This window comes from Phyllostomus discolor, chromosome 3 (genome assembly GCF_004126475.2).
Source record: "Phyllostomus discolor isolate MPI-MPIP mPhyDis1 chromosome 3, mPhyDis1.pri.v3, whole genome shotgun sequence".
NCBI classification, from domain to species: domain Eukaryota; kingdom Metazoa; phylum Chordata; class Mammalia; order Chiroptera; family Phyllostomidae; genus Phyllostomus; species Phyllostomus discolor.
In genome coordinates this window covers 33,888,666-33,952,472 of record NC_040905.2, presented here as the reverse complement: position 1 = coordinate 33,952,472, position 63,807 = coordinate 33,888,666, and the positions used below count along the sequence as shown (strand labels likewise).

At 52.3% G+C, this 63,807-nt stretch overlaps 2 protein-coding genes across 7 annotated transcripts; both read right to left on the bottom strand.

The window, feature by feature from the left end:
• Positions 1-1,819: 1,819 nt before the first annotated feature.
• On the bottom strand, positions 1,820-24,037 carry TERT (telomerase reverse transcriptase). Of its 5 annotated transcripts, XM_028513216.2 has the most exons (16): positions 23,693-23,964; positions 22,297-23,575; positions 18,660-18,855; positions 17,139-17,319; positions 16,104-16,283; positions 13,666-13,824; positions 12,555-12,650; positions 11,880-11,965; positions 11,509-11,622; positions 11,153-11,224; positions 9,316-9,504; positions 7,278-7,404; positions 6,605-6,666; positions 4,258-4,382; positions 3,345-3,482; positions 1,820-2,773 (listed from the first exon to the last, which is right to left on the bottom strand). In XM_028513216.2, the coding sequence occupies exons 1-16, from the start codon at positions 23,909-23,911 to the stop codon at positions 2,670-2,672; spliced, it is 3,327 nt and encodes a 1,108-aa protein (XP_028369017.1). In that variant the 5' UTR covers positions 23,912-23,964; the 3' UTR covers positions 1,820-2,669. The 5 variants fall into 5 exon arrangements, 3 of the variants coding, with proteins under 3 accessions (XP_028369017.1, XP_035876188.1, XP_035876187.1); XM_036020295.1 differs by lacking the exon at positions 16,104-16,283 and having other exon boundaries at positions 23,693-24,037; XM_036020294.1 differs by lacking the exon at positions 3,345-3,482 and having other exon boundaries at positions 23,693-23,911.
• Positions 24,038-38,180: 14,143 nt separating this feature from the next.
• CLPTM1L (CLPTM1 like) lies at positions 38,181-54,050 on the bottom strand. 2 transcript variants are annotated; one of them, XM_036020292.1, is made up of 17 exons: positions 53,618-54,050; positions 52,966-53,066; positions 52,251-52,440; positions 50,769-50,917; positions 49,578-49,656; positions 47,378-47,495; positions 46,946-47,040; positions 46,068-46,152; positions 44,733-44,836; positions 43,652-43,717; positions 42,572-42,622; positions 41,477-41,559; positions 40,740-40,774; positions 40,048-40,103; positions 39,921-39,965; positions 39,360-39,475; positions 38,181-38,789 (listed from the first exon to the last, which is right to left on the bottom strand). In XM_036020292.1, exons 1-17 carry the CDS (start codon positions 53,780-53,782, stop codon positions 38,705-38,707), a joined length of 1,623 nt encoding a protein of 540 aa, XP_035876185.1. In that variant the 5' UTR covers positions 53,783-54,050; the 3' UTR covers positions 38,181-38,704. The 2 variants fall into 2 exon arrangements, with proteins under 2 accessions (XP_035876185.1, XP_028378625.1); XM_028522824.2 differs by having other exon boundaries at positions 50,769-50,914.
• Positions 54,051-63,807: the final 9,757 nt, after the last annotated feature.

The window sequence follows — 63,807 nt, the reverse complement described above, 5'->3', positions numbered from 1 at the left end:
GAAGGGCAGGATCCTGGGACCAGGGGGCATAACCGCTCAGCACTTAAAGGTGCCCATGGGCACCCTCTGCTTTCCCTCTGGCTTCCTGGCCGCTCCGTATGCATCTGGACTGCACCTGCTCCACACACAGCAGTGGGATGCAGGGGCAGGTGGCTCCTGCTTCTGCAGTTCAGACCTAGCAAAGACCAAATAGCTACATTTTTTTCCTTCACTTAAATTTTTTTTTAATCATTTTCACATTTCACCCTGAGCTCTCAGCAGACTGCACAGTGGTTCTGAAAAAGAGATGAATCAGAAGTTCTTAGTGAGCGAAGCCTGACCACAGCACATGCGTTTCTCAAGGGTTTAACACTCGTGTAAAGATGCTCTCGGCCCTGAGTAAAACTGCCCCCAAACGCATTTCCTAGAGAACAGGATTCTGGAGCTTCAGGGGAGCAATGACTGACCTCCTGGGCCCAGTCTGCTATGGAAATGCCAGAAACACACAGGGTGCCATGAACCCGTGGTGGTCAGGGCGGGTCAGCTCGGGCGCCTGCAGGGGGCTCCTGGTCATGTCCTGTCCTACCTGCCCTGGGTGGCAGGTCGGTTCTCCCCCATTTACAAGAGCGATGGCGCCGCAGGGAGACACTCAGGGTGGGGCTCATCACTCACTGCTCATCTCGCCTACGCATTTATGATGCACTTGGACTTGGGCCTGCCATAAACAGCCCTGTCACTCGAGCACTCTCTGCAGCAACAGTAAACAAGGCAATGTCCATAAACTCTGATGGCGCGTGCACTCAGCCCACTCCAAGGTACACTCAGTGGCACCTGTCACATTTTGTGGCCCCATCAAGAACATCTGGAAGGAAGCTTCTAAATTGCTCACCACTCCACCCCAGGGGACAGGGCAGAGTGCCAACTTCCTCAGCGGGGACAATTACTTCCGATGACACATCCTTTGAGCTGCCTGCTCTTACACTGTGCAATCCTTCCAGTTCTCCGTTTGACGTTGGTCCAGTGACCTGCAGGGCCCACCAGGCCCCCCGGCCCCCCTGGGTGGACCAGAGGAGCGTGCTATGGGTCCCCACTGGAGAGGTCATTCTCACAGATGTGAAGACAGAACTCCAGCTCCTTGCCTGATGACACCTAGAGTTCCGTGGATAAGCCTTTCTCTTACTGGGGCTCCCACAGACACTGGAGGCTGGGGTGGAGGCTCTGGTGAAGCTACTGAGAGAATAGCTCCTCCTCTCCATCAGCTAGGCCCCAGACTGCATACTCCCATATAAGCCCCTCCATGACTCCCAGCCACTTCTCCTGGGTGGTCCCACCTGTGTCCCCCATAACCTCATTCTCCATACCCCTCCAAACTGCTGACATTGACTGCAGACTGACAGAGCTGCTATCTGCTCCCCAGACTACTGTGTAGGAGAGGCCCAAGTCCAGCCCCCAAATCTCCAGGTCCCCCCAGCAATGGTTCTGTGGGGGACCCCCACCCTGCCAGCCAACAGCATCAGGAACTTGTTAAACTCCCAGGCTCCACCCTGGACCTGCTGAACTGGAAACTTGGGGCCACAGCACCCCATGTATGTGTGGCTAAAGCCCCAGGGAACCCAGAACTCAGCTGGTGACCTGCTGCCTCATGAGCTCCAGGTCACCCGAGCTGAGCAGGTGTAGTCAGCACGGGTGGGTGCTGGGCTACGGCCTTCCCGCCCACCATCCTGCTGCAGCTGCCCCGTGGGAGCGCCCCTTCCCATCTACCTCCCTCCTTCCCACCACATCCCCATCCCAGGAAACCCCCTCTAGCCCCACAAAACCAAAGACCTATACACATCAACATTCAACACTCATGTTTTTATAATCATGTGTAACAGTACTTGTGTAGTATGCATTTTAATACAAACCTAAGATAAATATTTAAAAACTAAGGAAACAATAAACAAAGGCTCTTCTCTCTGAAGCTCTCACCCTATCACTGGGGTGATGGGGTAGGAGCAAGAGGTGGTGCAGGAGGGGCCGTGAGGGTGGCCTGCTGAGTGGGGGAAAGCAGGGGACTCTGGAAGTGGGTGTGGCAGCTGGGTGAATGGCGCTGGACACTTGGTTCCAGGAGGCCTGGGCAGGGTGTGGGGACAGGGGGGTCAGAAGCACGGGTGTGGCTGGTAGGGACAGGCCTCAAACAGCTGACCAGGCCCTTTGCTCTCGGGCAAGCTGAGCAAGGCATGGACTTTGGATGCAGCTGGGGTATCAGACAGGTGGGTGCCGCTCCATTGGGTGTGGACAGCTGGATTTAGGACTCTATGCAAATCAGCAGGAAGGAATCCACACACACCCACCACTTGTAGGCCATCACTCCAGACCAGGGCGTCCCCACAGCAGGAAGGGTGACAAAGGTCCCTGTCCTTTAGACCTCTAGATGCCAATGACCCAGCCTGTTTCTCCTACCTGCCTCCTCCTGACAGCAGGCAACTGAAGGATGAACCTGTCACTAGGAACTGGTAGCCGGGGGCGGGGGTGGAGGCAGGGCAGGCTCTGCTCCCCTGAGGACCTGGGGCAGACCCCTCCAGGAAGCAGCAGAGCAAGCAGCACGTCTCGGGGTCTCAGGGCACAGGGGCCAGACCCTTTGGGTGGATCCAGCTGGGATGGGGCTTGAGGGCCTGGCACCCACTCTGGGCTGCGAGAAGGGCTGGCTATCAGTCCAAGATGGCCTCGAAGTCTGTGGTCAGGGCTGGATCAGCTGCGGCCTGCAGCGTGGCCAGCGTCGCCCTTGGGAGCTGCCGGCACAGCTGCGCTTGGGCTGCAAGGAGATGCCCGAGATCAGACTTCCTCCCAGAAGAAACCCGAGAACGTGCTTCAGGTTAGCTTTGTGGGCCCGCTGAGGGGCCGGGAAGAGATGGCTGTGTGCTGAGCCCCTACCGTGTGCTGGTCAGGCTCCAGGCATGGGGCACACACCCTTGTGGCTGAGGAACAGACGGGGCCAGTGAGGATGTCAGAGCTCAGTGAGGGGGCGGGGTGTGCAGCCAGGATGTAGGCCAGGGGTGGGAGAAGGGCACGTAGACCAGAGGGAGTTGGAGGAGGGAGGGAGAGGGAAAGGAGAGGGAGGGAGGAGGGCTGACAGCTCCTTCAGGAATTGTCAGCCTTGGAGGTGAGGAGTGCAGAGGCAGAGAGACTAGGTGGGCCGGCCAGGACCCCAGGCAAGGGAGCCACGACCCTCGAGTCACCTGCTCCCCACCACCTGGGGACTCCTGTCCCCAGCGCTCCTGTGACTCAGACACGGAGAGACCAATGATTGTTCACTCAAGGACAAGGACAGTCCCTGCGCCTGCACCAGGGGTGCCTTGGGGCTGGCCACACTTGCCCAAGCTTACCAGCCTGGAGTGCTCCAAGAAGACACTTGTAGGTGGCACTGTGATGGGACAGCTTCAGCAGGAAGGCGTGCAGGCACAGCCACCTAGTGGCTTCCGAAGGAAATGGGCCGGCAGCACCCTTGGTCCCCAGGGACATCCCTGGGAGACAACACAGGAAGAGGCTGAGGCTCCCACAGGCCCCTCCCCAGCGCTTGGGCTCCATCCAGTCCAGACACCTGGGGTCCCCATCAGGCTGAGTGCTGGAGCAGGGGCTCCAGTGGCAGGACACCAACAGGCGACTTCATTTCAAGGGCCACCCCAACCTAAGGATCACAGAATTCTGACAACTGAAATGCTTTCGACTTCTCCAAAGAAGCTTCCTCAAAAGAGAACTAACAGTAAGTAAAGGCTGTTCCCCTCAGGACCAGTGGGCATGGCCTGACTCAAACTGATTGTGACTGTGCATGACGAGGTTGTAGGGGGCGGAGACAGGATGAGGGCCTGCGTGGGTGTCCCTCACTTCCCTCCCTCCGAGACAGGCAGGGGGCCTGGGCCCAGCCTCCCCGCTTCCTGACTACCGGCCTGGATCTGTACAACCACCCCTGAGCACCCCGGAGAGGAGGCCCCGCCTGGGAGAAGGCCCCTCAGCCAGTCCCCAAATGTCCCATCACGTTCCAGTCATGAAGGATGTCTGCCCTCACGGCAAGGGGTGGGTGCGATGAGGTAAGCTCGCGGTCGGCAGGTTAGACTGTGGGGAGAAGTGGCAGGAGCCCGACTCCCTGTCTCCCATCTCCAGTACACTAGCGCCTCCAATATGCTAGCACCTCCGGTACACTAGCATCAGAGCTGCTCCAGCCCTGGGCACTCCAGGCGCTGAGCATCCAGCATCTGCCAGCACCACAGGCTACCCCGGCCCTGGGTCACCTGCACGCACCTGTGTTCTTGGCTTTCAGAAGGGCATAGCAGTGGGACGCAGTGTCAGAGATGATGCGGAGGAAGAACGAGGGGTTCTTCTGAACGTGCTGATTAAACGGGAGCTGGAGCACACAGGCGTGAAACCTGAGGGCAGATCAGGCTTGTCAGAGGGCAGTGCCTGGCTGAAGGTGTGCATGGGCGGCACATGTGTCTACAGGCACAGGTGTGCATATGTGCATGTGCACTCAGCCTGTACGTGTACGAGTACACAAGTAACCCCCTGTGCACGTGACCACATGGCAAGCCCTCTCGCCAAGTGCCCTGTGCTTCTGATTTTGCTGATGACTTAAGTCCCTTCTCAAAGAAATGAGCATGTCTCCATCTAGCCAGCTGGCAGGTGGGGCATCTTTCTCGCTTATGGGAGTGGGGAGACAGACCTGGAAACGGGGTTGGGGCCACACTACTGGCCTGGAAGGGTACGTACCATGCTCTGGGAGGACGCTCTACCAAGGGAGGGACGGTGCTTAATGCAGAGTGGGGGAGGCCTCCACTAGTCGACGCTGCACCTTCCAACAACCCCAGCCTGGAGCCCCCAGTTGTTCAAGAAGAGCTGAGCCCAGGACGTCCCAGTCAGATGGTGCCTGGTGAGCATCCTGGTCTGTGGGCCAGGCAGACCGCCCTGGCCTCATCCGCCTCAGCCCTGGCTGCCGTGACCATTATGGTCAGCTTTACGTGTCTCTTCCTGCTGTGGAGGGCATGGGGCTCTCCGACCTTCTACGTGCCTAACCTGCTATACTGGGAAGCAGCTGCCATTCACGCCCATGGTGGGGAAGCCAGCAGCTCTGCACTCACTGTCACTTTGGGACTACACACTCCCTGACTGAGGAGTGTGGAGCTGCACAAGGGTGCCTGCCCTGCACCCAGGTCCCCACAACATTCCCTGACAGGCAGGTGTGTGGGGCCAGGGCCCCACAGACCAAAGGGGTCTACTGCTGGGGCCACAAGGGTGAGGCTGGGCTGAAGCCCAGAGCAGAGCCTTTAGCAGGCGCAGTGATGTGGCCTCCAGGGACCTGGGGCTGGTCAGGGGCTGGTCCCCTGCTCACTTGGAAGCATCACCTGACTGCTCCTCACCCCTGAGGGTCCCGAGAAGTGAGCGGGTATCACAGCCACCTTGCTGTTACCTGGGAATGGCCTGTGGGCACATTCCCGTTGACACTGAGCACATCTGCAAAGGTGTCCGGCAGCTTGCACACGAGAGCACGCGTGCACGGGGATAAGACGCAGGCGAAGGAAGAAGCACCACACAAAAAGCAGCAGGTGGCGACCTGAGCGCTGGGGCCCCTGGACGGAGTGTGTGGGCCCCACACCTCCCAGCCGCCAAGGGAACAGCAGAAGCGTACACATGGCCCTCTGGCTCTCATGGCTAAAGCACAGGGCACAGGCCCTCTGGGGCTGATGGAGTTTCTTGGTGACGTTTAACAGGCATTTCCTCCGACAGCCCCATCCAATTCCTATGAGACAACTGTGTCTCACAGCATGGGCACAGCCCTGGGTACCATGAACTCAGAGGCTCGAAACAGATGCCCGGCTCCCCAGCACCCAGGGGATGGCCGTGTACCCCTCATCCACCCCATGCTTCCTGAGCTGCCTGGCGGCAGGTCTCCCTGGAAACCACTGAGCAAAGACTGGCATGTGTCTTGAGGCTGGACAGGCAGGTAGCCGGGCTAGTGTCCATCTTCCTGAGGGGTGAGCACAGCCCAACAGCAGGACCATTAACATTTTCCCAGCAAACACTCAGGCACAACCAGTTCTCAGTTCTGCCCCAGTTCTTGGCAGGTTACCGTGGAACCCCTGGAGACAGGGAATGTTCTGGAAGCATGGCAGGCCTCAGCGTGGACTAATGAGTGGGGCAGGAGTGGTGGTTGAGCTGTTTGGGAGCCACATACCAGAGCCCCTTTCTGGGGGGCACTGGAGGAGTGTGTGGCCACAAATGGTCACCTGTACCTGCCTGGACCGTCTGCTCTCTGGGATCCTCCTCAGGAAGGCATCTGCCTTCCTCGCATTGTGGCTCATCTCCTACAACCCGGTCCTTGCAGCAGGACTCAGGGATACCTCAGGCCACGCTGGCCTCCTAGCACCACCTGGTGACTGGGGTACAGGACCTCCAACAAAGCAGCACCTCCATGGACATGCACGAAGAGACAGCCTCCGCTGCTGAAATTGCTTTCTCATAAACCAAAGGCTCCAACATGAAGGCCTGGGGAACCAGGGAGAGGGCGCTGCCCCCAGGCCACAGGAAAGCAGGGCCCAGGCCGCGCGTGGCCCTGCGTGTCCCCTCCCCATGCTGGCGCAGCCAACGAGCCCACCTGTAGGCCTGCAGCAAGAATATCTTGTAAACGTTTGTGCAAACCGTCTGGAGGCTGTTCACCTGGAGCCACAAGGAAAGGAAATGTTGGAAATACAACTGAAATGTACATTTCTATCTTTTGCTTTATCGCCAGCACAAATGGAGTAAAAAAGAGGACCCTTGTCTCTCCACTGACATCCCACCGCATCCTCACTGGTGGCCCCTCGCTGCCTGGGGTGGAATCAGGACTCTCCTGGGGCCACCTAAGGGAACCAGGCAGGAAGGGATGAGAAGGCCAGTGCTCAGGGTGGCTGTGATGACATCTTGTGGCCCTGAGGTTCTGAAGCCTGAGCCCGCCAAGGCCTTGGACCCCCATACCCTATGAAGAGGAGCCACAGGGTAGAGGAAGATAAGCCTGAGGAAGCTACGGGAAGGGGCCCTCGATATACATGGACAGCACATTTGCATGTGCCTATGCACACTCCCACATGTACACACACTGGCTTGTATGCAAACACAAACCCATATGCATGCACAGCTATGCATTTACACACATAAGCATGCTCAGCTGCACACCCACATGCTTATGTACACATCTGCACACGTACACAGCAGGACCTACAAACCAACTCCCACAGGTAGACTGAGCAGCAGACTTTCTGAGCTCTGAGGCCTGCTGGCCGCGTGCTCACCTGCAGATCCAGAAACAGACTGTGGCATTTCAGCCTCAACACTGCAAAGAGCTTCCGACGCATGCTCCTCCCGGCCTTGAAGCCCTGGCTGAAGGTGAGACTTGCTCTGATCGAGGTCTGGGCGTAACTGCAACACAAAGGACGTGTCCCATGACACGTGTGGCCACCTCCCACTGTAAAACATGGCCCACACCCCCGTCCAGAAGGGGACGCCCACCCGGCATCCTCTTGGCCCGACCCAGCTCGGTCATTTCATGGAAACATGGGGACAGAGCATGGACAGGGCCCTGCGCACCGCCGCTGGCACCCGGGGCACTCCTGCCATGCGTCCCCCTCCACGTAACTCTGCGAAGATGGACAGAGGTGGCACATGCCCACACCCTGGATGCCTTATCTTGAAATGTATTTATCTTCCCTTTACTAAATACTCTTTGAAAACAATTTTAATGGCAGAATAAGGTTTCTTCTGGGTGTTGTGTAGTATCGCAGCCACTTCCTTAGGCTGTCCCATTGCTGTGGCAACAAGCCATGCCACCCCGAGCATTAAAAATGGTCATATCTTTGATGCTGTTTCTGATGTTTTTCTTAAGATAGATCTCTAGAATTGAAATTACTGGAAGAATGTTTTAACACTTTAAGAACTTGGATACAAAGTTACTGCTTCCCAGAACAGTGGTTCTCATCTGCCCACCCCTAAGAAACGCACAAACATGCCCACACCCAGCCCCAGTGCTTGGCGGACTACAGGGGAGCCGCTGGGGGGGTGGTGGGGAAGACCAGGGCCTCGGTGCCGTTTGGCAGAATTGGGCCCAGAGGGTGAGGGACCCCGGGAAATCCAACCAGAATTCCCCGGATGAGGAGAAATCAAGCAGACAAAGCTGAAGGGCGGGGGCAGGGCAGGGCACAGGACAGGAAGCTGAGGACAGGAAGCACGTGGGCCCACTTGGTGAGGCAGCAGACAGGTGACCGACTCATCTGGATGGAGCACAGAGAGTCACTGCATTTGCCTCTTCCCTTTCTAAGCCAATTCCCAAAGAGCCTCTTGGCAACAGGAGCAAGCGCCAGGGCGCTCCAGCAGAAGAGCTGGCATTCCCAACCCAAGGAAGGGGAACGCCCGCTTCCACCAGTTTCCTAACCTGTACCTTTTATTCCTAAAAGGGCAGATTCCCGTATCTGTGTTCGCCTGAGTCAGTTCGTGTCTGTGCTGGGCCTCAGGCTGGGCTGCGTGCGAGCTCTCGGGTTTGGGAGAGACAGGCTGTTAGGTCTGAACTGTGTCCCCCACATTCACATGTTAAAGCCCTCTCTGTGTGACTGTGGGGGGGACCGGGCTTTTAAGAAGGTAACTGAGTTTTTTAGAGCATTACAGTGGGCCCCAGTCCAAGGTGACCGGTGTCCTTCTCAGAAGAGAGAGACACCAGAGACGCTTGAATGCAGAAGGATGGCCACGTGAGGACGTGGGGAAGACGGCCGTCTACACGTCAAGGAGAGGTCTCGGGACAGACCGGCTCTGTCCAGACCTGCACCTCAGACTTCTGGCCCCCGGGACTGGGAGAGAATGTCTGTGGTTTAAGCCATCCTATCAGAGGTATTTTTTATGGCGGCCTGAGCTAACCATACAGGGACCCAGAGTATTGTGTCCAGAGCAGGCCCTGCATGCCACAGTCCTGCGTCCTGGCAAATCAAAGGTGGCCGTGAACTCATCATGTCCAGTCTGGCCATTGATGGGCAGTGAAGTATGTGCCCTCACTGTGAAAAGACCATGTCCAACAGGACCTGAAATTTTGGGGTTCAGATCTATACCGCTTCCCTACATGCTGGGGTCTCTGAGCCAGCCATACAATTTCCTTTTACCTGAAACACCCCAGACAGCTGCTTACCTGGCGAGTCCCCTCAACCCTACAGAAGGACACACTCTGGCCCTGTCTTGAGGGGGACAAGGTACCTCAGCCTCTGACCTTTTGGGACCACAGCCATCTGTTGCACACAGGAGCAGCATTGGGACTGGATCAGCCCGGTACACCTGGCCGGGCACACTTACCTGGAGTAGTCGCAGAACACCTCCAGCGTCCGTGTGTCCAGCAGCAAGCCGCACCAGGGGAACAGGCAGTGGGCTGGCAGCTGCAGGGGGGCTGCGCCACCGAGGACGTCACCTTCCACAGGGAAGTTCACTACCGTCTTCCGCAAGTTCGCCATGCAGCCATACTCGGGCACGCCCTTGACCAGGGTCCTAAAGCAGAGGGGCCACATTGGGAGCAGAGGGAGCCACTCAGGATCTCAAAGCCCTGGCTTGGTGCATGTAAAACCCTGAGAGGCAGAGGGAGCAAGGGCTGGCACTGAGGGCAGCCGCACCAACCCTGGTGGCCCGCAGGTGCTCCCAAAGGCTCTGGGTGACCGGTGTTAATGGTCAGAGAACAGGGCGGCCACCAGGAAGGGCAGAGGCCGGTAGCAGGGGAGGGAAACATGGGGCTGAATCCTGAAGGCCAAGTGGACCCCGCATGACCCTGTTCGTAGGTAAGACAGGTGAGCAATGGGCTTAGGTTCCCGGCTGAGAACGGAGAAAGGCCAGGTGGGAGGGCACGCAGGGACCATGGATGACATACTTCCTCTCTGCAATGGCCAACTGGGACCACTCAGAGACCGCAGTCCCCAGGTGTGCCGGGGAGTTATGACGAGGCCAGCACCTGCATTCAGCCATCTTTGAAGGTTACCTTCCAAGGCAGCCTGAACTCCTGCCCTTCCTGCTGCAGCCTGTGGATTTCAGACTCACCTTGCTGGCCCCCACCGTTGCATGCGCTGACTCCTTGCAATAACTCTCTACGCCCCCAGCTGTCCAGCTCCCGGTGGGAACCCAATGTACACACACTCTGAGCCAGCTCCCCGCCCAACACCCTCAGAGCAGTGGTGTCCCATAGATATTCCATGAACAAGGCCCCACTCTGTCTGTACCGTCCCTTCTCACAGCCACTGGCCACATGTGGCCACTGATGTCTTTGAATTTGGCCAGTGCCTAAGGACCTGGATCTGTCATGTGACTTAACTGTGACGAGTTCACATTTGCACATTATCCTGTGCGGGGCTCGTCTGTGGCAGGGGGGCCCAGCACATGCCCAGCAGGTTTTATGCAGCACTGCACACCCTCCGACCCCCAAGGATCCCCGGGGTAGACAGGGGTATGGGACACCATCAGAGGGGTTCTCCAAAGACAGCCCTGTGCCCCAAGCAAACGGGCCCTCAGGCACCGACACTTCTGGGAGTTTGGCTTTGTCACTGTCCTTCCTTGGAAAATCACACTACAAATTAAGCCCCAGATTCCCAGGGTCCAAGAAGGCATGGCACTCTGTGGGCCATCCCTCCTAAGGCAAAGACCCTGTCTGCCAGACGTTAAGTTTGAACAAAATGAACTTTAACACCAATGCCCCAGGTGATCCTGTGCATTTAGCAAGCCCCGTCTCTCCGTTCTCTCTCTTCCAGTGCCCGCCACAGAGAAGAGTGACTCCATGTTAGGAGCTGCAGACAGGCAGGCAGGGCTGGCTCCTGCTCCCCCACTTCAGGGGCACAGCCCCCCAGAGAAGGTGTCACCGTTCCCTGCACTGTCCAGCACACCGCATGTGCATAACTTCCAAGGCACCTCCAAGGACTCAGCCCAGCCTAGACACCTGACCCACGCCCGCTCCCTCCCTCTGGGGACACCTGTGTCCTGGTGCCAGGCTCCTGCTCTGCTGCAGGTTCTCAGAACAGCATGGCTGTGCCATGTGCCCTCAGCAGAGATGCTGGGACATGGGGCATGAGATGAAAATTAATTCTTAGGTGAGCAAGGTGGGCTGCATGAGGTCACAGAAGTACCTGTTGAGGCACACGTGTGTGCAGGCCCTTACCTGAGAAAGGCTTTCGCTTGTGTCAGGTGAGGGGTGACCAGCAGGAAGTCATCCACCAAACGCAGGAGCACCCTGACAGGGGAAGATGCCCAAGAAAGGGCGTTAGATACCGGAGTTCATATGCACAAGAACAAGTAACCCGTGGGACTCAGCAGTCAGGCCCACACAGCCACCCGGCTGGGTCCCCTGGAAATGCCGCACTCCCCTGTGCACTGCGAACCACTCACAGCCCACATACAAGGCCGGCTCACTATCTCCGGGGAAACCTCCCATGATGGACAGGCAGCCCCTGTCTGCACCAGAGCATGAGAGGGGGCAAAGGTGATCAAGGGGACGAATGACCGGGACCCCGTTACCCGTCCTGCTGCAGCCCGGGGAACACCCTGCTCTCCATGTCTCCGTAGCACAAGCTGCACAGCAGGGTGGACAGGATGGAGCCCTGGGGGATCCCCTGACACTGGACGTAAAACCTGGGGGAAGATGTGAGCGGAAGGGTGGAGCACGTGTTCAGACGTGTGTGCAGACCACACACACACACACACACACACACACACAACGCTCAGACCACATACACATGCGCACACCCACAATGAACACAGAGCCCACGCCACCCTGCCTGGGGAGGGAGGTGACTCTAGATCTGCCACACCCACCCACGAAGCCCACAGACTGTCCAGATGGGGCAGGACCCCTTTTCACCGAGTGGCAGCAGGCAGCCCTGACTCACTTGCCCCCGATCCTTATGACATGGTTGTGTACCAGGTGCAGGAAGAAGTCGAACAGGCTGCTGCTGGCCTCGTTCAGAGAGCAGCTCTGGAAAAGTAAGTGGGAGATGTGTGTGAGCGAGCAGACACGCAAGCAGGAGATGCTCGGGGGCAGAAGGGGTGGGTGGTAGCAGACAAGTGGGGATGGCGTGGTCATCTGTGGCTCTGGCTGGCTCAGACCCACCGCCACCGGCCCAGATGGCTTGTGCCACTCACTGTTACTGTGGCACGTGGTAGGGCTCTGGTGGCCAAAAGAAAGACATCTGGAGGTCTCAGAGCCATACTTGGAGGATCAGCTCGACCCTAAAACTGGTTCTGCACAAAGCCACAAACTCAGCAACAGCCTCTGCTCACACACAAGAAAAATGTGCTTCCCACCTGATGGGTCAATTCCAGGTAGGTCTATGGGTCAAATCCAGTGTGTCTTCCTAAAGGAAGGGACACGTTTTCTTTCGGCCTCAAGATCAAAACTGAAGGAGAAGAAGCCTCTAGCAAACCTTAACAAAGCAGCTGGACAGCAGCAGAGAATTCAGCGAGAGGGCTGCAGGCAGAACAAGCTTCTGCTGGCCGAGAAGGGTGGCTTCAGCACGCCCACGGCCCTGCCCCCGGCAGTGTGCCGGGCGTCTGCCCACACTGACCTGCTCGATGACCACGGCGTCCCTCAGCGAGCTTGTCTTCTGCAGTTGCTGCACGAACTGTTTCATGTAAGGCTGGAGGTCCTTGAAGGTGGACACCTGGCATCAAAGAGAGCCGGGTATGAGGTGCTGTGCGCACCCTCAGGAAGTTCAGGCTACACCTGAGTGCTGACACCTGCAAGTGTGCGAGCATGAGCACGTCCGGCCCTCCTGTGCTGTGCCACTTTGGTGTCCCATGCTGTCCCCCAGGAGCCCAGGCCTGGCCTGTGGCCATGCAGTGGGATCCAGCACTTCACAGCCACTCTGGCACAGCCGCTCAGGAACATCCCTCTGGCGATGTCTGAGACTAAACAAAGCATGCCTGTGACCTGGCAACTGCACCCCGAACCCACCAAATGACACCTGACAGTGACACTCATAGCGCCAGCTGCTTCTCGGACTCGCTGGGGAGCAACGGAAACCAGGGGGGAAGGGTGTTCAGTCTGAGTCACATCCACGGAATTTGAGACAGGTTAGCAAGTCCGCATGATGGAGGTCAGAGCAGCAGGCACTTGGGGCAAAGGGGGAGCCTCAGGGTGGGGGTGACTCTCTATGCCTGGACATAGGTGGTGGCACCATCTGTCCACAGATGCACAATTTCACTGTGCTGTACACTCGGGATTTGCAGTCTACACTCATCTGACTTGCCCAGGGTTTTTCAGGGGTGCCTTTCTCAAAAATTTTTGGGGGAATTCCTGCACCCTTTTGCCTTCCTATGGCACAGCTGTGAGGGGCTGGGTGCCCTCACTCTCCAACAGGCTCCTAACAACTGCGCATGACAGGCCTGGGCTCTGGGGGGGTGGCCATGGGGACCCAAAGAAACACACGCATGGCCCCACTGCCATCCCCTCACACAAACCCAGGGGCCCTGTGAAGGGACAGCAGGCAGGAGAGGCTTGGAGAGAGGACTGAATGTGACATGAACCAGAGCGCGAGGAGGACAAGGACAGAGGTGCCTCTCAGCACCGGGAGCACAGGAAGTGCCACTCAGCACCCCAGGGGGCGGCCAGACCGCAGGGGCGACACATCCATGTCACGGACACACCTCCTCAGGGAACACACCCGTGGGTCTTACGTGTCTTTTGAAGGACTTCCGGATGTGCCCGTGGGTGGTTCTCTGGACTGTGGCATACTGGCGGAGGCAGTACGTGTGTTCTTGGGGCTTGATCACGTTGGCGATCACCTCCACCAGCCTGTTCTGAGGAAGGGCGTCGTAGGCACCCATCACATCCACCTATGTGGATGGAGGTGTGTTCACAGGCTGCTCACATACCTACCTTGGCCCCCCACATCCTGGGTCCCACCTGCACTGTCCTGCCAAGTCGAGGTCCCAGGCTGTTCTTAGAAAATCTGGGGGTGATCAGACATGGTGGTGCCAGGAAGCCCCCGAACACCCTTCCCAGACCCCGCCCCCTGCCTCCGCCACACACACTTGCCCCGCCGTGGGGCTCTTGCTGAGATGCCCCCATAACCCCCAGACTCTGAGCACTGCAGGGTGGCTCTGGGTCCCTCTCTCCACTGCCACGCCCTCTTCCAACCATGTTTTTTGACAAGGTCTGAACATGCAAAGAGGGCATTCAAGGAATCCATCTTCCTAGAAGAGAGCGTGGCATACAAAGGGGGGGCGGTAATTTTTCTGGGGATTGCTTTTAATAATTTCCTTGCTAATATTAATCATGGTGTTACTTGTACCCTGATTCCTATATGAATAGGCCATGAGAAGAAAGAGGCTCGAAAAGAGTCAATGATTGATTTTGAGGGAAATTCTGAAGGGACAACTAGTTCTCCCTAGACTATTGAATTATGCCCAAATTGTTTTAAACAAGGAGTTTATAAACCTGAGTAAGAAACTATCCCCGGTTGTTCCCATAAAAGAATTCATGAATTAGTTACAACAGGTTGAATTATTGGCGGACTTTCCCACGCCTGTTCCTTACCCATAGATACAAAGAGTCTTTCTAGAAAACAAGAAAAAAACTATATAGACCCTTACCCACAGCCCAGGGATACCCCCTGGGTAGCATATTAAATTATTGACAAATTATGGTATCCCCCAAAAGAAGCTAATAGTCTCCAGAGGGTTCCAGATCTCCCATTGCCTTATACAGGAGCATATAATGAGGGTGGCATTAGAATGGTCAATAAGGATGAAACCCAAGTGCCTTATAATAGCCTAAATTTCATGGAAAGGCTAGCTTGAAGCAGACCTCCCTGGTGTTTATTAATTAAGGAATAAAAAGGGTTTATTGTAGCTGAATTTCCTGTTTATCTCTCCTTACCTGTTTGTTTTGGAGATTAAAAGGTGGTGGGATTGTTAGATATCTGTATCTCAGGTTTATTGATTTGTATAATTCCAATAAAGTTGTATAAAATAATTTCTTGACCAAAGAATAAAATCCCCTCTAATGAAATAGCCCGAGTGTCTAAAAGTTGTTGGAGTAACAGCCCCGCCTTTACCTTGAATAGGAATATATATCAAGTAGAATTAGACAGGCAAAGAAATAAGAAAAGCTGGTTAACTATTATAAATTAAGCACGTAGAAACAGTTACCAGGGAGTCAGAGTCCATGGTACATAGAGAACTATTTTAGACAGAAAAGGTAAATAGGTAAGTTAGACATTACAAAGGCCTTATAATAAATTTCCTATAACCTCTATTCAATTTAGCGTATCCTTTTGCCCCATGTCAAATTCTGAGAACTTTAATAAATAATAAGCTATTTAAACTCTGTATGTACAGCTATTTCTAATTGTCTGATTTATGGCTCTCCTGGTTAAAATAATCTTTGTTTAATATAACTGAATCTATGGGAATTTTTGTACTTTTCCTGGTTACCTTTGTATTAATTTTTTCTGCTTTATCTAATTGCAAATGTCAATCATTGCTAAAAATGAAAGTATAAAAATCTGCTTGTACTTGCAATAAACGGAACAGAGCATCACTGTCCTCTGAGGCGTGTTGTCGTCTGTCTCCCATCGCTGACGCCTTACCCACCTTTCAGGAACCCCTGGACCTAGCTGTGGCTGGACCGCGGCACTCCACCCCCCAGACTGGGACACTCCAGGGGGCCCACATCTCTCTCTGAGTGCAGGCTGATGAGGAGGAGGTCCCTGGCGGATGGCCAGGGTACTAGGGCCCCTGGCTTTGTGGACTGAGCCAGGTGTATTCTTTCTCAGGGAGATCCCCCACACCCCAAGCAGGTGGCAGTGTCATATCCTCCCTAAGGGCAGGGGCCCCCGTGGAGTTGGGATGAGGAGCAGCCGAGTCCACGCCAGCAGGGAAGACTCAGAACTTCTGCCCTGGGAGCCAGGTGCTCCCAAACGGAGATGAGGTCGCCTGCCCTCCCTGCTCCCGAAAGTCTGCAGCTCCAACACAGGCGCCTCACCCTGGCGGACACAGGCCCTGAGGAGGGGGCCACACCCAACGCTCTGGCCGGAGCCCAAAGTATGGAGCCTCCCAGTGGGTGAGCCTGAGGGTGCTGAGTGAGCTCACTGGGGGTGAGGGGCACCCACCTTGACGAAGTACAGCTGGGGCACTGGGTCCTGGGCCCGCATGCGCAGCACAAAGGCACGCCAGGCCCTATAGATGTCATCCATGCCCAGCAGTGAGGCACCCAGGAGGCCAGGGTGCTGCGCCCGCTCGTAGTTGAGCACGCTGAACAACGTCTTGACTTTCGAGGACAGATGCTGCACCTGCAGGGCCAGTCAGGATGGCAGCATCATCACAGGATGCCCCTTGCCAAGGGAACCTGGGGCCCCACTGCCCCCATCCCACCTATGGGGCCCAGGGACACAGGGAAGCTCTGCTTCAGCACCCCTACGCCCCAGCTTCCTTCAGATGTTGGAAGGGCAAAATGATCGATTCACCCATGCCCACCACAAGGCCCTGGGGCATCATCCCCAGAGACCCAGCCTGCAGTCCAGAAGCACAGTACGGAATACTGCTGAGTAGCTACTGCCCGCAGGACCGTGCCTCCCACCTGGCGCCACCCCACCGCGACGGAAAGGTGTGCTTCCTCCTGGGGACTCACCCACACAGATGGGGAATTCGTCTTCACTCACAGACCAAACCAGACTAGGTGACAAACCTAATCCACATAGACGGCTTCTCTTTCTTTTTGGGGGATACCGTTAAAGGCACAATCACTCCCAAATGCTCCAGGGAGGTACTCGGAGGGGATCGGAGCTGCTGGTGATGCAGACACAGCACAGGAGGAAGGGGGTGCTAACCACAGGGTGGGGTCCTACAGGAGGGTCTGGGAACCTGGAGGGGAGGCTGACTGGCCTAGTTCTTTCTGTCCCTGCATCTTGGGGAGCACGCATCCCTGGCACTATGGCAGGACCAGGGGCACCATGTCGGTCCCTCGTGCCACGGGTCCATCTCATGAGAACCTTGTGGGTGCTCGGAGCCTGTTCAGCAGCTTCTAGGGCCGGCCTTCCTGCGAGCTCCTCCTCCTCCAGACCCAACAGCATGCCGGACTGTCTGCCCGAACACCAAGCCTGGGGTTTAAATGCAGTTGGTTTAAAAAACGAGACAAAGGCAGTCACCTTCTTGTCCCTGCGGAATGCTCTGGCCCCCACAATGTAGTCCATGTTCACAATTGGCCGCAGGCCGCTGGGCTTGGGGAGGAAGCGGAGCCTGGACATCAGCAGAGCGGGTCTGGCGTCCTGATGTCTCTTGACCTCGGCTGCTGACAGTTCGCGCAGCTGCACCCTATCGAAGTGCTGTCTGAAACAGAGAACCTCCTGGGACATTGCTCGGCGGCCACAGGAGAGCACAGGTGGGTCGACTTGTGGAGGTGCCCGTGCCTATGGGGCTGCCCCAACACGCTGACCAGATGCTGTTGGAGCGCCCTCTGTGGCAGGGGCCCAGGACACTGGTTCCCTCTGGTACTGAGCCCAGGGTACTGCAGGCTGGGACCGGACGGAACCACTGGAGGAAGGACCGTACATTTTGCCACGTGGAAGGTGCAGGGGAGTTACTTCATGCAACCCCACAAGGGTCAGAAGTATCTCCCTGGGCACCTCCCCACTCCCTGCTGGTCTTTTCCCAGAGACCACCCACAGGAAGGGTCCAAGGCTGAGAAAGCTCCCTGGGCTGTGGCCCCAGCAGTGGAGGAAGGTTGGCGAGTGCAGCCCATCACGAGACCTGAACACCCAACAGGCAGGGTGATGGTCCCCACAGTGAGGGTCTAAATGACCACTTTGGATCACAGGTCATGGATTTTTAAAATTATTAAACAGGACACACTGTGCCTCAACTCAGACCCATGACAACGGCTTCCAGACCCTCTCTCAGGCGCTGGAGGACTGGGACTGGGCCCCTGGTTCAGGAGTCACTGCCTCCCTTCGGAGATGTGTGGCTCAGGGTAGGGTTTGACCCACCCTGATGCCAAATGTGCATGAAGCACGGCAGCCCTGAGCTGGCCACTTCAGGGTCCTTCCTAAGCCCTCTGAGGACACAAGGCACCTTGGCCAGGCCCACCCACAGAGAGGAGGAGGGCTTGGGTGTCAGGCCGTCATGCCCCCAGCCCTGACGGATCCCTACCCAGCTTACGTCTGCCACTGTCCTGCATCATGTACTCAAAAGAGCTGCTGAGTAGCTCTTCCACTCTGGAGGCAAATCCACTCAGAGGCAGACCAATCTCCTGGAAGATTCCGCCTCAGGGTCCTGCCTCATAGCAAGACCTCTCCGTCCCCAGAATCTTCCCACGGTGAGTTGTTAAAAAGGTGGGTTTCATTACCTTGTGACACAAGTCCCAATCATTCTGTGCAAATTAAAATAGAATCTGACCACACACCCCTTACAGGGGTAAGTGGCTTTCTTGCACGATGGTTCCCAGTTTTGAGAACCTAGCGATCACCCTAGCTCAAGCCCCCAGTGTCACAGGTAAGGAAAAAGGAGTTCTGGGAGTCCCTGCCAGCACAGAAACCCTAGGGGCCAGGATGGCCCCTGGAGTAGCTGGGCGAGGGGCCCGGGGTGGGGGAAGGGGGCGTGGGGAACCCAGAGCAGGAAACAGCACTGTGCCTGCAGATGGGAAAAACAGGTCTCGCCACTCTCTGGGATACCTGATCCCAATACTTTGCAGTTGGCTCCAGACACTCTTCCGGAAGAAGAAGAGCTGGTTCTTCTGAAATGTGGTCTCCGTGACATAAAAAAAGGACTTCAGCAGCTCAACCACGTATGTGCCCATCAACCAGCACAGAAACTTGGCCAAGATCGCTTCTCTCAGACGGTGTTCTGTGGCCGGGACACAGCGACCCCCTGGAACGAGAGGCACGGGCTCAGCCCGCCTGCGTGGCCCGCCACGGCAGCCACGGGCAGCCTGAGACGGCGAGTCTGGGCCAGACGTGTGGCAGGCGCGCCCCACCCGATGGATCCCGCAGGCTTGGGCAGAGGACGAATGCGGAGCACCTCAGCAGTGGTGCGTCACTCACTGACTCTATGTCGAAGTGGCAACACTGGGGACATGCTGGGCTTCAATGAAACGCCTTGTTAAACTGGTTTTACTTTTGCCTTTCACTTTTTTTAACGTGGCCACAAGGACATTTTAAATTATACACATGGCGCATGTTCCGTTTCTGCTGGGCAGTGATGATGAGGAGTGTCACCACGTGTCCTGGTGAACGAGCAGAACGGAGGACGCAGGGACACGGTGTCGGGCCTCCTCACTGCGCAGCAAGATCCAGAATCACCCGGGGTTCTTCGGGCTGGGCAGCCCGGTGAGTGGGGGCAGTCACACGTCAGCTCAGGGATGCCACATGCTGCGGGACGCTGAACGCGCCCCAAGACTGCCGTCCTCCTCTGCGCGCATTTTATCCTGTGAAACGCCATGGGAAGGGAGCCGTGGGTGTCACTGGGCTGCCACCAGAGCCAGGGCACGAACGGTAATATGTAGAGGAGAGAAAAGGGACCCAGAGGCAGGCCTGGGACAGCGGACAGGTTGGGGAACAATGGAGAGAGGGTAAAGCTACATACAGATTAACTGTGGAGAACAGTAACAGTGTCTAATTTGAAACCTAACCAGGGGATCAGCGTGCAGGTTGGGGTAGTGACCAGATTAAAACAAGCGAAGGCCCTTGTGTTGCTCAGGAGAAGGGAAACCACTAAGGAAGGAGAACAGGGAATATAAGAAAAATGAAAACAAATCCAATTCTCTGGGAAAGTGGCAAAGTGTCACAGTGGATCAAAAATAAACTTAAAATGTCAGTGATATGCTATTAAAAAGATACATCTAAACCATGAAAACATGAAAAGGCTGAACATAAAAATCAAGGGATGACAAATGGCACGAGAGGGAAACACTGACCAGAAGGAAGCCGGCGCAGCTGTTCTCAAACCTGTGAGAACAGACTTTAAAGCAGTAAGAAGTGGGGGCCCTCTCACACCCGCACGCACCCAGTAGCACCACGAACACATCGTCAGAATGGGAGGAGCTGGACGCAGCGCCCCGTGAGACACACAAGCCCGCTCGGCACTCGGAAGGACCCACGTGATTCTCGTAGTGTGTAACGAGTCTGATACAGTACACACCCACGTGATTCTCGTAGCGTGTAACGAGTCTGATACAGTACACACAGCCACCAACCCGGGCCAGTCCCCAACACCTGGGGACACTCAGACCACTACAACCTAAGCTGGAAATCAGTAATAAAAAGACAACTTAAAATAATCATTCATTTGGGAAATCTAAAATACATGTCTAAATAACTCACTGATCAAAGAAATGACAGAAGAAACTACAGAACGCTTCAACGCAGTTGATATGCAAACGTGGGCAGCCCATCAGAACAAGGTGTGGCGGAGCAGGACCACCAGAAATGCACAGGCGGACACCCACCTGAGAGGTCAGAGGCGGACAGGACACGCCCGAGAGCAGAAGGGCACAACCATCAGGGGAACTGGTGGAGCTCAGGACAAAGCCCCAGGGAAAGCTCCACCCAGGCTCCACCCTGAAGGTAAAGGACTTGGCAGGAGGGACACACTCGGAGGGCAGTTCAGGAAAAGTGATCCTGTGGTTGGATGTGAGTCCAAGGCGGAGCATGACCTAAGCCAGCAGCAGTGTACACCCAGGTTAGGGGACGGGTTGCCACCAGCCCACAGACAGACAGCCCAGGGAGGGGCAGCGAGTATGTAAGCAAGGAGCCGCGGCAGCTCCTGCACCTCTACCAGGAATCTGTCTGGAGATGCCTCTGGAGCAGATGTGGTCAGCCTGGCAGTCTGGCCTCTGGGGCTGGTGGCCAGGGTGCCGATGGGAGTCAGTAGGCAGTGTGGCAGGTGGGACAATAGCCAAGGCTGGCTAGACAGAAGGGGCGTCCCAGCAGGAGAGGGTAGAAGGGGTGACCACAGACAGCTGTGATCAGAAGAGGTGACTCAGAGGCAAGGCTGTCCCTGCATTGATTATTCAACCAGGGGGCAACTGGCGTGGCCCAGCCACAGAAAGAAGCTAACGCTTGGGGAGTGAGCCAGGACACCATGGAGGCCCCAGTAGCCTGGGGAAACACCATCTTGGGGTTGGGCCTCGTTGGAAATTGGGGAACAGCCACAGAAGTCAAACTCTCACAAGGCAAGCTGGAGCCCCGAGTAAAATGAGTTGTGTGACAGCTAACTTAACTGAGCCTGGTTCATTGCAGGGTTGCCTGCCCTGCCCTCCTGGTCCGTGGGTGCGTGAGTCACGCAGTATAAAGAGCTCTAGAGGTCTGCTGGGCAGCCCCGCTTACGCTCAGCAATGTTGTCCTATTCATGCAAATAGCGGGTAAGGTAGATCTCATGGTATGTTTTCCACAGTTGAAATGAAATAAAACAAAAACAAGTTGCTGGAAGGTCACCTTGCTGTCCAATCACCTGACCCTGGGGTCACTTGGGAGACTGAGAAGGTGTGCTCCATTGTCCGACACTGTTGCAACTGGGATCTTTGGGGATGGGGACGGGCGTTTTTAAGGCCCCCGCCCCAGGAGGCTGCACCATGCATCAGGGTGGGCAAGTCTGGCTGCAACACAAGGCTCTGAACCATTTTTCTTCTAAAAGTCCTAAATGTCGTAGGAGTTGGGGGAGGTCAAGAGCAAAACTTAGGTCTGTTCTCACTGCGGCTCCTCCACCACGGGGAGCAGGGAGGGTGGCTGGTCCTGTGCACTCCTGGTGCTGATGTGCGGAAGAGGAGGCTGGGGGTAGGACCGGAGGAACCTCACCATCAAGCCCAGAAAACCAAAGGGCCTAGAGGGAGGGACACCACAGGCTAGCTTGGCAGAAGCCGCCCTGCAAGCCCCCACAGCATCCCTCCGCTTCCCTGGCCCAGGGGAGCGTCTTGCTCCTCCCTCTGCTCCCTGGTGACCCTCTCCTTCCTAGAGACGGGGCTAGGGCTCTTTGGGCAGGAGACAGTCTTTTCCCTCATTCAGCTGCACTGCCCTGGCACAGCAGCTGCACGATTAAACCTTAAGTTTGGATCTGTATTTTGCATCTGGGAAGTTGGAGTCTTATCGCTCATCCCCCAGCAAAGTGGGTTCTAGTGCCAACCTCTGTTTCTATCAGCGGGGCACTATTTCATGGTGATAACCATGGGCGTCAAAAAAGGGATTTTGAATAAGGTTCAGGAACACCCATGAGAGCTTCCAGATGCTACCATCCTGTTGCCACAGCCCTGCTCCAGGTGACCCATCTGCTCACTGCCCGGCCTGGGCCTGCGGGCCGTGACACGCACTTGCTCACCTGGGCTTCTGCACAGCCAGGTGCAGTCCTGCACTTTCATCTTCCAGGTCAGCTCCTGATGTGAGAGTTTGGCGTACTTCCCCAGAAAGATGAACTTCTTCACATTCTTCAAGAAGCGGCACTCATTGCGCCTGGAACCCCAGAGCCTGGGTGGCACCAGCCGGTGAAGACAGGCCCGCAGGAGCTCGTACACGTGCCCCGGGCTGCTGTGCTGGTGAAGCAGCTGGCCCAGGCGCTGCGCGCCAGTGTCCTTCGGGGCGCAGATACCCACCCCCTCACACCCCTTGTCGCTGGCCCCCACTGCCTCCGCGGTGGCCGTGTCCGGCAGTGGGCAGTGCTTCCTCAGTAGCGTGCCATAGGGACACCGCGCATGGTTCCTAAGCAGATCCCGGAACAGAGGCCTCATCCGCCAGTAACGCGCAGGCAGGCGGCGCGTCCTGCGCAAAGCTCCAGGCTGCAGGGCCTTCAAGTCCAGAAAGATGGTTTCCACGAGTCTCCGGGCCCCGGTCAGACTGGGCTGCAGGGAGTTGAGCAGGAAGGAGGAGCGCAGCCGTTCCTTGCTACCAGAGCGGTAGAGAAACTGCTTGGTCTCAGCGACCACTCCGGGACTGGAAGAGGACTGGGGACTTGACGGCAGAGAAGATGGGCAGCTGGCCTCGCGTTCACGGCCCAGCAGTGGTAAGGGACGCCGGGTCCTGAGCGGCTCGCCCTTTCCAGACGTGGCTTCCACAGCGGCTCTGGTGTGTGTCACTGAGTAGAAGTCTCTGGTACTCGGCCCCCAGACCAGCTCTGGGATCGGGTCGCACCTGGGCCTCTTGGCCTGTGGTGGGCTTTCCCCCACGTGGCTCCGCTGCCGCCTGGAGCGGCAGCCCGGGAATACACCGGCCTCCCTGCTGCCGCCATTCCAGGCCTGGAGCGTGGGTCCGAGGCCCATGAGGCTCCCGTTTTTGTGTCTTGTGGTGCAGAGGTCGTAGAGTGGTGGCCCGCAAACCTGGTAGGCACAGCTCGGGGCCACCAGCAAGTAGAGCGCGCAGCGTCCCAGCAGGTAGGTGAGCACGTCATCACCCACGCGGCGCAGCAGCAGCCCCCACGCACCACTGCCTCGCAGCGTCTCGGTCACTGTATTGGGCAGGTAGCTGCACACATTGGTCGTGAAGACCATGGGGGGACCGCTGTGGGCCCCGTCCAGCAGCGCAAAGCCGAAGGCCAGCACGTTCCTCGCACCACGCTCGCAGAGTCTCTGCACTACCCGGGCCACCAGCTCCTTCAGGCAAGACACCTGCAGGGGAAAGGTTACAAGTTGCTGAGAGCCCAAGCGCAGCGGCATCTGGCCTTATTCCGAACTATGGCCCTCATTCCACCCAGCAGGCCTGACCGGGGTCCCCGGGACGCTCACCTGGCGGAAATCCGGGGTGGCGGGGGGCGGCTGCGCGTCCCAGGGCACACACACCAGGCACTGGGCCACCAGCGCGCGAAAGGCCGTTGGGTCCCCACGCTGCATGAGGCGCCGACCCTCAGGACCCAGGCGCCGCACAAAGGTGCCCAGAGGCAGCACCTCGCGGTAGCAGCTACGCAGCAGAGCGCGCACGGCGCGGCACCGGGGTGCACGCGGCATCGCAGGGGATGGGCTGGGCTCCTACGTTGACCGGATGCTACCACACGCACAGCGAAGAGGGGTCCCAGGGGAGGGCGGTCTATGAGAAGGAAGGGGCGGGGCCTGCGGGAAGGAGGGGCGGGACCTGGCCAGGTCGAAGGGGCGGGGTCGGGGCGGGGTCGCGGGCGATAGGTGCCTGCGCCTTTACCTTCCCTCCCTCCCAGGGTGGGGAGTCTGGGCGTTAGCATCACGTGCCAAAGAGAGCAGCGGTATCCCTACCGCGCAGCTGCACTTAGCAGCCTCCCTACTCTAGCCGCGCGGAGCACCACAGGGAGGGTCAGAGCGAAGAGACTCTGGGAGTACAGTACCTCCAAGGGGCTCTGGTGCACTATGTACCTCCTGGGGAAAGGGTCCTTCTGGTTTGTCATTTTCTCACGTGAGACCTGACTCTGGCACAGAGGGCTGCGCTGGGATCCAGTGGAAGGGTTTGGAAGGAGCAGGACGATACATAATGTACAAAGGAGAGAATGGGCCCCATCGCTCCTGTCAGGCAGGCCTGGGAAGCATCGAAGGCACAGGTGCATCCTCAATGGGCACCCAGTGGTACTCCTGGAGCTTTCTTCCACTCGGGCAGTGGGCAGCAGTCAGTGGGCAGCAGTCAGTGGGCAGCAACAGTACTCACATGCTGACTTGGTCTCTTTGACCCCAGACTGGGTCATAGTTTCTGTTTGGTTTCTTAGGTTTCTCTAGGCCCGACCATGAACAAAAAAACCTAAAATCAATTCCCTATTAATCATGCACCTGGTGGGTCTCCTAGGAAGGGGAAGAAAGTGGAGCCACCATTTTCCTGCGTGGCACAATCTGTGGTCTCCTCACACCGGCCTGGTCCCTCAGTGTCTGAGCTCTGAGACCTCTGTGCCCTCCAAGCCAGAGGGCAGAAGGTGAGCCTGGATAGGCCCGGGGACCAGCCTACAGCCTCGTGGCCCCAGAAAGAACCAGGAGTCCTGCCTTCCCGCCCAGTGACAGAGACCCTCCCCAACCTCTCACCCCTCCCCAGAGACAGGAGGATAGTTTTGACAAGGGGTGGCGGGTTGTACGAACCACACAGCTCAGAGTCACCCTAATGAGACCCCACCCCAGCCCGGACACTGCGGGATGTTCACATTTGAGTCACTAAGACGTGGGGAAGCTTCCAGGTCTGGGGAGGCTTGTGGAGGTGACAGATCTGAGTCTGGCAAACACTGAATGGCTGAACAAATGTTAACCTTTCACAGCCATGGGAAATTTGATCAGGAAATTGCTTTTATTCATAGCCTCAGCATTTAAATAAGCCTCTGCTCCGCCCTCTCTCTCCCTTGACACACAGAAGGTGTTTCCCATTTACCATGCCCCCGGGGCATCTGCTGCCCGGTAATCCCGGGGATGAAGGATGGCTGTTCTGAAGGTCCTGGGGGTGAGCACTTGCTCCTTTGTGTGGCTAGAGAATCTGGGGCTGCTTCAGGAAATTTGTTCTTTTCCAGTAATGAAGTTACTCTGGTAGAAACACAATAAAAAAAAAAGAAAGAAAGAAACAGGGGCAGAAAATGACAGGCGTGTGACTAATACCACGTGCATGCTGATGAAACCTCCCAGCTCGAATGGAATTACTCACAGCCAGTCGTCCAGGGACACAGCTTTGTTTGTTCTGTCTCTGAGGTATGTGATGGTCTTAAATCATTGCCTCATAAGACATGATAAATGCGCCAAGAAAAAAAGTGGCTCTGTTGACTTAACATACAATAGAACCACAAAACCCCATTCCAGGTCTTCTGGGCAGGTTTGGATGGGCTGCACCTTTCACTCTGAAGTTTCTGGACAGAGCAGATGCTGTGCCAGGGATTCTGCCCAAAGGATGCTGATGCACCCACAATTCATTCGTCCACTGGAGGATGATGAGTAAGAGACCGATGTCAGGAGTTCTGCAGCCATGTACACAGTAAGGGGGCACTGGGTTCCTCCCAGGGAGGGGGTCAGGAGTCCTGGCTGGACTGTGGCCCGGAGCTGCCCTGCCGTGCTGCCCACTGCGGCTCCTAGTCCACGAGTGATTACAGAAAACATGGAAGAGGAGATACCTGAGCAAAGTGGGGACATGGAATTCCACAAACTCCAGACCAGTGAGTGTGACTTGAGCCCAGGGAGATGTCTAAATAAATCATTAGGTTGATGGCTCCTGTGCAGGACTCAGCTCTCGGTAGCAGCCTGGGGCGAGGGGAGGATTGCGTGTGGGGATGTGCCTTAGTACTCAGCCCTGGTACTGCCTGTGCCCACTGTACGGCACACCCAGTGCCCCGTGCACACCCCACCTGGGCACCCTCTCGTGGGCATCCTGGATGAGCACACACAGCTCGTGTCTCAGACCTATTGCCAGGAGGAGGAGGGAAGACCAGATCGCAGAATCAGGATCCAGACAGGGCTCAGCAAGGCAGGACAGATACCAGATGAATGTGGTGTGATGTGAAATGCACACCAGTGGTCTTTACGAACCTGACCGCAAAGCAGTGTGAAACCAAAACCCGGTCAACAGCGCACCCCGTGGAATGCCAGCGTGACCCCAAACCCAGCACTCGGCATGAGGACGAGACACAGGAAGAGGCCCCAGGCTCGCTGACTCCAACCCCCTCCCCATTCCTTCCACCTCTCTCCCCCAAGGACCCTGGATTGACCGAGGTAGGGCCAGCTGGATAATCTAGGGCCACCTCCCCTTAAAATCCTTAACATCATCTCATCTGCAAAGTCCTTTGTGCCCAGTGAGGCCACACTGACAGGTTCCAGGACCAGGCTGTGACATCTTGGGGGCATTATTCTGCCCAGGACACTCAGCATGGCAGAGAGTACAACTGTTAGAGGAACCAGTTCAGTCTCAGGTTCCTCTCCCAGCGCCCCCCGCGTTTAACCTCCCGTAACTCAGTCAACACTCCACCAGAGCCAGGATGCTGACCCTGGTACATGGGTGGGTGGTTTGACGCCACTTTGTCACCTGTGTAGAGTTGTATGTCATGTCTGTGTCCTCGCCTGCATTTGGTGGTGCCACTAGTTTTTACTGTAGCCACTCAGACAGGTGTGTAGATGAGCCTCTCTCACAGCCCCAAGAGGCCTTGACAACCTCCGGGCTGGGGAAGGCCTCTAGGACAGGGTCTGGATTAGAAGCTGGCAGAGCCTGAGTTCGGGCCTGATACCAGGACCCACATTTGGGCCGAGAGGCAGGTTATGGCTCAGAGAATGTTGGCGAAGTAGAAAGATGATGTCAGGAGAGCCATCATTCAAACTAGACATGGATTGAAAAGAGGGGGCAGCCTTAAGGCAAGTTCCCAAAGTGTTTTCTGGAGAAGCAGAGAGGGGCAGGAGAGCCCAGGGCCCCGCTGGGAAGGGGATGGAGCGGAGGACAGCTGAGTGGACCTGTGAGCTGGAGTCCTGGGTGGGTGGGTGGGGTGGAGGAGGGCTGTCCTACAGAACCTCTGCGCCCATCTGTCCTGTCTCCCAGGTTGTCTGAATCCAAGAACCCATTGTTCCAGCTGCTACTGTTACCCCAACCTGAGGGCAGGTCACAGCAACCCCCAGTTCATTTTGTCCTGGGTTTACTGGGTTAATTGGTCAGGAGTCTGAGCAGGTATTCTCAGTGGTGAAGATAAAGAACAACATGAATAGTGTTCTTTGTCTATAAAGTGCTTTACAATGCACACTCAAGTTTGTGCATATTAGCAAGTTTATTATCACTGAACAGTCCTAGAAAGTAGGTAGGTAGGTAGGTGCCATTGTGCTTTCTCACAGGTTCAGAGGTGGCGGCTCACTAAAAATTGGGGCAGAGTCTGGACACAAACCTGGGCTCTCCAAGTCCAAGGGCATTGTTCCCCCAGTGCCCCAGGCCTGTGCTGGGAATGTGGCACAGCCAGGAGAGGCACCCTGGGGGCATGCCCCCAACTAGGTCATGGGCGTCTGAGGGAGCTGAAATGCTGCAGCCTCGCCCAGTTTGGCAGCTCCTAGGGAAAAGTGTCATGTTTTCCCACTTTCTTAGCCGGACGAGACCTTTGATCTCCCCGTTGGCAGCTTCACTGCGGTAATCCTTCCTGACCTGTTTCCATCTCCTGTGTACTTTCCCTTGCACCTTAAACCCCCTTACGAAAACCAATAAAAACGCTCGGCTCAAAACCCCTGCGGCTGCCCATGTTGACTCCTTGCACCTTGGCAAACAGTCAGTTCCTGCCACCTACGTTTGCATTTCTGCACTCTTAAGAGGTATTTGATGAAATTTAAGAAAGCGGTAAGTCAAAATTATCCACTGGGATGCCAAAAGGTGGAATTTATTTACTGAATTAAGTCTTTTAATCACTCCCTCTGTGAACGCCATGCCTCTGGCCCAGCCACATGCTGGTTCCCTGCGAGCGAGGCACAGGGACGGGGAGCCCCCGGGAGGCCCTTCAGGAGCAGTGTCCTCACCAGGGGCTCGGAGAAACTCGGGGCTGGACAACTCGGTGACCTGTGGGCAGTCTGTCCCCCTCAGCAAGAGTGAGGGGGAGACAGGGACGGAGAGAGAATGTCATGACTGCACAGCCCAGGCTTCTGGGTTTTGCCTGAGACGAGTGTCAGTGGTTTTGTGAAAGGAGGAACTAAACTCTGGCTTCCTTACAGATAAACTCAGTCACCACTTCCGATGAAAGCAAGACTGAAGCCGCATGCCAGGGAATGTCCTTGATTCCTCTTTGTCGCATGTGCCACATTAACCACCATCATCTCTTCCATTCCTGCTAGCCATTCTCCAGGAAGCAACTAGAAGGATCTTTGAAAAACATGAATAAGAGCACGTCACCCCCTGCTAATACCTCCTAAGGCCTGTCATTGATTCCAGATCAAACCCAGGCTTTTTACTCTGGCCTTCAGACAGGTACACTTTCTGGTCTTCCCACCCTTGCCCCACATGCTTGTCTTAAACCAGGGCCCTTGGAAAAGCTACAGTCATTTTGTGTCCACAGACTCCCAGGCAGATCTGACATACATAATCGCTCTGGAAGGACTCATCCACATTTTAGGTCTGGGGGTTTCCACAGATGAAGCTTAACCTATGAACACACCATCAAAACCCTCCAACACACAAGGAATCAAAGTGCCATGAGTGAGTGGGCAGAAACAAACAAAGCCCAGTGAAGCAGACCTCTGAATTCTGCAGCCATGAAAAAGATTTATAGTATATTGAGAGTTTATTTTATACACAGGGTCTGGCACATTAACGGCCCTTTTTTTAATCACAAAGTCTTTTATTATAAAATGATAAGCATATAATTCTATAACATAACACTATCACACTCAAGCACACTATATGGCATGTTAGGTGAAATGTTCAAATTAAAATTATAAATTATTATTATTTTTTAAAAGATTTTTTTAAAGATTTTATTTATTTATTTTTAGAGAGGGAAAGGAGGGAGAGAGAGAGAAAAACATCAATGTGCGGTTCCTGGGGGCCGTGGCCTGCAACCCAGGCATGTGCCCTGACTGGGAATCGAACCTGCGATGCTTTGGTTCACAGCACGCATTCAATCCACTGAGCTATACCAGCCAGGGTTTTAAAACTATAAATTATCACACCCATATTGTTACCCTACCAACCACACTCAAGCAGACCTTACTTCTGCCATACCCTGTATTTAAAAACAAAAGCGGGAGAGTAAGGTATGACTAATGGGCACAGCTATTAAAATAGAAAAATTTGAAGAGAGTCAAACAGATTGCCTAGAATTATATGTATATATTAATGAGTAAAATTCAGTAAGATGAACCTTAGTTCATCTTTGATTCTACTTGAACCAAAGTAGAGAAAGTTAGCAACATGGAAAATGATGTAAATGAAACTACAGACTTCAGCAGAGACAAGGAGGCTGAGACAGGAAGAGACAGAGAGATTCGGACGAAATTACAGGAGAGCAGGAAAGTGTGCAGGGGGCACTGTTCGAGAGAGAACGGCTGAAGTCTCCTGTTGTTGATGGAAGACACGATTGCACCATTAAAGTGAGTGCATTACATACCAAAAGAACAGAGAAGGGGCTAGGAAAATGTCAGAAAGGTCTTACATTCAGATGGGAGAAGACAGCTCACGGACCCAGGTAACCTAGGTGTCGGTGACTCTAGGAAAATTCCTCTGGGTGACCAGGGGGAATCGCCATGGGTCTGTGACTGGGCCCCATAAAAACGCCTCTCTCCAGGAGGGTGAAACAAAGACACTTTATCTGAATCAATCTTGAAGGAGGTAGCAGGAGCCAAATTTCTAAAGGAAAGAAATGTGAACAAAGAACCATGCACATGTGAAAAATAAAAGGAAGGTCTGGCTGGTGAGGCTCAGAAACACAAAACAGAACAAGCTGAAACCTGAGGATAAAGCACTGAAGTCTGAGGGCCCATCGGAGCTGAATGGCCACAGGGGCCGAGTCCTCGTTCCTGTTTCTTCTGGAGTGAACTGTGGCAGTTTGTATCTCTCAAGGGATCTGTCCATGTTGTCCTGTTGACTATAACGACATAAAATCACCCAGAGTATACTCTTATGGTTCTTTACATCTGTGTGGAACCTGTAATGATGTCGCCTCCCTCACGCCTGGTACTGCATAGTTTGTGTTTTATCTCTTTCTCTAATCATCCTGGCTGGAAGTTCACCAGTTTTATTCATCATCTCTAAGAACAACCTTTTGAGTTCATTCATTTTCTTTTTTTCTATTACACTGACTTATTTGCTCTGATATTATATTCTATTTACTTTGGGTTTAATTTGCTTTTTTAGTTTCTCAAAGTGGCTGTTGAAGACACAAGCATTTTTTCCGCCCTAGGTTTTCAGTGCAGTGAATTTCTATGTTTTGCTTTAGTTATACCCTCATCTATCCAAATATCACAAATTGGGATACTTTGTTTTCATTTTCATCTTGTTCAAGGTACTTTCTAATTTCCCTTTTGATTTCTTCTTTGATCCAGGGGTTATTTCAAAATGCGATATTTAATTTCCAAGTAGAGCTTTAATTATTCCATTGGGGCTAGAGAACATAATTTGTATGACGAGTAATTTTAAATTTATCTAGGTGTTTTACGGCCCAGAATATTATTTTTCTTGGTAAACACTCCAGCAGCTTTTGACAAGAACATGCATGCTTCTGAGGCGGGTGAGTGTCTATGCACAGGTCACGCGGCTGACAATGCTAGAGTCCGGTTCATTCTCGCAGACTTTCTGCGCACTCGTGTCAGTTACTGAGGCGCCTGTGGCAACCGCCCCTCACCGTGGTTTCCACTGTTTCTCTGTGCACTTGTAACCATTTCTGCTTCATATATTTTGAAGCTCTGTCATTGGGTACATATTTGGAATTGTTAGGCTTTCTTGATGAAGATACCTTTATTTTTATGAAACATTATTTCTGGTAATGTTCCTACTCTAAAATCTACTTTTTTTCTGATATTAATATAGTCAGTACAGCTTTCTTTTTATGGTGAATGTTCTCTTAATGTTTTATTTTGAATCTATCTGTGCCCTTGTATTTTAAGTGGGTTTCTTACAAGCAGCATTTAATTGCGTCTTGCCTTTACCTTCAGTCTGGCAATTTTACCTTTTAATTGGGGTGTTTAAACCACTTTCACTTAATATGATTATTGATAAGGTTGGGTAGGTTTCAATCTACTACACTTTTTGAAAATTGTATTTTATTGATTATGCTATTACAGTTGTTCTGATTTTCCCTCTTTTCCCCTCTTCCGCCCAGCACCCTCCACGCCCTCAGGCAATCCCCACACCATTGTTCATGTCTGTGGATCATGCTTTCAAGTTCTCCTGCTGCTCCATTTCCTGTACTGTACTTTACATCCCCATGGCTATTCTGTAACTGTCTGTACTTCTTAATCCCCTCACCTGTCCCCCATTCCCCCACACCCACTCCCTTCTGGCAACCATCAAAACGCTCTCTGTATCCATGATTCTGTCTCTCTTCTTGTCTGCTTAGTTTGTTTTCTAGATTCAGTTGTTGATACATATTGTCATTTTATCGTTCATAGTTTTGATCTTCTTTTTATTAAGTAAGTTTAACATTTCATATAATAATGGTTTGGTGATGATGAACTCCTTTAGTTTTTTCTTGTCTGAGGAGCTCTTTATCTGCCTTTCAGTTCTAAATGATAGCTTTGCTGGGCAGAGCAATCTTGGCTGTAGGTCAACCTACTACATTTCTATTGGTTTTCTATTTGTCCCATCTGTTCTTTGTTCCTCTTTTTGTATTTTTCTGCCTTTTTGATTCAATTTAACCTCCTTAGTGGCTTAGTAGTTGTAACTGCTGTATTTTAGAGACCACTGTCTGGCTTACCGTGCACATCTTTAACTGGCCTCCGTCTACCTTTGGGTCACAGCACATCTTCGTGTTGAGTAGGAGAGTGTTACAGCAGTTACTGCTGTGGCCTCTGCCTGAATGTGTGTTACTGCTGTCGCATATTTCAGTTCCATATGTCATGAACCCCACAAAATACCGATGCCATTTTTGCTTTAAGTGGTCCGCTATCCTTGAAACTAACCTTAGGAACAGGAATACAATCTCTACATTTACCCACATAGTTACTTTGTCTGACTGGTGGGTCAGACTTCTGCCAGCTGCTGCTGGAAGGATCCCTGGCAGTCCCCGCAGAGCAGGTTGGTGAATGCTTCTAACCTCGATATGTCTGTTCAAGTCCTCAATTTTAAAATATATTTTGAAATATATTTCACTGGGTGAACAATTCCAAGTTAGCAGATATTATTTTTTTCCTTTTAGCATTTGAAAAGTATCTTCTGGCTTACATTGCTTCTTCCAAGAGATCTTTGTCCTATGTACGTCATGTTTCCTCTTGGGCCGCTTTGAAGACTTTTTTCTATCAGTTTTCAGCGATTTGGTTATGATGTAACTTCCAGTTTTCTTCTTGTTTCTTGTGCTTGGTTTTTTGTAAGCTTCTTGAATCTGTGGTTTTATATTTTTAAAACAAAATTTGACACATCTTCAGACATTTCTTTAAATATGTCCCCTCTGCCTCTTCGCTCCCTCAGGGACTCCCTTACACAGATGGCTGCTCAGAGACCCCCTCAGCTCCCTGACGCTCTGTTCTCTCTTTCTTTTCCTCAGTTCTGTTTTTTTTTTCATGTAGTTGCTGTTGTTATGTCTTAAGATCCATCCATTCATCCTTTCTTTTGCAATGTCTAATATTCCACAGATCCCATCCAATGCAGTTGTCATCTCAGACAGAGTTTTCATCTGCAGAAGTTTGATATGGATCTTCTCTGTCTTCCATGCTTCTGTTTGACACCTTTAGCGTTTCCTCTGGCTTCCCGAACATGTAAAATAAGTTTAAGAACCGTTGAACTATCCTTGTCTGCTAATTCTGTCATGTTCGTCATTTCTTGTTCAGTTCCAGGTGACTAATTCTTCTCCTCATTATATATAGGCTGTAATTTCCTGCTTCTTTACATATCTGGTCATTTGGATGCAGACAGACATTGTGAATTTCATGTTGGGTGAAGGACATTTCTGTATTCCTATGAATATTTTTTAGCTTTTTACTGGGAAACCACCTCTTCAGAAACAATTTAGACCTTTTAGACCTTGCATTTAAGCTTTGTTGGTGGGACCAGAGCAGTGCCTAGTCTACTGTTAAGATTTCTCCCCCTACTACCGAGGCTCAGCTCCTGTGAGTCCTCTAACTGGTACCTCCTGAAGTTCAAGGTTTCCACTCTGGCTGCTGTCAAGTACCATGGATCATTCCCTCCAGTCCTTCTAGGCAGTTTTCTCCTTAGACTTGTAGCTTCCTGACACACATGCCCTGATCAGTAACCAGCTGAATACTCAGGACCTTCTGCCTTTCTCCAAACTTCTCCCTATGCAGCCCCCTCCACCCCAGCACCATCTCCCAGTGCCATCTCCTCGCCTCAGGGAGGCTGCTGGGTTGCCCAGGACACACTCTGGAGCCTGGGCCTGGTGGGCAGCTGTGGACGGGCCTCTTCCATCCCTGCCTCTCAGAGATCACTGCCTCTCCCTACCAGATGCTCAGGGCCTTTAGGACTGTGACATTGTGTATTTGTCTAGCTGTTGTCATTTCACATGGGTGCTAAACCCAGCCCCTGCTGCTTCTCCTTGTCCAGAAGCAGAAGTTCCCAAAACAGAACTTTAATGCTTCATTTGGAAAAAAGACTGAAAATGAATGAGCTAATTAGCTATCTCCAAAAGTAGACCCAATACATGTAAAAAGAAACAATAAAAATCTGAGCAGAAATTGAGAGAAAACGAAATATAAAGAATCAACACAGGCCCTGGCTGGTGTGGCTCAGTGGACTGAGTGACTGCCTGAGAACCAAAGAGTCACTGGTTTGATTCCCAGTCAGGGCACATGCCTGGGCTGCAGGCCAGGTCCCAGGCTGGGGGCCAGGTCCTGGGTTGGGGGCATGCCAGAGGTAGCCCATCCATGTTTCTCTTACAAGATGATGTTTCTCTCTCTCTCTTTCTCCCTCCCTTCCCCTCTCTCTGTGAATAAAAAAAATCTTAAAAAAAAAATCAACACAGTTAACTCTCTACTTTTTTGAAAAGACCAATACTAGTAAAATTGACAAAATCAGATTTGTCAGGAAAAAAGAAGATACAAATAACTATGCAAAGAGTTGTTATGGGTTTGTATTTGTATCTCTCCCAAATTCATATGCAGAGGCCCTAACCTCTAGGACCTGTGAATGTGACCTTGTTTGGACACAGGAGCTTTGCATATGATCCAGTTAAGATGAGCTTACTAGGGTGGGCCTGCATCCAGTGTGACCCTGTCATTATAAAAACAAGAAATTTGTAGACAGACACATGGACAGGAAGAACACCAGTGAAGATGAAGCCAAGGAGAGGGCTCGGAAGAGGTCCTCCTTGGCCCTCAGAAGGGACCAGCCCTGCCCACGCCTCGGCCTTGGAGGGGCAGCCTCCAGGCCTGGGAGACAATGAAGGTCTGTCGTTTGAGCCAACGGTTTTGCACAAGGACCCCTGTCATAGCACGGCGAAGTCTGAGGGTTGCACCGGCGCCATGCTTGTACCCGCACTTGGTACCCCATCTTTTTAATTAACTGCTTGCCACCTGGCCTGTGGTGCCTTGTTATGGCAGCCTTGGGACACCAGCACAGAAATGCAAGCAGATGCCGCCACAGACATTGCAGAACACAACAAGCCCTGGCCAATGTGGCTTAGTTGGAGTGTCACCCCTTAAACTGAAAGGTTGCATGCTTAAGTTGTGGGTTTGGCCCCCAATCAGGGCACAGAAGAGAAGCAACACATTGGTGTATCTCTTCCCCTCTCCCTCCCTCCCTTCCCCTCTCTAAAAATCTGTAAGCGTGTCCTCAGGTGAGGATAAACACCGACAACATCAGGAAGTTATGAACAACTTCATGCCAACTTAGATCAAATGGACGAGTTCTCTAAATAAACAGCGCAGCACAGCTTCAGGAGGAAGCAGAAGCCCCGCACAGCACTCCGATGACCACTGTCGCACCAGGTACGTGTCAAGTCAGCAGTAACAACGTGCCCACGAGTGAAGCCTGAGGGCCGGACGCTTGCACCGCTGCCTCACAGACCACGTCGGAATGGCTATCGGAGCGGAAAAAGAGGAAATGCTCTCCCTCTCACTGTAGGTGGCTAAGGCAGCTTTAACAAACCCAGTAACCATGACCAATGTATGATGACAGGGGAAAAGTAGAAAACAGAGAAAAACAGGCACTTCCCTGAAACGGGGAGATCCGAGTGGTGAGAGTATGACAAGGTCCTCCACACCATCAGTCTCCAGAGCCTTGAGAAGAGCACACACGTGTGCGCGCACATGCCCGAACGGTAAGATAAAGAGAGCCGAATGGCAGAGCCGGGGGCAGGGAGGGCGTGAGGCAGGTGGGACTCAGGCTGTGAGCTGTGCTAGTTGGAGCATGTTCTCCATGACACGCCTGCCACTCCCAGTATGTCCTCAAAAGAAATGACTGTGATGTCCCCGACGTGACACGCACACAAGTACTCAGGGTAACGACAATACTCCTAAACGCCAAAATGGACGAAACCCTGATGTCTGTCTACAGTTGATAAACCGTGCTTTCTTCATGCCATGGAACACTCCATAGGAGACAACAAATAAGCCACAGCCAGCAACGTGGATGATGGTCAGAGACGTCTGAGCCAAGAGGCTGGGCCTGAACGCCCAGTACAATATCCTGCACGGGTGCAATATAGGCAGGGCCAAGGTGCCATTTGAAGAACGTCTTCTGTGACATGGTGCATGTGCTGAGGGTCCACCTGCCCAGGCATGGAGCTCATTGGCCCAAATCAGGAGCTGCTTTGAGGCTCCAGGTTCTGGTCACTTTCAAAGTTTCCACTTTTACCCAGCAATCAACTTAATAGCTTCTAAGGGTTCTGAGACATTCTACTAAGCATTGGAATAAACTGCTCAGTCCTGAGCAGGAAGGGACTTCATGGTCTCCTATCAAACTTGTTTGCTTTAAACTTATTTATCTTAAAAATGTAAGCAGGCCCTGAGCAAGTGGCTCAGTTGGACAGAGCATCATCCCATACACCAAAAGGTGGAGGGTTCGGTTCCCGGTCAGAGCACATACCTGGGTTGTGTGTTCGATCCCCAGTTGGCACGCATGTTGGAGGCAACCGATCAATGTTTCTCTTTCACATGGATGTTTTCTCTCTCACTCTAAAATCAATAAACATATCCTCAGGTGAGGATTTTCTATATACATATGTGTGTACGTATAAAAATATAAATATATAAAAAGGTATATATATGTGTGTGTGTGTGTACATATATATAAAAGGAGGCAGACACTGAAGTGGCCCATGTAAGTATCTTATTAACACAGAAGACTACAGCTTTTTATAAGGAACTATTGATCAAACATTTCTTTTAAAAGAATGTGACTTCAACAGCCACAAGACTGGCCCATGTGTAATGGGATTTGCAACCTAGGAGAAAAGTCACTAAAGGGCCACTGGAAGCTATGACTCTTCAGAAACAAACTGCCCAGGAGACTGTGGTGTCACTGCTTCCTCAAGGATTTCCAAATGCCCATCTAGAAACCTGAGTCCCCACACTCTGCTGCCAGGCTCATTAGGCTCCTGCACTGCGAGAACTGCTGAACAACCTGTCAGCAAAAGCAACAGTTCTCCCAACACCAGTTTTATAAGGAAACTGAAAATGAGACAGCGGCAAAGATCTGCAGAGAGCCAAGTCTGCCAAGCTTTACACTTGGAACGCAAGGAAGTTCCATGTGACGGCACTGTTGTGGGGGCTGGGCCCAGTGCTAAGAGCCCCTTGTGGCCTGCCCTGACTTGGCACCAGGCTCAGCAGACCCCCTCAGGCCCAGCCAGACGGTCTGTTCATGGAGCACCTTTACTCAGCCGTGTCCACAAAGGTGTGAGGAACCCTCACTGAGAAGCCCCAGCTCCCCCAGGGAAAACACGCTATGCAAAATTTGTGGGCGCGGATAGGGCCAGACCACTGGGGTGGTCTGACCTTCGTAAGTGCTTTCTGTGTAGGTGACAAGTCTGAGACTGACTGTGGGACCCTGGACCCGCCTCAGATAAAACTAAAGGGATAACTAGAAACCACAGTGTTCTTTCAAATCACTGAATGAGGGAGGCTCATAGGCCCTAACTAAAACTTGCTGATTCTTGACAACTCAACAGCAAGCAGGGATGCATGGGAAGAACATGTGCTCACCTGTAGGCAGGCCTCCCGCTCAGCTCCACCTTCTCCCCAGAAGGGGCCCCTTCCACGGACTTCTGCCGAGGCCAGAGCGTCCAGACGACGCTCAGTGGTGAGGAGGCTGCAGTCCAAGCCTGGCCCATCTACCGCTGGGGCTGAGAAAGCAGTGTCCACACTGTGAGCATAGACAGCTGCCCGCTGTGCTCACACGCTGGACACACGCTCCTCAAAAACATCCTCCAGAACAGTTTCACTGAACACGTGATTAACCGCATAACCCCAAAATCTGTGGCTGCTCTCTGGCCTGCCTGTGCTATTTCTTTCCCTACGTTAACCCAGGGGGTGCTTCCCTAATGAAAACACCATGGATCTGGCCAGTCACGACCACGTAATAACTTACTCTTTAGTCTTCAATATCAGACGTGACTAAGAACATTCACGACTCCAAAGCTAGGGAGAAGGTCTTTAAATATGTCCTTTTAACAAACATATAAATAAACCCACGTTGCATGAAGTATCTAAAGGCTTTCCACATTGCAGCAGGCCAAGAAAGTGTTACAGCCAGAGAAATTTATTTTATTTTAAAATAGAAACATACATACATTAAGCTTTAAAATAGTCAAGTTTTAAACAAAAAGGAAAAAAGCCATTTGTTCCCAGAGTCTATACAGCACGGATTTAGAGGCATTTGAAATTTCACGTAAGGAGCACTTACAGACAACGGAGATGGAAACCCGCACCTCCCAGCCTCCACAGTCCGCTGGGTGGGGGGACACCGGTGACGGCGCAGCTGCTGCTGACACTGGACGCTCCTGTGCTGAGTGCCACCAATGGCAAAGGGTGACCACATGCACACAACGTCTCAGTGACTGAGACGGACGTCTTCACGCTGGGGGCATCAGAAGTGAAGCCAGTTCCTCCCAAACACCACTCAAAGGGGCTCAGGAGACGTATGAGAAACGTTCAGAGGTTTTGGCAATGTAGGTGTAACATCCAGGGATCTCCAAAAATACTCAGGCAGCTGACCATCCAAGACGTGCTGAGTGCTGGCCCGCCGATGGCCCAGGCCAGTGCTTAATGTGTGTGGGGTTTCTGCTGGGGCCGCTCCTCGTAGGACTCCCCGAACTCGTTCACTCTGCTCCTGTCCACAGGGTACAGCCTGCAACGACACGACAGATGCTCTTCTGCTTCTGAAGGGAGGACACACATGTCCTCAAGTCCCAATGATTAATAATCAAATCGTCAGACGTTTACCGCATGAGAGGAATTTTGGGGTTCACCTTGTGACCTCCTGTTCATGTTTTTAAATGATTAGGCCAGAGCTCCGAGCTTGAGGTTGATCAGAGGACAGGGACAACTGTGCCAGAGCCTAAGGCTGGGCCGGAATGCTGCCCTGCAGGGAAGGCCTGCCCCAGGGGACCAATCCCAGTTCCTAGGAGCAGAGCATGGGGGCTAGGGCAGTGACCTCCTTTATGCTTCACCGAATTCGACTGCAGAGACATGAGCCCCCAGTGGCCGATTCCGTCCTTCAGACAGAACAAGCACTTCTACACCAAGGACAGTCAGAATAATTTCTTCCATGGCTTACCATCAGCAACTGGAATGCTAGCTTGGGGAACACAAAAGACCACTGCAAATGGCTATCTGTTCCCACAGGATGACCAGGTGAACATCAGCAGGAACTGTGCGATTCCACCCGGGCAGTGTGCCTCGGGGGCGCCGTACTCACCATCGCTGGTATAGGTAGACAAGGAACACCACGTCGTCCCTGAAGCAGGCCAGGCGATGGGAGGTGGGCATGGTGATGATGAAGGCGAAGACGTCATCAATGAAGGTGTTGAACGCCTGTGGGTCGGGTGGGAGAGGGGCAGGGTGAGGAGCGGGCCGTCGGGGCTCACCTGGAGATCCCCTACCAACTGCCTGGACCCTGTTCACTCATAACCTGCATCAGCAAATCACTTCACAGCAGACACACCATGGGTAACAGAGGTGCTTGCTGTGATGATAAAAACAGAAAATGAGCAGGTGGAGGCTCTGGACTGACCACAACACACCCAGAGAGCTCCCAGGACAGAACAACCTGTGGGACAACAAGCTCCACCCACTGGGTCAGGGGTATCTGATTTTGATACATGTTGTCAAGTAACATGGCTTTTAGCTCAAGAAAACCTCCTGTTGCTATGAGAACCAGAGCTGCTGTCCTTTAAAGTCACTGCTGTGCCTCTCATGTTTAAAGCAGATACCTCAACACTGTGACAGGAATGTGGCCCTGAATGTGTGAAGCTCTCACCTTGTATGTGAAGGCCTTCCAGGGCAGGTGTGCCACCGACTTCATCTGGGGACAAGGAGACACGTGAAGGTCAGGGGTAGGTCACACAGAGCACACGCATGACTGTTCAGCTGGGGCTGTGTCTTACCTTGTAGTTCACAAAGAGCTGGGGGAGCATGAAGAGGAAGCCAAAGGCGTACACCCCTGGGGAGACAAGACATGGCTGGAGAGCGTGCATGAGCTCTGACACCCTGACAGCCCCGGACCTGGGCTTTACACGCCGTGGTTTTCTGGCTGGCAGAGTGACTTCAGAGAGCAACATCCTCTTCCTCAATCACTATAAGACTCGCCCGCAGGGGGTGGAGTGCTGGGGTTGTGAGGACAGGGTCCCCACTCCACACAGTCCCCTTTGGTGGCTGCAGCCAGGTTCGAGAACCATACCAGTGAACACAGCATTCCATGAGCCCACCTGGTCTGCCTGTGCCCTTAGCTGCCCACTGAGACATGGTGCTGTGGTCAGGGCCAGCCCAGGGCTGGCAGGCCCCATGTGGAGCTCCACACTCACGGGCTGCTGCTTTAGTATGCCCGAAGGAATCGGATGTAAGCACAGTGCTATTCACTGATGGCACAGAATGTTTTCATGCAAAGAAAACAGACTGCTCAGGGCTCTAGTCCCAGGAAGCCCATGTGGGACCCTCCCAGGCAAACCAGGCGTCCTGGGGCCCAGCCCAGTGCACAGGGTAGGGCAGAGGGCCTGACAGGGTAACCCCATGTCACTGGAGCTCTGAGAAGGTACTTACTATAAATGCTGTTACCAGAAGAGAAAAGCACACGACTCACCATTGACGAAACTGTTGATTAACCAGGAATACCAGCTAAAAAGGAAGACAGCTGTCACTGTGCAAGGCCTGACTCTGTTATCAGTGTCTGTTAAACCACGACTCTTTTGCGGGAGCCCTCTGCCAACATCCAACTCTCCCAGAAGCCCCAGAGGTCTGGCGTCTGCACACTGTAGGCCTGGGGCCCCGGTCAGATCCCAGATGCTGCGGCGCACGGTGAGGGTGGACCAACATGCCAAATGCTTCCTGGGAGCCCGGGCTTGCTGCAGGGTGGGAGACTCTGCACTGACGCTGTCCTTCAGAACCGCCAGTCAGATGGAAAAACCCTAACTCTCAGGGCCGAGTCCTTGCCCCAGCCCTTCCCCAGGCCCCTGCCGCCCCGAATACAGCAGCCACCCACTATACCAGATTTTCCCTTGTCAAATGCATCCGACTTCACCCCAGACAACAGTGCTGTGGGTGCTGACCTCACTATGCGCCTGCTGATCCAAAAAAAGGGGGCAAGGGGACACCCCACGCTCCAGCTATGTCTCTAATTCTGAAGCTACTCCCAAAAGCATTCCTGACCCCTGCTCTCCACACTGAGGAGACAGAGCCAAAGAACTGACTTGGTGGTGGCAGCGCAGTGGTGGGCAGACACAGACAGAGGCTGAAGGGGCATGGTCTGCATGGCTGTCAGTAATGAACCGGGCTCTCCAGGTGACAGCATGGCAGGGGGAGTCCTGGTGATGCCCGTACCTCTTATACTTGATGTTCAGCAGTGAGTAGACAGCACCCCCGATGCACAGAGGGTACAGCAGGTAGGACAGGTACTTCATGGCCTGCAGGGAGCAGAGTACTTCCTGTTAGAGCCCAGTCCTCAAACCTCTGTTAATGCACTTTGTGCAAGTAACTCACAAAGATGGAAAATAAATATGGCAAGAAACCGCCAACACGGGCAGCTGTGTGATGTGTGTGATGTTGTAACAGAGGACACGTCAGCGTGCATTTATCAAACCCAGAGATATCAAACCCAGTGTGCCTTTATCAGCCCAGCTGATGTGGACTGTGACGTCGATAAAAACGTTGGCTTACCCAAAACAAACCAGCCTACAAGAGATCAGTGAACAAATGTGAACAAAAATCTGAAGTCTCTTAGGATTGCATCAAGGCTACTGCCCAAGTCAACAGAGCTGTATCCTTGCATTTATTCTCTTTGGACTTTATCGTAGCCCCAATAAAATCGAAGTGCAGGCTGATGCTCATCAGCCAATAAATACACCCACCCCTGCACAGGACATGCTGTGTGGCCGCCCTGCAAACTCCTGCTCCATGGCAGCCTCAGCACACGGGCCTCCCCACAGGGTCGCCCAGGTCTGAGCGACAGGGAGCTCGCAGCAACCATGGCAAACCCCTGGGGGACAAATGTGCTCATGAAAAATAGAGATGTCCTGCCCGGCTGGCGTAGCTCAGTGGATTGAGCACGGGCTGCGAACCAAAGTGTTGCAGGTTCAATTCCCAGTCAGGGTACATGCCTGGGTTGCAGGCCATCACCCCCAGCAACTGCACATTGATGTGTGTGTCTCTCTCTCTGTCTCCCTCCCTTCCCTCTCTAAAAATAAATAAATAAAATATTTAAAAAAAATAGAGATGTCCTGGGAGACATGGGCATGGGGACACCTTCAGGGACCCAGAAACAGGGAGAAACCTCCTGGCCCCACTTTTCCAAGTCGGAAAACCACTTGGGATCACAGCCATCCCTCCAAGGAGATGGCCTTCCCATGGTAAACGTCAGGGTAAGACGCTCACTTGTTTGCCAGACATGCGTGCTCCACCAGCTCCCCTGCTCCTCACCTGAGTGTCGTACTCCTCGGTTTTCCGCTCAGACTCACTGTAGGTGCCAAACTGTTGTAAAATCCAACATAGTCATGTTAACTAAGTGACCTCAGGCAGTGTCAGAGCACGGCTTCGCTAGGAATGAAGGAGTGACAGGGCTGTGCGCTAACCGGCAGACGCCCAGCCCGCCCACACAGTGTGAGGCTCAACCCCTGTCAAGGCTATGGACACCATGGTCACAAATCTCCCTCCACCTGGAGGACCAGCGGGCAGCATTTCTGCTCCACTCTGGCCTGGACCCTGAACTACATCGTGTGTCCGTGTGGCAAAAACAGCCCTGCCCACTGTGTCTCACTCACTGGGCTGCTTCCTATTCCTACCCCTGGTGGTTTTTTCAGTGAAGGCACTTGCTTTATACAGATACACTGTAACACTGCTCTTAGGTCAGTGAACGTGGGTCCACCGGTCTCGTTTAGAAAACAAACTGCATCCTATCTGCCAAGTTTCCTCGTGTGTCCTACACGAGTTTCCTACATCGTGTGTCCTTAGGATCTGGACATGGGAGGGTCATAAACCCCTCAAACGAGATCCATCACAGAGGACAGTGAGCTTCTTACCTGTAAAACTCAAACGCCACTCAACCCCCAGCTCTGATCTGTGCGGGAAGCTCCTGAACACCCAGTAGCTGGGACAAGCCCCAGGCTGTGGCTATTTGGGAAGCAATCCTGAACTGCCTGTGGGAGCGTGGGAGCTGTCAGACCAGCATCCCATCTCGGTGTGGAGGTGGCTTGCCTTTCAGTGCTGACACTGCTAGGTCTGTGATGGGGGCGTCCCTGTGTGGACCCAGAATTAGCGGTGATAAAGAAGCCAACGTTAGCCCCGCCCAGGGAGTTGCTCCATGTGTCATGAGTGCAGTCATGTCATCAGAGGCCAGCTACCCGCTCGCAGGGCCCACGCCTCATCGGTGCAGCTGTGACACGCAGTGACACACACACCGGTGCACTGTGTGTGCGAGTGACGGGTGGTATAAAGGAAAGCAGACGGGGTCAGCCGAGAGGGAGGAACACAGCCCACAGAGAGCATAGCAGAAAGACTCACCTGAAATTTGGGCCTGAGGCCTCTCCAAACAACGATCATTTTCAGAGCCTTTTTCACTTTCCACAGCTGAGGAGAAATAAGAAACCAACAATTCTAAGAGTAAGGAGATGCCAAAATTTCCCACTCAAATGACAGATGTGATAAGCTGCGGCCTTTTCCCTGTGGACCAGGCACCTGCCTGCTTGGGCCCCACTGCCTCCAGCCCCGTTCTGCCTGCTGGGTTAGCTCACTGGCACAGGCCGGGGGACCTGGCCCATGGCCTCCATGCCAGCCCAGGAGCTATCATCCATGTGGATGCCGCATCTGCCTCTTGGCACCAATAAACTGGCCCTTGGCCTGGCTGTCCTCCTCTGGGCTAAGTCCTGTACCCAGCTCACATGCACTCAGCTGGCTCATCCTACCCTGCCTGCCTCTAAATTCACCCGGGCACCTTCTTTCCAGCACTGGACGGCCCAGCCTCTGTCCAAGCCCTGCTATTTCTGGGTCTCTCCAGGACCCACGCCTCACTTGCCGCCTTGAGATAAGGACATCACTGCCTTAGAAAGCAGTCTCCACACTGTGGCTGTGGCTCCAGAAAGGTCTTTGGGTGGCCATCTTCCTCCATGAGCATAAACAGCACAGTCCCTCACCTGACAACCACGTGCAAGGAGGGCTGGGACTTGTACAGCAAGGATGTGCAGGCCACCACCTCCCTCCATTGTTCCTGCGCACCAACCCCACAGGGCTCCCTTTCCTAGGCCCCACACAATAGGGTCACCCCAGGGCACCAAGCTTCTGGAGGCCATGCCGCATACTTCTGCTTCCAGTGGACCCAGCACAGCATGAGCCACAAGGAAGTGTAAACGTCAGAATACACTCTGCAATAGATCTGATGAGTTAGGGCCTTTTGGCAGTGAGAACTGTAGGGCCACCACCCAAAGGCACCTTCTGATTCTCACTTTCGTCAATGACCCACAGCAGTTGTGCCCTTGCCTGATTGGGGGTGGCCACATGTCAATCTTTGGCAGTTATGCAGGTTCTGACTGCACTGAGCACTTGGGCCCAAGGACCACGGCATGTGGCAACTCAGACGACAGCTCACCTCAATAGCAGCTCCGACGCCCGCCGGGACCAGCACCAGCAGGCTTGTCTGCTCGTCCAGCAGGAACAGGAAGATGACCACAGTGCTGAAGCAGCGCCAGAGCACTGGGGACAGAGGGGAGTGCTGAGGGGGCCATCACCCCACTCACTTGCACTTGTGCAGCCCCGCCACTCCCCCGCCCGGCTCACACACACCTGCTTTCATATAAGCTCCCACATGTACCATCTCCACCTGGTTTACACAACCCTGCCCAGCTCATTCACATTTGCACAAGTAAAACCCACACGCTTACCCCTGCGCTGCTCACACACACCTGCAATATGTATAGCCCCCACACTCACCCGGCCATACTTATACACACCTGTATGTACACAGCCCACACACACCACTTCCATGTGCCTGCGCATACAAACTCCTGCCTCCACTCCACACACACGGATGGGCCTACAATATTGCCCCCTTCATCCATTAACAGTGAACAATGGACTACATGCACTAAGGAAAGTGGTTTAAAATGATTAGAAAAGGCCCCAAAACCTAGCAGAAGGCAACCTCAGTCATGTAGGAATGTTTAAGTTACACTTGCAAACACATAAACACACAGCAAACACACTGAAATAAGGGGTTCTTGTCTGGAATTGCAATGACTTGCTAGTCAAGTTGCCTTCCTGTTTTTGTAACAGTTCCGTGATAAACACATCTTTTAGACACTGTACCCCTCCCCCTCCTTTAAGTTGTACTTTAGAAACACTTGAGCTGACCAAAATTGACCTGCTGCCTCAAGTGCTTTTCTGGGCAGCGGCAGAGCTAGCTCTGCGTGGTGCTTGCCAGGAGCACAGGCCCAGGGGGAAGACACCCACTGCCTTCCATGCGCACAGCTTCGGGGACCCCCCTCCTTCCCCTGGAAAGGCTGGGAGGGCGCAGGGGGACTCAGCAGTGGAGGAGGATCCACTCTGAGGAAACCAGAGGGCAGGAAAAAACCCAAGACACGAATGACATGGGCAGTGGGTGCGGGGTGCACCCAAGCATCCCAGACCATCCGTGGGGGCGTGTCATTCCCATGGCGGGAGACTCTTGCCTGGCTAACTGACACAGGTGGGCACTAAGAACCAGCATCACGTCATCGCTGAGACGATGCCTGGCCACATGGCCTCTGTGGTCCTCTGTCCTCTATGGACACAGGCTTACACAATACCCACCAAAACCATGCAGACAATCGTTAACTTTAGGTTTCAAAACTTAAAGTTCATAACTTAGGTTATGAACTTTATAACCCATCTTTATTGACTGCAGAATACACTTTAGGAAAGGGGCAGAAATCCCAAGGGCATCTACCTGCTTTGGTGGACATCCCAATCATGTTCTTCTTTTTCTTCCAGAAACTGATGTCATTTTTAAATGCCAGGAAATCAAACAGAAGCTGAAAAGGGAGGGGACAGCAGTGTGCATCTGTCTCCCGTGTGAGTCTGCAGGTGGGCACAGGATGCAGAAGGTGGAGCCCAAGTGTCTCATTGGTCACTACAACCGGCGTCTCTGCCCGTAGTGGCAGGGAGGCTGCAGGACACCTGGATGACCCCTTCCCCTCTCACGGCAACAGCACGTGGCATGTCCGCCTGAGAAGTGCACAGACTCACTCTGACGTGACTTTGGATAAAAATGGCTGTTTTCCAGGCTAGTTTTGGAAGGCGCTAGCTGGACTGGTGGCTGAGTCCCAGGCACTCAGAGCTGGCTGCAGCTGGGTTCCCCTGGCCTGTGTTTTCTGACCTCCCCGCTGGACCAGAGTCCAGCACAGCCACCACGAGGTGACGGCTTCCCCCCACCAGCCTGGAGAACCCATCCTCAAATGGGGGCCCCACCCAGAGGACCAGTGCTTATTGCTCTGATCACCACACTAGGATTTATACAATGAAATACTTATTTTCACAGTTGTAATTCATCTCAGTGATTTTGGAATTCTTTTCAAAACAGTCTCCAAAATCAGCCAAGTCCCAAGTCCTTAAGGTGGCCAGCACCCCAAAGTCTAGACACCCTCTTCTGAACTGGGAAAAAGGCCCTAGCATGCTGGCCTGCAGAGTCTCAGGTGTGTTTGGGACCAAAGGACTGCCAGGTGGGACACCACCACACCAAACCCCCCAGCTAAGGAGGGGTGGCACCCTCAGAGCTGCCCACGCCTGCCACTGTCATCACCGACAAGGACTCAATGACCCACTCACGTGAAATGCTGCGACGAAGAAGGTCAATGCTAAAATGTACAAGTTGGTGTCAACAAAAATTCCTTTCACTTCATCAGCATCTTTCTCTGAAAACCCTGAAAAGCAGGAAAAAAAAAGCAACACAGGCAACGTCAACCTTAACATTACAAAGGGTTCTGAAGGTTTTTGGCAGTGAGAGTTCATCTGAGCAAAACTGTGGCATTTCAAATATTGTGTTCTGAATAAAGTAAATTTACAGGAAATCAGCAAGGACTTTTTAAAGACAGGAACTAGAAACACGATACTAGCCACCCTCTTATTAAAATTACATGAAAGAACCTGAACCACAAGGTTCAAAGGCTCAGGAGTTTGTGTACACTGTCTGGACTTGCACCTGTAGTACACACGATACTAGCGAGTTGCACAGGTGTGGAGTGGCATGTGTGGCCTCACCAAACTGCTGCAGGGAGTACACGGCGTCCTGCATGTGGATCCAGAAGCGGAGCTTTCCTAGCGAGATCTTGTCGTAGGACACAGTGAGGGGCAGCTCAGTGGTGGAGCGGTTGATGACCTAACAGAGGGACAGCATGGTCAGAACCTGCCAGCCAGGATGAAACCAGCTGCTGGCCTGCATCAGCATCCTGCCTTGGTCGGACCCCTGCGCACCCTGGGCTGCACCCCACACACGGGAAACTGCACTTCTTTCTCTAAGTTCCACACCCACTACAGCCTGGCACAGCAGAAGCCGAGGCTTCAGACCCAGGACCGTGTGGCTGGAGACTAGATATTCCTACATCCTGGGCGTTATGGTCATGCCCGAGGAGAACTTCCCTCCCTGCCTCCTCTGGGGCTCCAGCACCCACGTGCTATCCTCTCAGAACTGGGCAGGGCTCCTCCTCCACGCAATGTACACAGCTCTTCCAGAGGGAACCCTGAACATCTCTGGTGACCACATCCCCTCTGCTCATCCTTCTCAGCATGAGTGGCACTCCCACCACATGTTAGGGACTAAAGACATGTGTGCCACTGAGCCAAACATGAACCCCTCTCCTGGAAGGCTACAGACCAAGTGGCTCTGCCCACACCCACAGGCTGAGTGCCCTGGAGTGCAGGGCAGCAACAGTCATTCCGTCTGCGGCAGGGGAAGCTCCAGGAAGAGGCAGTATTCAGGCTGGGCTCATGAGGATGCACACAACTGGGGGTGGAGACTGCCTCGGGAAGGAAAGCACAGACCCACAGTTCAGCAGCACATGTGACACAGTGGTCAGGTCCCAGGCAGGAGGCACCCCTGAGCACATGGGGCAGTGACACCATGTCCCTGAGGGTCCTGGGCATACCGACCAGTGTCACATTTCATGCTCACTATGATCCCTCGCAGTGAGCACTGCTGACACTGTGAGCCCAGCAACCAGACACTGGACCCGCCATGCAGTGCACCAGCCTCAGGCCAGGCAGACAGCAGGACAGGCCCACCCCACAAGGGAGCCTCTGTCTAGGCCCCCATGGTGGTGAGGCCCCTATCACTCTAGTGAGCTTGGTTGTTCTTCAAATACGGCACTGAAAAGTGACTCCAAGTGAGACAAACCATCAGTGACAGAAGGTGACCTGGGAAAAAGCTCGCTGCCTGTACACACATCTGTTTCTGTGAATAATGGCACTCTTGAACACTAGGCCTTTTACCAACCCTTGTGGCAACCAGAGTAACACAGTTGCTCCAGTGGCCCAGCCACAGAATTGTCTCTCCGAGCTGCTTCCCAAGTGTTTACCCAGGGTGACCATGGCAGCCGCCGGGGCTACAAAGCACCGTCTGGGGTGGCTCTGCCAAAACTAGCACGGCTGAGGTCTGCATACAGAACCACCACACAATGCCAAGAAGGGACCGTGAGTACCCACCCCAGCATGCAGGCCACACAGGACTACACTTGTTCTCTGGGAGCAGTAGCAAAGCACAGTTCATCCAGCTCTGCTCAGAGGTGACCGCAAGCTGAGGTCACCTTTGACCTGAAAAAAGCCCCCGGTCAAACACAAACCACAGTGATTTGCCTCCACAGGAGTGGGACCTTTAAATGTCTACAAAGTGTTCAGCATAGCACCTGGCATACAGTCAATTAAATGGTAACCGTTGTTCTTGTTGTTACTGACCAAAGGCTGGCCATAGTTTGTTTACCCTCCAATCTACCCTGGGAGAGCAGGTGCTGCAGCTGTCCTGGGATGTCAGAGGCACCGGAGCTCCTGTCCACTTGCACAACTCCGCCCCGGCCCTTGGGCTGCCTGGGGAGCATGGGCTCCGGGTGGTGGTGACATGTAGGGCCAGCCCTAGAGGAAGAGTTTGCTCAGGACACTTTCTGAATTAGTGAGCACCTTCATGGCAGAAACTCAAGGTTCAGTGCAACGACATTCCCAAGCTGCTTCAGGAGACAGACAGCCCTTCCACGAGCTCTGTGTGCCTCTATTTAATGAAGGACCTTTTGAGCCCTTCCCAGCAAAGGTGCAGGAGCCTGAGGATGAAGGGGGTTTGGAAGGACCCCACTGCTGGCCAGCAGCAAACCCAGAGCACACCCATGCCACATGAGAAACACATGAGCCATCACTGCAGGCCCGAGGAGGCAGCCACACTCCAGGCTGCCCAAGTAGAGAGGGGAGAGATGCTTACCATGAGGTCCTTCACCCGATTGCTGAGCTGGTCAATGAACAGGATGGGGAGGTAGTGCACGGTCTTCCCGAGTTGGAGCCTGGGGATGAGGCACAATTTTCAAAGTCACTCTGAAGTTTTGTCACCTTAGATGAACTGAATGCAGCCCCAGACACCTGAGAAATCCCACCCAGCACTTCAGATACTTCTCATCACGACAGTCCCAGGATATACCTACCCAAGGGAAGCAGAGGGGTCTCATGAGCTATGCTCGTCCCTGCCACAGGAGACACTAGGAGGAGGTGGGTAAACAAATAGGGACCAGGCCACACCGTGGAACATCACCCAGCAAGGTGCCCATCTGTGCACTAACACGAGAGGTCCAATGGGGCAATAAGACAAAAATAAAAGCCCATCTGCTTTTCATGCCTGGTGGGAGGGATGGGGGGCCAACAGGAGTAGGGGGCTCTTTACTGAGTGACACTTTCTATACTTTTCACATTTTTAACTAGAAATGTATTAAAAATGAGATTTAAATTTATAGAAGGAAAACCCTTCCTGACAATACCACAGGAACCACTGAGAGCAAAGAAGAACAATTATTGTCACCACTCATTATTACTACCTGACAATAGGTCCTAACCTAACAGTGGGCTCCCCAAAGCCTGGAGACGAAGACTAATCTAAGCTGGCCAATCCATGTTAATAGTTATAGCTTAGTTAACAATGGTGACAGCGACATGATATAAAGTTAACTTTAAATACATGCAATTTAGTCACGTTAAAACCGGCCACAGCATTCCCTAACAAAGGTAGTCAGGATGCAAAAAGGACCAAATTCAAGCGACATGGTCTCATCAATGCTCCTACTCCCTGCAAGGGAAGCCTCTGCCGGGAACAAATGGCAAGATGACTCCCTTCCAGTTTCATTCATTCTGGTGCTCTGGTGGCAATCTCGGTCAGCAAGACCGCCCAGAGAAAAGGGACAGAGTTTGAGGGGGCACCTCAGGCCCCTCTGGGCCTCCTGTTCCAGGGATGCTCAAAGATGCAGGTGTGACTAAGCCACTTTTGGGTTCTGGTGGGCCACCATCCTCAGGGGCTTCCTCCACTCCCACAACACTGGGGTCACGCCCTCTGCTGTCAGATCAGGGCAAAAGGGTGATGCTCAAAGCCAGGCAAGTGAGTGCATCCTGGCCAGACAAACGCACTTACATCTTCATGTATCGATGCACATCGGCAGGCAGGGAGGACCCATCGAAGACAAAGTCGTCCACCATCACATTTAGTGTCAGTCTTGATCTCCAGTGAGAAATAGGCTCATCCAGGGCACTCACTGGCTTCTTCTCAGCTTCGATCTTCTGCTAAATGGAAAGGAATGACTTAGCAGGAAAAGGGGCCAATGCTGGGTGGGAAACTGGACTGAAAATGGGTGAGGTAGCAGAGTGGGCAGCACCTTCACCTGGGAACAGCCCACATGCCAAGAACACACAACCGGAAAGCAGAGACTGGCACAGCTCTGGGGGCCACAACTGCTAGTTCCCCAGACTCTTACATCCCTCACTGCCTTCTCTCCACAGAAGCAACATGTGACCTTGGATCTCAGACTCCTGTTTGGGGCCTTCCACCCAAGCAGCCCTACTTCGCAGGGATCCTGAGGGGGAGTCCCCCAAGATAATTCCAAGGGTGGGTGGGCTGGAGCAAATGGCCCTGTGTGTACAATGGGGCTGGAAAGAACATTGCTTCTCACCAGGGATGCCAGGTTGTCTGGAAGGAGCTGTCAATGATTAGACATCCATTCCAATTGACCAGATTCAGAAAGAAACTGATTGGCAGGAAAATCTTTACTTCAGATCTAACTAGTAAATTCCAGAAAACAGTGTCATTTCATTTCTCTCCCAAATAATATTAACAGCTAACATTTGGCATTTGTTTGTTCCAAAGACCCCTCCACACTCTTCACACCTACAGCCTCCCTGATTCCCCAAGAAGGCCCCATGAAGCAGGGCCATACTGTCCCCAAGGAAAGGGAGGTGAGGGGGCCTTCCCAAGGACACAGAAGAGGGAGTGCAAACTGGAAGGGGTCAGGGCAGGCTGGCAGGGTTTCCGAAACCTGCCCCGAACCTCGGATAGCTCTGTCCCTGTGACGGAGGCAGCATCACAGAAACTTCCTGAAAAGCTGCCGTCCTTCTTGTTTGTAAACGATCTCATCTTCCATTCAACACAGCCCAAACACCAGAATTCCTTTATCCAAGGCTCTGTTAATGGAATCATTAACAAAGTGTTTCTTGGCACACAGTTTTCTGCAGATATATACAACATAATCTGTACATACGCCTTTTTAATAATTTTGAATTATACTTAGAATAAACATTGATGAGCTGTGCATCCTACACAGGGCAGCGGGTCTCCCAACTCTAAGCAATGACTGCAGCTGAGCTACAAAGAAAGGGCCACCCTGTACTCACACTCCCTGAGAAAAAAATTGGGATTAAAAAAAAGTCAATGGATTAAAGTACACGTCACTGATCAGACATACAATGTATCTCAAACCATGGGAAACCACTGACTGGAAGACAGGCATGTTTGCCAAAAACATCACAGAGCTTTACTTTGCCGTGTAGGGACACAGAGGTGTGAATTCCCTGTGGGAGAATGTAGGCTCTGTTTGACCAATAATCTGATGGAGACTCTCACCTGTGCATCAGATTCACCAGTGAGCAGGTTGATCTCTTCCGGCTTGGGGACCATGTAGGTAGTCAGAGGGCTCACCAGATGCACCTCCTTCCCATCATGCCATGGGAGAATGCCAGCATGATGAAGGAAGATATATGCATACAGCGTCCCGTTATTTCTTGTTTTCTTTGGTACAGAAACATTAACTGTCCTAAAACAAGACAAATTACAATTTCAAACATGTACATATACATTCTGTGTATATACACACAACAGAGACTACTCAAATATCTTTATAAATTACACTGTTTCATACCAACTAATTTTAGTTTCTAAGTATGAAAAATGAAACCCACCTGTCTGTGACTGAGAGTCTAGGTACAGAGGTTTATGGAACAATCTCTAGAAGCTTGGGCAGCTATGCCTGAAAGCTGAAAAGCCTCCATTTCCTGGTGCTCAGAAAGACCAGCCACTTGCCTAGGTCACAGGCAAGAAAGAGTGCTCATCCCCTGCACGCTGCACTGCCTCTGCAGCTCTCTGCTGGGGCAGGCTGGCTGGAGGACGTTCATTCCAGCACACGTTCCCATCACTCTTATCTGACACCTCCAGGCAGTGTAGAGGAAAAGGTAGACTCTTGATAAGCACTCATTTTTCAAGTTACACTTGCTGAAATCTTAGTCACTAGAGCCAGAGTTAATGTTAACCCTATCACTGGCACTTTGTCCCATAACCACACCTTTCAAATTTGGACTCCACGTCAAAGTCTTCCACGTTCAATACAAGATCCACGTTGTTCTCAGCACCAAGGTTGGACCGTGTGGTGGTATATACACTCAGCTGAAAACGATGTCAAGAAAATTAACTTGGCAATGCCCCTGTCGCAAAACACATAGACACCAGCCAGCTACACTGAAGACGAGCATATCTGGTGCTACAGGATGGGGAAAGGTTTCATTTTAACTTGCAAAGGGACAGAACTGTGAAAAAACGGCTGTATCTGAAGTGCTGCAAAAAAAAAACCCAACTTGCAAACAAAACAAAAAACTCAACTTGCTAAAGTGTGTAGCTGACTGGGATCAACAGAGCAGGAGTAAAACTGACTCTGGGTACTTTGTAATGGGGTGACAAAGGGCAATGTCTTGAGCCTGCCTGCAGCCACCACGCAGGCAGGGTCTTTAGCATATGGGCGTAGGGAGGTCAGGGATCAGCTACCAGAGCCCCCAGCCCAGCCACCGCCTGGCTCAGGTGAGAAGAGCCCAAACCCCTGCCAGGCCCTGGGTTTTTCTGATTAAGAGAGCTCCCGACCTCGCCCGATTCTGCCTATCTAAGGTGAGACTAGCCCCCGGCCCCGTTGCGGAGACCCTCCTACCCCCAGCCCGGGAGCTCACCTGCAGCTTGGGCCTCCGCGCCAAGTAGGGCTGGATGCAGTTACCGTCGCCGCGGGCGCACGGGCGGGTGTAGACTATGCCATACATGACCCAGCAGGTGTGCACCACGTACACCACAAACACGCCCACCACCAGGCTGGTGAACGAGCTGCGGCCGCTCCACATGGCGCCGCCGCCCCCGGGGCAGAGCGAGGCGCCCACCAGCTCCGGTCCGTCTCGCTGCCGCGGGCCCCGCGGGCCTCCTGGCCGGCACCCTGCTGGACACTCCGGCCGCCGCCGCTCACCAGAGAGCCGCCGTGCGCCGCCGCCGCCGCCGGAGAACTAACGCGCCGCGCGCCGCTAGCGGCCGGCCGCCCTGCATAGTCTTGCCGCCGCCTCCGTCGTTGCCTACCTGTCGCCGCAGGATTCGCCGGCCTTGTCGGCAGCTTCCGGGTCTTCCACCACCCGCCGGAAGCGGACATGCCGCGCGGCCACTCGGGAAGCGTAGTCTAGCCGCCGCGCGGGCACTCGCACGTGTACACGCTCGCGTTGGAGCGAAGCTATGACGTCATCTTCCCTGCGCCGTTTTTCTGGGGTGTCCCCAGGATCAGGAGGTGCGCGGTCGCAGCTGGGACTGGGATCAGCAGGTTTGGGAAGGCTTCTCGGAGCGAAGGCCCCCTCCAGCCGACCTTCGCGGAGGTTGCTGGCGGACCCTCGCCAGCAGCCCCAGGCCTGGCTGGACCCACAAATGGGTGAAATAATGACTTTTGGGGAACGTGGATGGGGGCAATACAGAAACTCTGTATTATTCTTTAAGCCCTAAATTTGGAAACGTCAAAAAAAAAGTTAAAGAGAAAGAAATAGTAAACAGACTCACAAAAATTAAATACCTGATTACCTGTTAGTTTTGTCAGATAGAACAAGGGTTGCAAGGACTTTGGGGTGCCCAACCTGGGGCCTGCAGGCTGTATGCGGCCCAGGGTGGCTATGAATGTGTCCTAACACAAAATCGTAAAGTTAGAGCATAAGATTTTTTTTGTGAGTACGTGTCACAACGTATTTAATGTATGGCCCAAGGCAACTCTTCCAGTTGGACAAAAGGTTGGACCACCCTGGGTAGTTTTCAATGCTGAGATGGGAGGTGTTTAAACTTGTAGGGTTTTTGTGAGTTTATTTGAGCCAAACTGTTGACAGTTGTCGGAAAGTTTTACAGTTTATTTTATACATTAGAATCAAAGGAGGAGATGTAAGGGCCAGTTACATGAAATCCAGGGTGGTAGATGAGGGCGGCAGTGGAAAGGAAAGCAGGGAAATCTCAGGGATTGTATACAAAGCAAAACGGAGAGACACACACTTGTTTTACATTGGTGGGTACAGGATAATTGTCACCTAGAGATGGTGTGGGGCAACAAGATGACAACGAAGGGCTCTGTGGTCTCCTGCTCTGGTGCAAGATTGTGCCCTGAAGGGTCTGGAAAAGGAGATGACCCTGACATTTCAAAGGTATATTGTCTTAGAGACAGAAAGACCATAGGTTCTGTTAAAGTAAAGATTGACCTTTGTTAAGGAAGCTACCCAATCCCTGCCATGTTTTTTAGTTAGGAATATGTATGTTTGGACCATCATGTGTGTTTACTTTCTGCTGTGGCTGGTGTGGGGGTGGCGGGCACCCAGAGAGGTTGTGTCATGAAGGGACTCAGAGGTGGGTGCTCACGACCGCGCAGATGTGGCCTCTGTTGGTGTACAGAGGGGCTGTTGATTCCAGTGCCTTCTGGGAGGTGCTGACAGTTCACCAGGCCTCACCCTTATCGACTGCCTATTTCCCAGGAAGAGAATTGATGACATTACAGGTTTCAGCCTTACAACACACGAGCCCTATTATTATCTTACAAAAGCCCAGGCTGCCCTTCCCACAGAGCTTTCAATATGACTTTGTATCAATATTGGGGTTTGCAGTTACCTCAGGAAACCTATTTTCGAACAAGTAATAGATTCTATTCTCTGGCACACTTGGGAAGCCAAATGACTTTGAAAACCAACAGTGAATGGAAACAGCTCTTTAAGTGGCACGAAGACATCAATTTGAGGTGGTTGTGTCAGATGCTTTATGGAGCTTCCCTTGTCCATGTTGACATTTCACCTGAGTTACAGCCTGGGCTCTGATTGTTACTATGAATGCCCCCTGAGTGAGCACAGTCACGACAGCTCTGATTCAACCATGTAGAACCCAAGTGCAAGGGCACAGAGCCCTCTCAGGGTCAAGGAAATGGAGCAATGGGGCATCTGTGGGCCCCTCAAACATGCTGGAAGTTCAGACACCACCCACCCACACCCTGACGCAGGTAGAGGAGGCCCGAGTCCCAGGGATGCTGCTCCAACTGCCATACAGCCCTGGGCCACCTGACAAGATGGTCTCAGGTGATCTGGAAAAAAAAAAAAAAAAAAAGCTCCCTGTGCTGGCTGTCCTCAGACCATCACCCTCTTTCCCTTTCTATCTCAATGTCACAGGCCAATGCTGGAGCTGCAAGTTAGGTTCCTGTAGAAAATGCCAATGAACTTCAGCTCAATGGTAGAATGACAGATGTGGGGAAAAAAAAAGCAACTTGTGCATACACAGCTTCATGGGCCAGCCAGGTTCACACAGGTGGATCCAGTGGCCTCATCAAATTCACTGCTCCTTTTGCTCTATCTTCTCTCTGGTCATCACCTACAGAACCAGTCCTCCTCCACCGGGTGGGACCAGGAAAGTCTGCTTTAAACATTTACAGGTCTTTGGCAGGTTGCCCTGATGATGGACAGGTCTGTTAGGGTGTGTTGGATGCCAGATGTCCTGAAATTCAAACAAAGAAGGACTCCTTACTCACACAATGCACATTTTCAAGATCCTGCCATACACACGGTGAAAAACTTGAACCTAGACTCCAACTTGTTTACATTTAAACTCATAATTTTTGCATGATTTTAACATAGTCTGACTTTCCTAGGAATTTGTGACAAGGTGTTCAGGGCTGTATGTTAGCTTTGCTGAGAACATTTGGTAGTGGGTCATCATTCTGGATGGCGGTTCCACATGTGTTGCCCAAGCTTTCTACCACTGCTGCCTGGAGCTTCTGCACATGGGGCTCTGGTCCCCATGCCACATGTTCCAGTGAAGGTGTGTTGCATGTTGAGATATCAAGGTTTATGGTGTGCAGTAGCACACCTAATCATCCTGCTACATCTCCTTTTATGACAGAGCATTAATTGATTTGGGGGGAAAAAAATACGTACAACTGGGCAATATTATCCCCGAATTTCATTTCAGCAGAGCAAGAGGGCACTATAAAATGTTTGTTACATGGAGAAGGACAATTACCATACAATTGCACTTCTATGTGAAATCTAAATAAATAAATAAACATAACAAAACAGACACAGACACCTAAATACTGAGAACAAGCTGATGGTTGCCAGAGAGGAGGGGGTGGGACACAGAGTTGAATGAGACAGAATCACTGACACCAGTGAATAGTCTCTGACAACCAGCTGGAAGAGTGGCTGGAATTACTCTATTGAGAACAAGCATATGCCGTGCCAAGAAGTGACAGCAGGCCCTGATGCCCTAAAGGCCACCTTGGCTCCCTCTCACCACATTCTTTTTTCAAAAAATCATTTAAAAAATTGATTTCAGAGAGAGAGGAAGGCAGGGAGAGAGAAAAAGGGAAAGAGAGAGAAAAACATCAATGTGAGAGAGAAACACCGATCAGTTGCCTCTTATATGCACCCTGACTGGGGATTGAACTCCCAACGTAAGTGTGTGCGCTGACCAGGAATCAAACCCACAACCATTTGGTGTATGGGATGATGCTCCAACCCACTGAGCCACATCAGCCAAGGCTCACCACATTAATTCAAGGAAACTGGAAGGAACAAACATCTGAACGCCTGTTAGAAGCTGGGCATAGGAATTGAAAATAAAACAGTGACATTAGAATCCTTCTCTCTTGCACAGAGCAGGTTACAAATCATCCCTAGAATTAAAGATGGGGGGTGGGATTATGTGTTGATTCTAAACTTCTGTTAGATGGTGAGCAAATCCTAGTGAAATGGGCTTGGTGGGCTGTATGGGCAAAACTGCTTGGGGAAGATAAGTGTTGGCCCTTATCACACTTTCCCAAAGTGACAAATCTGAAATAATGACTTAAAAGAGAAGCTGGATTCTGGTTAATGTCAGCTCTATGTAAAATAAGTGCCAAGTCGATTCATTGATGAGTTTTGCTGGGTGGGCTTGGGAAGTAATGGATTTCCCATTTTTTAAATGGTTTGCAGGATTCAGGACATATTTCTCATAGCAGGAGGACTCGGCTGCTTGTTTCTGCATTTGCTGTTTGCTGGGGAACAAAGTCTGCATCACAGGGTTTTTAGCACACAACTGAATGAAAAGAAAGAAGAATAGATATGAAAGTTTTTTCATTAATTCTTTTGAAAATTTGTCTATTGGTCTAAATATTCACATTTCTATTTGTTAGACATTCAGACCAATGGAACAGAATAGAAAGTCCAGAAATAGATCAGATACATACTGAGATTTGGCATATGGTAAAGATGGCAAAAATGGACTTGTGATAATAATATTCTTGGGGCAATTGGGTAGCTATTTTGAAAATGATAAAACTGAACCCTTAAGTCATACTCTACTCCAGAATAACCCCCAAAGGACTGGAGATCTAAATGTAAAAAAGGAAACACAAAGACTCCAGAGGAAAATTCGAGAGATGAGATTTCTAACTACAATGTACAATTCTGGAGAAAAAATAGAAGATTAATAAATTCAACCACTTAAAATGAAATATTCCCAATCAAAATCCCAGCAAAGTATTTTGTGGACACTGACAAACTGATACTGAAGTTTATACGGAGGCAAAAGATTCAGAACAGCCCACACAGTAGTGAAGCAGGAGAACAAAGCCAGAGGACTGACCCCACCCAACTTCAGGACACCACGAAGCTGCAGTAATCGACACTGCCGTGAGTGAAGGAACACACGCAGATCCGTGCCACAGAACAGAGCCCAGAAACAGACCCCCTTCCATACAGCCATGGATGGTTGACAAAGGAGCCAAGACAATATGATGGAGCAAAGGCAATCTCTTCAACAAGTGGTTCTGGAACAACTGGACATCCCCATGCAAAACGATGTATCTAGACACACCCTTTACATCCTTCACTGAATTGACTAAAAATGGATCAAAGGCCTACATGTGAAATGCAACGCTATAAAACTCCTGGAAGATAACGCAGGAGAAAATCTAGATGAACTTAGATTTGGTGATGACTTTTTATATATGGCACCAGAGGCATGACCTATGAAGAAAATAAGCTGTACTTCATTAAAATGAAAACTCCTGCTCTGTGAAAGGCAATGTCAGGAGAATAAGACAAGCCCCACATTGGGAAAAATACAGCACTCTTCCCCTTAACTGTGGGGGATATGTTCCAAGACTCCCAGTGAATGCCTGAAACTATGCACAGCACCAAACCCTATATAAACTCCTATATGTACACATTTTCACTTCAAGGAAGCACTTTACGGCTTCTCTTTGCCATGTCAGAATTGCCAGCATCACTACTCTTGTGCTTTGGGACTGTTGTTAAGTAAAATAAAGGTGACTTGAACACAAGCATGTGGCACTGTGATGGTTGATCTGATAACTGAGAGCTACAGAGTGGTGTGCAGGTGGGTAACACGTGCAATGTGGATGCACCAAAGAGATGGCCCATGTCCCAGGCAGGACAGAGTGAGACGGCATGAGATTTCATCGTGCTGCTCAGAACGGCTCACGATGGACAACTTACAAATGATTTATTTCGGAAAACCTTCATTTAATATTTAATATTTTCAGCCCTGAAACTGTGAAAAGTGAAACCATAGATAAAGGGGGACTACTTTATTTGCAAAAAAGTCTTCTGATAAAGGACTATCATCAAAAATAGACAACTCTTAAAACTCAATGATTTAAAAAACGGGCCAAAGACCTTGACCAACACCTCACCAGAGAAGATACACAGATGGCAAATAAGCATGTGAAAAAACGCTGCCCACCCTATGTTGTCAGGGGAATGAAAGTCAAAAACAGTGAGATACTACACACCTCTACACACCTCTTAGAATGGCCAAAATTCAGGACACCTGACAACAAATGCCCACCAGGATGTGGAGTAAGAGGAATACTCATTCACTTCTGGTGGGAATGCAGCCACTTTGGAAGACGGTGGTTTCTTACGAGCTAAGTTGGGATCCAGTAGTTGTGCTCCTTGGGGAATTTACCCGAATGATCTGAAAACTTAACATCCACTCGAAAACCTGCATGTTAATGTTTATGGCAGCTCTGTTTGTAATTGCTGACACCTGGAAGCAAACAAGATAACTTTCAGTAGGTGAATGGACAAACTGTGGTCCATCCAGACAGTGGAATATTACTCAGCTAAAATACATGAGCTTTGAAACCATGAAAAGACAACAGAGGAACTTAAATGCACATTACTAAGTGAAAGAAGCCAATCTGAAAAGGTGACACACTGCATGATTCCAACTCCATGACATTCTGGAAAAGACAAAACTATGGAGAGAGTAAAAGATCATGGTTATCAGGGGTTAGGGGTGGGGAGGAATGAATAGACAAATCATGGAGGAGTTTTAGGGCAGTGAAACAAATCTCTATGACACAATGATGGATATGTGTTGTTACACACTTGTCCAGACCCCCAGAATGCATGGCACCAAGAATGACTCTAATGTGAACTGTGGACTCTGGGTGGCGATGATGCATCAACACACGCTCATCATCTGTAACAGATGTTCCGCCTGGTGGGGGTGCTGACGATGGGGGAGGCTGTGCCAGTGTAGGGGGCACAGCATATATGGGAAACCTCTGTACCTTTTGCTCAGTTTTGCTGTGAAACTTCAACTCCTCCAAAAATTAAAGTTTACTAGAAAATAGAATATAAGCTTTGCATGAACAAAAGCACCACAAACAAAACTTAAGACGAGTAGCACACTGTGGGGAAGTGTTTGCCTGTGAACTATAATAAATGGTAACGTGCTTCTACACTCAAGTGCGCAGAGAGAGAAGGGCTTCTTTGGCCCATGGGCAAAGGTGCCAGCCTCACTGACAGAGGTCTGGAGGTTTGACAACGTGCCTGAGGTGTCTTATGAGGAAGTAGGTGGTCCTGTGACAAGCTGCAGCCTTGGGGAGGGGAGAGTGGCTGCAGCCACAGAACTGTATCCACAAGTACCTGACGATACTGGTGATGGTGATGCTGGTGCTCACAGTAGTGCAAGATTGGGAACAGCCCAGATACCGAAGCGTAGATTCATTCATCAGGTAAATTGAAGGACAGCTGCAAATGCACTTTTAAATGAATAAGAAGCTATCTCTATGCTAACAGCAGCTGTCTCCCTGATGCACTATTAAGTGAAACCAGAAAGAGGTCAAAGCATCGCCACGATCCATTACAGGACGCTGAGATAGCTGGGGGCTGGGCTGGGGGAGTGGGGGGAATAGAAAGTTAATGGGTGGTTCCGTGGAAGGTGAGAGGGGTAGGGGGTGGCCTTCCCCGTGAATCTGCTGTGTCTTCTCACTTCAGCACTTAGAGTCGTCCCCATGTGCAGAATAATGTAATTATACCAGAAAGAACAGGGGCCACGGAGGTAGGAACAAATAAATGTAACTGCTGGGTCAGTTCCCTGAGGCTGCATAGCAAATGTGCAAACTGCAAGGCTCAAACAATAGAAACTGATTCTTGCAGTTCTGGAGGCCAGAGGTCAACAGTGATTTCTATCAATCAATAGATATCAATGATTTCAATTAAGGCGCTGGCAGAGATGTACCTTCTGGGGCTTAGACGGAGGACCACCCAGGCCTCTCCAGCTCGGTGGTTCCCAGCAGTACTTGGAATGTCTGGGCTGTGGCCACATCACTCAGTCTGTCCTACGTGGCTGCTCCTCTGTGCCCGTGTCTGTCCTCTTCCTACACTAGCCCATCCCACTGCAGTAGGACATCATTTCGACTAGTCGCATCTACAAAGGCCTGATTTCCAAATAAGGCCACATTCTGAGGTTCTGGGTGGACATGCATTTGGGGAGCACTATTCACCCCAGTACACCAGTATGTCCAAGTGGTAGTAATGTAACTACACAGATGAAGCAATTACTCCAAATGACTTTGGAACACGGCACGTGAGATGGATGTCCTTAGTGGGATGTACACAAAGGACAAAACAGAACCTCTTATTTTAATGTTTTTATGCTCTAGTTGTTCATTTTGAGGGAACTTCAGACTCACAAAACAAGTTACACAAGCCTTATGGAACATTCCGTCCTATCCCGCAGCAGCTTCCTCCAAAGTTCCCAGCTCACGTGGCCTTGGCTGTGGCACACAGCTCTCACTGAGGACTGACACCAGCAGCACTACTGACCAGCCTGCAGCCCGACCTCAGCATCCTATCCTGGGCCAGGACCTGCATTACGTTTAGTTGTTATGTCTCCTGGGTCTCCTTCAAGGGGTCAGTCCCTCAGTTTTGACACAGCAGTGGCCATGACTATGCACACAGTCTCCCAGCAGGCACTCATCTGCTATTTCCTCGAGGCCACTGTCAGGACATGTCCTTGGGCCAGGAGCCCACAGACGGTGCTGGGCCTTCTCAGGACCCCTCCCCCAGAGGTGGCACTGTCGGTGTATCCACTATCAGCTCTGTTATGCTGGGTTGCTTGGTAACAGGTGTCTGCCTGTCCTCTCCACTGCAAAGGTTATCCCGTGGGGAGAATAGGTAAACGCCCCCCTTCTCACTGTGATTCTGTCTGTGGATGTTAACACCCCTTGATGGGCTTGCCTAGGACAGCGACCACTGCAGTGTTGGCAAATGGCCATTCTGTTTCCCTCATTCCTTCCGCATGCCTTCTCGCTCCTGCCAGCAGGGCATGGGTTCCAGTTCTCTGCGTTCTCGCCAGCACTTTGTGATGTCAGGACTTCCGATTTTGTTATTACGTATTTTAAATTTTAATAGTTTTATTTTCTTTTAGCTTTACTGAGATATAATTGATGTTTAAGTTTAAGATATGCAGTACGATGACATGACTTGCAGAAATTGAGAAATGATGACCACAGTAAATTTAGTTAACATCTACCACCTCATATAGACAGAAAAAGGGGAAGAAACACTTTTCCCCTGTGATGAGAGCTCTCATGATCTGCTGTCTTAGCAACTCTCTATGTTCCACATGGCAGTGTCAACTGCAGTCGCTGTACTGTACCTGCCACTCCCAGGCCTATTGACCTTCCCACTGGAAGTCTGTACCTTTGACCCCCTTCCTCCGATTCCCTCTGCCCCGCCCCACACCCCTGGTAAACACAAATCTCTCTTTTTCTATGAGTTTGGCATTTTAAAAAAGAGATTACACACATAAGTGACATCACACAGTGTTTGTCTTTCTCTGTCTGACATTCCTTCTGCATGTGTGACCAGAATTTTGCTGAGGGCACCAGCACCCACTTTACCCAACCGTGAGACTCATCATCCACAGGGCCTCCCACACGGAAGGGCTTGGCTTAATGCTCTGTTGTCGCTGTCCTGAACTTGTTAACATGTTCTGAACAAGGGCCCTGCATTCTCATTTTGTACGGGGCCTGAAAATTATGCAAAATTACGTATCCAGTCTGATTATCCAGAACATGATTGCTTGCTTGTTCAATTCTAGAAAACAAAATAATTCCCAGATTGCTAACTCATAGGTCTGTGCAAAACAAATTTCCTAACTGGGACACAGCATCTGCGTACAGTTCTATTTGTCTTGCCACATGCAGTCAAAATACTGTTGTTCAGAGAGCAGGGCCGGGCTGGGGTCAGGTGTCCCTGTCTCATCTTGGCTGAGCTGACATACCCCTGGGCCTGTGGACAGTTGGCCAGCTTGGCGAGCCAGGCTGGGGGACAGAGGTGGGGGGTGAGTGCAGGGCCAGAAGGGCAGCTGTGTGCCAGGGGCTTGAGACAGGGGTTGGGAGCTCAGGTGTCAGCAGGTGGCAGTGCTGGTGGTACCCAGTGGGGATCTGCCTAGACAGGAGCAAGAGCCAGGCTGCTGGCAGGTGGCTGTGCTTGGCGTGTGTTGTACGTGTCAACTGATGATTGTTGGCACCAATCAAAACCCCCAGTTTGGGGTGCAGTGGAGGAAACTTTAC

Bases quoted from the DNA above. Each gene is read 5' to 3' on its own strand.
- TERT (XM_028513216.2), bottom strand. From the start codon at position 23,911: ATGCCGCGTGCACCCCGGTGCCGCGCCGTGCGCGCTCTGCTGCGTAGC. The intron at 17,320-18,659 runs GTATCCCAGAGA...TCTCTGTTTCAG, and splicing joins CTGCAAAGTATTGGGATCAG to ACAGCACTTCGATAGGGTGC. The intron at 6,667-7,277 runs GTGAGCACGCGG...TTGTGGCTCCAG, and splicing joins GTCTGTTTCTGGATCTGCAG to GTGAACAGCCTCCAGACGGT.
- CLPTM1L (XM_036020292.1), bottom strand. From the start codon at position 53,782: ATGTGGAGCGGCCGCAGCTCGTTCACCAGCCTGGTGGTGGGCGTGTTT. The intron at 40,775-41,476 runs GTACGGGCATCA...CTTCCTTTTTAG, and splicing joins CTGAACATCAAGTATAAGAG to CTGGTATTCCTGGTTAATCA. The intron at 38,790-39,359 runs GTGAGTACGGCG...GTGTCGTTGCAG, and splicing joins GTCTACCTATACCAGCGATG to GCTGTACCCTGTGGACAGGA.